Consider the following 70,396-nt stretch of genomic DNA (forward strand, 5'->3'; position numbering starts at 1 on the left):
ATCTGATTCATGGTGACCCCACGTATGTCAGAGCAGAAATGTGCCCCATAGGGTTTTCAGTGGCTGATTTTTCAAAAGTAGATCGCCAGGTCTTTCTTCCAATGATCCTCAAGGTGGAATCAAATGGATAACTTTTTGGGTTGCAGCCGAGCGCATTGACTGTTTGTATCACCCAAACTGGCTGCTTATTAAGGAGAATAACCCCTTGCACACCCATAGCCTCTTAGAGTTCACAGAGCCCCTTCATGGGGCAAGGGGATATGATCTGCTCTCACCTTCCCAATGAGATCAGCGAGGCTCCACGGGCCTGTATGGCTCGCCCAAGACCCCACAGTCATGAAGTGGCAGCACCCTGAAACTAGATCTCCTGCCTCCCTGTCCAGACTCAGGTTTCCGTAAGGCAGGGGCCACCCCATCCATCTCACAGGCAGGGCCTTCTGAGCGAGACAGGAACCGGCAGGAATTTGGCCGCTGCCTCCACTTCTGGGCACTTTTTCTGGGGAGTGGTCCCCAGCCCCGCTGCTAAGTCAGCGTGATTTAGCCACTGTATTACAATGTTCAATTGCAGTGTGTTCGCGTGCGGTGAGTTGATGGTGTCCCCCAAAATTCAAGCCCACCCAGAACCCCAGAATGTGACCTTATTCGGAAACAGGATCTTTGCAGATGTAATTAGTTAGGATGAAATCATAGTGGATTAGAAAAAAATCAAACCCGTTGCCATCAAGTCGATTCCAACTCATAATTGACTCCATAGAAACCATAGGGTTTCCAAGGAGCGACTGGTAGATTCAAACTGCTGAACTTTTGGTTAGCAGCCACAGCTCTTAACCACTGCACCACTTAGGGTGGGCCCTATATCCAAAGACAAGAGTCCTTAAAAGAGGAGAGACAGAAAAGAGAAGGCGACCACGTGATGGCAGAGGCGGAGACCACAGCGAGACAGCTAGAGGCCAAGGAACGCCAAGGACTGCCAGCAGCCACCAGAAGCTAGGAGAGAGGCGTGGAAGAGATTCTCCCTCGGAGACTCCAAAAGTGTGAGAGAATAAATTTCTGTTATGTTAAGCCACCTAGCTTGTGGTAAAGGAATCCTGGCGGCACGGTGCTTAAGCGCTCAGCTGCTAACAAAAAGGTTGGCAGTTCAAACTTACCAGCTGCTCTGAGGGAGAAAAATGTGGCAGTTTGCTTCTGTAAGATTAGAGCCTTGGAAACCCTATGGGGCAGTTCTACGAGGTCCCACAGGGTCGACGTGAGTTGGGATCAACTTAATAGCAGGGGGTTTGGTTTATTGGTTTAGTTTGTGATGATTCCTTAGGGCACCCCTAAGACTGAAGTGAGGCAGTGGGGGTTCAGCGGTAGAATTACTGACTTCCATGAGGGAGACCCAGGTGTAATTCCTGGCCAATTCACCTCACTCGAAGCCACCACCTGTCTATCCGTGGAGGCTTGCGTGTTGCTATGGTGCTGAACAGGTTTCAGCAGAGCTTCAGACTAAGACAGACTAGGAAGAAAGGCCTGGTGTTCCACTTCTGAAACCAGCCAGTGAGAACCCGATGGATCACAGCCGTCCGATCCACAATCAGTCATGAGGATGGCAGAGGATCCAGAAGCATTTTATTCCACTGGGCGTGGGGTGCCGTGAGTTGGGGGCCGGCTTGAGGGCAGCTAACCACCACAACAAAATGAGGATAGATAATGGGATGGCGGCCCTCACTGGGAGGCTCCTGGACCCCACGTGTAAGGTGCCTGGGTGCGTCCTGAGTCCTTACAGACGCTGCTCCAGTCTCTGGACCTTTCCCTGATGCTCACCCACAAAGCCAGTTTGAGGGCCTCCTGTGGCCCAGCCAAGTGACCGTGTTGTCCTTGCCTAAACGCTGAGCTTGCTCACCCAGAGTGCATCCTGGCCCCCACTCATTCTTTTTCTAAATCAAAAGGACTATTTCAGCTGATGAGGAAAGGGACTGGGATAAGGGTGGGACAGAGGAAAGGAGGAAGGGAACAGTGTCTATGGGGAGGGAAGGGCCACACAGTGTGGGAAGTGCTCAGCAGCACACCCCTGGGGAAAGAGAGGCTTCCTGGACAGCAGAGGGTTAACCTGGGGCTGGTTGGAGGCGATGGGGGACTCAAGGAGCTAGGGGACTGACTCTCCAGGGGCATCTGTCCAGAAGGAGAGAGGGGACCATAGTCTCAGTGGCCTCTGCCCGGGTCAGGCCCTTTCTGGGCACCAGGGGAGATAGGTGGAGGAGCCTTCCGTGGGGAAGGCTCTAGAAGCCATGTTGGGGGGATGGGCAGGACCAGGGATGTCTGGAGAAGGGGCTGTTTATCCACACCTATCTTCACCTGTCAGCAGGAAGGGAGGCCTTGTGTGTCAGGAAAGATACAGGCTCGGGGGTCTGGGGAGAAGGGCCTGAGGTTAAAGCCGGAGAAAGCTCCAGCTCTGAGGAAACTGTCCATCAGGGCAGGGCTGCCTGCTGAGGTTGAGAGCTTCCTGTCACTGGTGGAATACATGCAGATGGGAGGGGAGGGGACTGACAGAGCAACAGAGGAGAGAGGGAGGAGAAGGGGTGAGGCTCTAGGGCAGGGAGTTCAGGCCTGGGTGGCCCTGGACAAGGAAGCCCCAGGAAGCCCCTCCTCCACCGGGTCCTCCCATCCCCCCACCCACTTCTCCATCCTCCCCTTACTCCTCTCCCAGGATGTCACTCTGGCTCTTCTCCCTCCACCCCCTCCTGCCCCAACTCACCTGTCCCCACCGCAGCCAAGGCCTCCTCACTCCTGCCCTTCCTACCTGGCCCACTGCAGCCTCACCACAGCTGTTGCCTTTTGTCCCTGTGGCCCCCTCTTCCGCACCTGGCAGAAAGGGCTGTGAAATGGCGGGTGCCGACACCCAGGGAGGGTAGGCAGAGGTCCTGGGAGGGGTCTTTGTTTCTCACCTGTTCTCAGAGCTCAACACAGGGGGGCCTGGGGCATCCCTTCAACACAGTGGAACTGACGGGAAAGGGGGAGGTTTTCTGAGGCCACCTTCTCTATGGCTTTATAATTCACTTGTCAGCCAGCTCTCTCCTGCCCAAGGCCGAATTCTACCTTCCCAGACTCCGACACCCACTTCCTACAAGTCTGTAACCTAAGTCCTATTCCACTGGCAGCGATTTGATCCGAATGTCCTGAGGTGCCTTTCACCTGTGTATTAAGGGACAGGGCCTCCCACACAGATTCCCCTCCTGCTTCCCATTCCTCATTCACCCATTCGAGGCACACAGGTGGAGCCCTGTGCAGCCTGATGCCTGGAAAGATGGAGGTGCCCCACCTGGGATAGGGATGGCTGCTGCAGGTGGAGGAGGTGCGGGACTGCAGGAAGGGGAAGGACTGCAGAAAGCTCACAGTCTACCAGGGCACATAGACGCCCCCAAGGGTTAACCCACCAGGAAGGCTGTGTGACCTTAGAAAAGCGAGTTCCCGTCTCTGAACTCAGTTTCCTCATTTGGAAAATGGGAATAAAAAAGAGCCTGCCAGAGCAAAGAAGAATGAAGAACCCCACAGACATGATGAAAATAGGAGCGCAAGAGACAGAAAGGGCCACAGAAACCAGAGACTCCATCAGCCTGAGACCAGAAGAGCTAGATGGTGCCCGGCTACCACCAGTGACCGCCCCGACAGAAAACACAACAGAGAGTCCCTGACAGAGCAGGAGAAAAGTGGGGTGCAGAGCTCAAATTCTAGTAAAAAGACCAGACTTAATGGTCTGACTGAGTCTGGAGGGACCCCAGGAGACATGGCCCCGGCCTTTCTGTTAGCCCCAAACTAAAACCATTCCCGAAACCAACTCTTCAAAGATTAGACTGGACTATAAGACATGAAATGATACTTATGAAGAGAGTGCTTCTTAGCTCAAGCAGATGATGTTGTTGTTAGGTGCCGTCCAGTCGGTTCCGACTCATAGCGACCCTGTGCACAACAGAACGAAACACTGCCTGGTCCTGTGCCATCCTTACAATCGTTGTTATGCTTCACCCCATTGTTGCAGCCACTGTGTCAATCCACCTCGTTGAGGGTCTTCCTCTTTTCCACTGACCCTGTACTCTGCCAAGCATTATGTCCTTCTCCAGGGACTGATCCCTCCTGACAACATGTCCAAAGTATGGAAGACGCAGTCTCGCCATCCTTGCCTCTAAGGAGCACTCTGGCTGTACCCCTTCCAAGATAGATTTGTTCGTTCTTTTGGCAGTCCATGGTATATTCAATATTCTTCGCCAACACCACAATTCAAAGGCATCAATTCCAGCTGGACAATGAATAAGGCTCAAGTAGATACATGAGACTAAATGGGCAGCTGCTGTCCAGAGGCAGGATAAGAAGGCAGAAAGGGACAGGAGTTGGTTGAATGGACATGGGAAATCCGGGATAGAAAGGAGGAGTGTGCTCTCACATTAAAGGGAGAGCAACTACGGTCACATAACAATGTGTGTATGAATTTTTGTATGAGAAACTAACTTGAACTGTAAACTTTCATTTAAAGCACAATAAAAAATAAAAAAACAGCCTGCCTCGCAAGGTGACCAAGAAGACGGGTGCAAGCGAACCATCTAGCTCAGGCCTCCTTTCCCTCCTTGCGTCCACCTTATCCACCACCCGGAGGGTGGTAGGGCCAGAGGAGGTGGCAGGCTGTGGAGTGAGGAGGACCCTGCCTGGCCCCAGGCCCTGGGCTGAGTGACAAAGGGCCGCCTGCCCACGCCGACGTCAGCTGCATCTCATGAGTCCCATGTGGGCAGCTCAGGGACAACTGCTTCCTACTGTACATGTCTCATCTTCCAGAAGGTGCTGACGCAAAGGCCAGCAGCCTGGGGAGGACAGGAAGGAAAAGCTATGGCCAGTGCAGCCCAGGGCGCTGGTGACTCAGGCGTGGGCTCCCAGCCAGGCAGGGAAGCCGCTTCTGGGTACTTTCGCTCAAGTCAGGCGAAAAAGGCCTGAAACCCTTTCCTTTGGCCATAGCGGGGGTGGGGTGTCCTGGGGAAGAGACTCCGGGGTCAGTGAAATCTTAAGGCATCCAGGGCCCTGGGGACCCTCCCAGTCCACTGTGACCTGCTGGAAAAATCAAGGAGCAGAATCCAAAGATCTCAACTTGGCTGATTTTTCATTTTAATTTTTAAAAATTGTTGTATCAATATATATAACACAACATTTGCTGATTTAACATTTTCACGGGTACAACTTAGTGACATTAATTACATTTTCCATCCTTGTTTTCTATCCCCACAAAGGATGGACAGTGGTTATTGTCAGTCGGCCTGTCCCGCGGAGATTTCTGGCACCCTCTCTTCAGTGTTGCTGGCCTTTGGTGCAGAAGGGTTTCTAGGTCCAGTGAGGGCGGAAGTTTCTAACTTCCAAATGAACTGTCCTCCAGCAGAAGCCTTTCCACTCTGAAGACATCTCATGTCTGATGCCCGATTCAGGAACTGCTGAACTCAGATGTGGCTGAAAATCTATACACATAAAATGAAAAGCAGGAGAAATCGGTACTAGTTGCAATACCAGTCATTTTCTTAAAGGAAAAAATAAATGATTTTATTCGTCCAACTGTTGGTGCTGGAGAGAGAAGGCAGTTTTCACAGGAGGAGGACAGGTGGAGGGGAAGGTCTGTCCAGCCAGGCTCCCCTGGGCCCCTGTGCAGCCCCTTGGCTGGCCCTCTCTTGTCTACTTCTGGAAGCTTCTTACTGAGCCTTGGACTCTGTAGCAGGCTCAGCCTCATCTGGGCTGTGCCCCCTTCACGCTGGGGCACTGGGTTTTGATTTGGGTTCATAGGCGCCGGGCACTGCCCTGGAAAGTAAGCACCCAGGACAGGACAGCGATGCCCTGGAGAGGTGCGTTGAATAAATGAATGAATACATGAGCAAACCAAACTTCCTTGTGGATCATGAGAGGAGACTTCTGGACCCCTGTTAGGATGAGAGGGGCTGGCCCAGGCTCTTTGCTGTTTCTGAACCTAAGGCCTTCAGGATTTGAACCCAGTTCTCCCCAGGCATGGGGGTCGGGGAGCGGACGGATGGGGCAGGCGAGTGGTGGAGGGGGGCCTAGTCACAGAGCAGTGGGAAGAGGAAGGGAGAAGAGAGAAGCTGAGAGGAGAGTGGAGAACGAGGGGCGGGGGGGCCCCCCAGCAGTTTTCCTGAGGAAGGAGGCCCCCAGGCCAAAGGAGAGTCCCCATCAGAACCCCCTGCCGTGCCCCGCCCCCCAGCTTCCTCACACCCCACCACTGGAACCCTGACAGGGGCCAGGCATACTCAGCTCCCAGATCAGCTCCCAATGAGCAAGTGGAGGGGAGGAGACCCCTGGAAGCCCCTCTTTCCCGCCCCTCCCCCACTCCGTTGTCTCCCTTTGTGGCACCTCCTCTGATGCTCCTCCCCAGGCCTCCTCCCTGCAGATTTCCTCCTCCCTAACCTGGCACGCATCATCTACGCTGGCTGGACCCTCTTGTTCCTCTCGAACCTCCCAGGCGCCCCCAAGGGACCTGCACAAGGGAGAGAGAGGCTCAGCAAAGGCTACAATTAGAACTACCGCCTTCCAGTCCGCACCCCACTCTTTGCTTTCACCTCTGTCACTTCTGCTGCTCCCCAACAGAGAGAATTGGACGAGGACATTGCCTCCCCCCAGAGGCCCCTGGACAACTTCCAGATGCAGGAGACAAGGCTGGGAGGAAAGCCCAGGTCTGCTCTCTGAGTGCCCTGTTCTTCTAGGACCCATAGCTGACCTTCCAGAGAGGAGGGGGTGGGCTGGTGAGAGGGGAAGGGAGGGCTGGGGGAGGGGGAGGGAGTGAGGGCTGGTGGGAGGAGGAGGGGCTGGTGGGGGGGAGGAGAGAGGGAAGGGGAAGGGAGGGTTGGTGGGGGAAGGAGGGAGGGTTGGTAAGATGGGGAGGGGCTGGTGGGGGAGGGAGGGGCTGGTGAGAGGAGGAGGGAAGGAGGGCTGGCGGAAGGGGAAGGGGGAGGGAGGAAGTGCTGGTTGGAGGGAAAAGGAGATGGGAAGGGGGGAGAGGAGAGGAAGGAGTGGATGGAGGGAGGACGGGTGGGAGAAGGAAGGATGGGAGACAGGGGGAGGTGGGTGGTGGGAGGAGGGGAGGGAGGGTCAGACTTCTTGAAGGGCTCCTCCCTTTGGAGCAGGCCTCCTGGTGAACCACCCACTATCCTATTCACAGCCCTTGGAGGATCTGCTTTGGGACGGGCTTCAGGAGCAGGTTCTCAGGTGTGAGACCCAAGGTCTGTTGAAATGCAGATTCCCTGGCCCCCTGGTGAATCAGAACCCCTGGGGTGGGACCAGCACAATTAGCGGGTGCCCTGTTCCACTCCACCACAAACCCCCTCTACCCACAGGAGCCTGAGGCCTGTGGTGTCCCACAGACCCCTGTGGGGTGACAGTGCATGAATTGGCCTCCTGGGAGGCTAATTGCTTCCTTAATTGGCTGAGCTCGCTATGGGGAGCCTGCAAAGCCATGGGACTGGTTTGCCTGGTGGCTAATAACCAACTGATAAAGTGTTTCAAGCTGAAGCAGTTTATCAGAACGAGGCTCCAAGGGGGGCTTCTAGGGATGCCCGAGCCTCTGTCCCTGGCTGGAAGGCAGCGGGGAGGCAGCCTTGAGGTGCAGCTTCTACTGGGCACCTTCCTGGCCCCTACAGCCTGGGCTTGTCCCCAGCTGCCTTCCTGCTTCGATGCCTTTTTGCCCTAGGGAGCCTGAGCTCAATGGTATGGGTTCCTGACCTCTCCTTCCTTCCTTCCTTCCTTCCTTCATTCATTCATTCATTCATTCATTCCCCACTCACCTGTTTTGAGCCAAGTCCCATGCCAGGCAGTGGGACCCAGACCTGGCTCAGGCATGGTCTGTGCATGGAGGGCAGACAGATGCACACCCAGATTATGGACTGCATGTCTGGGTCCTACAGTGGGCCCTGCCTGTACCCTGCCCCACAGTCTTGGTTCTGCCTGTCTCTGCCCCCATCCCCCACCCTGCCCTGTCACCCTATCATGTTGCCACTCAGTCCCTGGCCTGACCTCGATGGGTGTCCGCCTCGGGGCTGGCCATGACCCCCTAGACCCCTAGGAAGAGAGATGGAAGAAGAGAGAGAGATGGAGAGGAAGAGATCTCACTTGGGAACGTTCCCACTTCTGCCAGCAGGTGGCGCCATGGGCACAGGACAACCAGGGACACCCCGCGCAGGGAGTGCCACCATTAGCGCAGGACCTTCCTGCTGGCACCTGCAACCGGGGACCTCCAGTGGTTAGCCTCCTGGTCGGCTTGTCTTCCGGGGAGACATTTGTGCCACATGCCCAAGCCTAACAAGGCCTTGGCACACGGTGGACAGGGAACAAATGTTTGTGTGAAAAATGGAGTCACCTTAATTTTGTTGTCCCCCCACCCCCACCCTCACCCCAGCTGCTCGGACTATTCTTCAGTGTGGCAGGGCTGGAAAGGGGGACACTTGCTGCCTTCCCCACCCTCCAATGGAGCTTAGCAGGAAAGTCTTGCCTCTTGTTAGGTGTTGTCCAGTGAATTCCGACTCATAGCGACCCTATGTGACAGAGTAGAACTGCCCCATAGGGTTTTCTTGGCTGTATTCTTTATAGGAGCAGGTCGCCAGGTCTTTTCTTCTGCAGAGTCACTGGGTGGGTTCAAACCGCCAAAAGGGCTGAACCATTAGGCCACCAGGGCTCATTAAGTCTTGCCTGGCTCTGGGCATCTATCCAGTAAAAAAAGCCCCAAATTCTGGTCCCAGTGTGCCTCTGATTCCCTCTGTGGCCTGACCAAGTCATTTAGTGTCTTTTCTCCATCACTACAATTGTAAAATGAGGGTTACGACCAGCCCACCAGCCTTGCTAGAGGAATCAGGTGAGTTAACAGGATATCACAGTGGTTAAACGCTCAGTCGCGGGAGTTCCAATCCACTGCTTACTCGCTGTGTGACCTTGGTCAGGTGGCTCGTGCACTCTGAAATACAGCTCCCTGATCTGTAAAATAGGGACAACGTTAACAGCTGCCCACACACATGGTTTCTGTGAGATTCAAGTCGTCGGTACGGGAAAAGCCTTTACGACAGTGCCTGGCATAGAAGAAATGCTTAATAAACAGCCATAAATACAAGGGAGCTTGAACTGAGAAGAAGCTTGGGACCCTCCCAGCAGCATGCAGGGTGAATGTCCTCTGGATGGGCTTGCTTATCACCAGTGACAGAGACCTCATCTCTTCTCGAGGAAGGAAGCCAGTCCGTTGTGGGTCCGCTCAGCTCACAGTTAGATAGGTGCCAAATCCAACCTATTGGCCTAGTGGTCATGTCCACTCCCAGAGTGGGGCGTTGGGTCAATGCCACCCAACTACCGGGCTACTACATGGTTCAAGGGAGTCCCCAAGAGAAAATCTGGGTGCTGCTAGGACGGGCCCTCCACACCCACCCTTTCTAATGTGAAGGTGCTTGAGAGGGAGGATGGAAGGAACCAGGAGTCTATTGACCAGCCCCTGGTGGCCTAGACAGTGGGGACCACGAAGACAGGAGGAGGAGAAAGGCTGGTGGTCTCAGCCACAGGTTACTATGAAGGCTGCTCCTGAGACTAGAGCCTTTGGGGAAGGAGGAAGTGACTTTCCACAGCAGGGGAATGGAGGGGAGTGGCCCCTTCCCCCAGCACTTCTGCTTCCCGTGCACCTCCACAGGCAGCTACTTTGAGAGGAAAGGCCCAGAAGGCCCAGCAGCTGGTGACCCTAATGCCTACAACCTACAACGGGGCAGCCTCGCAGGCACTTGGAAACTTTGTCTGCGGGTCTGTTTCCCTTCCTAGGTAGGGAGTGCCTTGAGGGCAAAGCCATGGCTTATGGACCGCCATGTACCACACAGCACACAGTAGGCACTTAAGTGTTTGTGGAACTAAACTGAAAATGAAGGCCAACAATTGTGGCCCAGTTTGGAAGCCTTGGGAGCACAGGGGAAGTCTGCTCTCTCCCATCCCCCCACCCCATTTCCTTGCCAAATTCCTCTTCCTTCTGGGCTGTTACCTCTTCCATGAAGCCTTGCTGGGCACCCCTGCTCCCTCCACTCCAGGTAATTCACTTCTTCCCCTGCCTTCCTCCTTGTCCTGGACACACTTCAGCATTGAGGTGGGCTAGAGTAGCAGTTAGGTGCACAGGCACTGGGGCCCCTTCAGATCACATTACTTTAACCTCCCTGTGCCTCAGTTTCCTCATCTGTAAAATGAAGTGATTGTAGTACCAACCTCATAGGATGGCAGTGAAACCTTGTTGGTTAGCAGATTAAAAGCGCTTTGAACAGTGTCCGGCATTGAGTAACTGCTCTGAAAGTGCTAGCTAGGCTAGTACTACATTGTAATGGGATGGTCACTTGCTCACACTGGGCATGCACTCCTCAAGCTGGGGTCTTTCATGTCTGCATCCTTCTGCTGAGGCCAGTGCCCAGCCCAGAGCAGGCCCTGGGCAAAATTTGAATAAATGGAATGACGAAGGGATGGAGAGGTGGTTGGACAGATGGATGGGTGGGTGGGTGAATGGACAAATGGATGGATGATGGGTGGTTGGGTAGGAGGATAGATGTATAGTGGATGGATGGATGGATGGATGGATGGGTGGGTGGGTGGCTGGGTGGCTGGGTGGGTGGGAGGATGGGTGGATGGAGGGATGGAGAGATGGAGTGATGGAGGGATGGAGGGATGGATGGGTGGATGGGTTGGTGGCTGGGTGGGGGTGGGTGGGAGGGTGGGTGGCTGGTTGGATGGGTTGGTGGCTGGGTGGCTGGGTGGGTGGGAGGGTGGGTGGATGGAGGGATGGAGGGATGGAGGGATGGAGGGATGGATGGATGGATGGATGGGTGGGTGGGTGGGAGGGTGGGTGGATGGAGGGATGGAGGGATGGATGGGTGGATGGGTGGGTGGATGGATGGATGGGTGGGTGGATGGATGGGTGGGAGGATGGGTAGATGGGTGGATGGATGAATGGTTAAATGGGTGGGTAAATGAGTGGGTGGCTGGGTGGATGGACAAATAGATGAATGGATGATGGGTGGATGGATGGATGGATGGATGGATGGATGGATGGATGGATGGATGGATGGATGGATGGATGGATGGGTGGGTGGGTGGATGGATGGATGGAAAAATGAATGGAGAGATGGGTGGACAGAAAGACCGACGGGTGGCTGATTGGAAGTGAGCAAGTGGCTAAAATGTGTTGGGAAGCCTAGCAGAGCCATGTTCCCTCTGTTCCTCCTTCAGCCTCTGGGGCCTTTGATTCACTTATCTGCAGTCCCTGGGAGGACACGGGGTGAGAGAAGCAGACAGATCCAAGAGCAGCAAGTTCACTGCTTAGCAGCCGCTTAAGCAAAAACCTTGCTGGAAAGGAGATCAAAATTCTGACAAAAACGAGGTTTCTGAATATACTGTGGTTTCGTTTCCATCATCCTGGTTCCTGGGGCTAATCAGGGCCAGACTGGGCTCCCTGCCCAGGGCCACCCCTGCCTCTTCCCAGGAGGCTGTGGGGCAAGGTGTCTCAGAAGTTGAGAATAACCCAGGACCCCAGCCTCTTCTTCTCTAGTCACACTCCGCCTGGTGCTCTGCAGCCCTCCTCCCACTCCACCCCCAGAGCCCAGCCATCCCACTGGGGCCTGGTGAGGGCCTGCTATGTGCCAGGTGCAATGTTAGGCACTCATCTTCCCACCAGCCTGGAAGCCCCACTTTACACCCACCCACACACCCATCCATCCATCCATCCATCCATCCATCCATCCATCCATCCATCCATCCATCCATCCACCCATCCAATCCACCCATCCAATCCACCCATCCACCCACCCATCCACCCATCCATCCATCCATCATTCCGTCCATCCGACCGTCCATCCGTCCATACACTCATTTCCCAATATGTATGGACACATACCACATGGCAGCTCTGTGCTAGCCATAGGACATGCTAAGATGAGTGAAGCCAACAGGAGACTCGGCAGCCAAAAGTCCGAGTTCCAGGTGTACAGGAGGCTGGGGGCTCCAGGAGTGCAGGGCTGGAGCATGAAGAGCACGACAGGGTGGGGGGACCTGGAGGTCTTTGTCCATGAGGCAGGGCAGCACCAGGGCAGGCAGGCGAGCAGCAAAGAGCTGGCACCTGGGGCTGAAGCGAAGGCAGTGCCAGCATTGCCTGGCACCTCTGCCTCGTCCCGACACCAAGCCATAAAGAGCTGCACGGCAGCACAGGCCGATGCCTTCGCAGGGCTCCCTGGGAGTGTGAGCGCTAATGTGACGTCTATCACCACGGCATCGCGCTTAGACAGCCCGCACCCCAGGATCTCGGGCACAGCGTGAAGCAGATTATCTGTGACACGTGTGATCATGCATCATAGTGATGGATCAACAGTCAATACCACGGTCCCCTTGCTCCCACGACAATGGGACTGTCTTCTGCTCATCTGTCTTCCTCACCTGGTGGGCGTCCCGCACCAGCCTGGGCCCTCCTGGAGGTGGTGGGAAATGGCTCTCCTCGTTCATCTGCAAAACAGCCCAGGGAGAGCAGTTGGGATTTAGGCCACACACCCAAACTGGACGGTGCTGTGCCATCACGGGGGGCTGCAGGCAAGGCACCTGGGCCCAGGTGAGGAGGCAGCAGGGGGTGGGGAGAAAGACTCAGCATCCCACCACCTGGGGGCAGATCCTGACCCACCCACCACCTTGAACGGGCAAATTGCTTAGCCACTCGGGGCTGTTGTTTTCTCTTTTGTAGAACTTGGATAATAACATTTATCCCAAGGGTCGGTGGGCACTAGGTGAGGAAGAGTTAGAAAGTGCAGGATGAGCTTCCTAAAGCTGCTGTAACCAGGGACCACACGCCAGGGCTTCAAGCAAGAGAACTGTATGGTCTCACAGTTCTGGGGGGTGGGAGCCTAAATCCAGGGTGTCGGCAGGGCCACGCTCTCTCCGAAGGCTCTAGGGAAGACCCTTCCTCGTCTCCCAGCTTCTGATGGCCCCAGACGTTCCTTGGCTTGTGGCATCATCCCTGCCTCTGTCTCCCTGTCTCTTCTCTTCTGTAAGGACTCCACACAGATTGGATCAGGACCCACTCTGCTCCATGGGAACCAATCACATCTGCCAAACTGTTTCCAGGGAAGGCCCCGTTCACAGGTACAGGGGTACACATCTCTTCTGGGGGACTCAATTCAACTCACAGCAAGCGCCTAGCATCTGCTTCCTCCTGCTCCCTCTGCATGTTGGGGTGCCAGACCCTCCCACACAGCCCCTCGGCCCCCCTTCCTTCAAGCACATCGGTCCCCACACCCCCTCCAGCTAAACTCTCTGCTTGGCCCGGTGCTGGGCCGGATGGTACTGAGGGTGAGAGCCCCCGCCTTGTGGGAGACAGGGGCCGGCATTGAACAATTAAACGCCTGCGTGGTGGGGGCTGCCACACGGAGCCAGATGGGGAAGCATTTGTGTGTCTCACTGGGTGGGGGGGGTGAAGGTTTAGGGAAGCCACAGGAAGGAGTGGCATTTGCGGTGGTGGGTGGCGGTGTCCCTGAGCCTCTGTGGCAGGGCCCATGGTGGCCCTCGCTGGCTAACGCCAGGCAGCTGCCACCAAGAGGCGTCGGACATTCTCAGGAGTGGAGAAGTGTAGACCCTGCCCCTTCCCCTGACAGCCTGCCTCTTCCCCTATTCCCCTAACCACTTCGACCCCCACCCCCTCCTCTTTGATAAGCGCATTATCAAAGGGTCCTGGAATCTCTTGGAGGGGAAGTTTGGGTGAATGTGGTCTTTGTCTTCAAAGGGTTTCAGAAGCTAGGCACTTAACTGAGCCTTGATTACTCCTGGGAGCCCTGTGGCCTTCTCTTCTCTGTCACCTGAAGCACTCTGGGCCGGCTACCTCCACAAAGGCTCCCAGGAGGGTGGAGAGGGCTCTGGCTTCCGGAGGCCCCAGGCCCAGCCCAGCTCTCCTCCTGGCTGTGTGGCCTGGACAAGCCTGGGCCCTGATTCCTCATGTGCCAGCCCGCCCGGCCAGGGTGCTGCAGTCAGGCTTAGAGCTGAAAATCCGGGGTGAGTATAGGAGACTGAGGGAGGCCTGAGGAAGCATCAGGGCGCCGGGGAGGAGCCTGGCGCGCCAGAAGGGGAACTGCTGCTGCCAGCGGGCTGTCCTTTCCAGGAACAAAAGAGGAAGGAGGGACAGGGACCCCAGCCTTCCCCACGAAGAGACCTGGCCTCTGTGGCGGTGGGTCCGCCCTGGACCCCCGGCGCCCACGCGGCCCACTCATGACCTCCGGGCTCCTGGGTTTGCTCCTGTTCTCCTGGACCCTGCAGATGGGAGGTATGTCTGTCTCCTTCGCACGTCCTCTCACTTGGCACATCGCACAGCTATGTGGCTAATTCCTGGGACCTGTTTCTGGGGACTTGCTGGCTGCTGTTTGAACATCACAGACTTCACAGGGGAAACCTTCAGGGACCCAGAAGATGTTTAGCTAATGCCTTGCCAAGGTGGCTTTGGGAGGGGCGGGAGCAGTCCTCACCCCACAGGGCTGTGTTAATAGCCTCCTTCCAGGCACAGCCTGACCTCTCACGTACTTGAAGGAGGTAGGTGGGTGTTCCTGTGGCCAGAGGGACCAGGGGTTAGTGGGGACAGACAGCCTGCCACCTGAGCAATCAGCCACGAATGCCACTGCAGCGGAACTGGGGGGGTGGGGGGGACAGGTAGTTCTCAGAGTTGAAACTGTGGCAGAGCCATCTTTGGTATTCCTGCTGGGGTTCACCATGGAGAGGCAGGGAGGCCAGCAGCCAGCCACAGAGCACTGCACCCTGGGGATACAAGACTGTCACTGTCATCAGAGAGGGTGGCACCCCTGCTTCCTGAAGTACAACCAGAGGCCAGGTCCTTATCACAGAAGATACGTGTTTTCAGGGGTCCATACTGATCCCCCTTTCTGACCCCAGAAAACCTCAGTTGCCAGGTGGCCTGGATCCTGGTCCTCGGGCGAGTTCACCCAGGTCAGAGAGCCCCCAGGAGTGCCCCCTTCTGCCCAGTCTCACTGGGGGCACTGCTGAGTAGGTTCTTGCTCTCTGTCCCTCCCTGGCCTGGGCATCTGCCAGCCTCTTCCATTCCAGGGTGGAGGCTAGGCTCCAGTCTTTCACATTCACTTCAACTTTCCCCATTTGACTTCACCCCTTGCCTTTCGTTTATACCATAAGTAATGACAATTATTATCATCGTCACAAACTCACCTCTGTGGGGCACTTACACTATGCTAGATGTCTCCAGGTGGTGCGTACAGTGAATATGACTGGCTGCTAACCAAAAGGTTAGTGGTTCAAGTCCACACAGAGGTGTCTTGGGAGAAAGGCCTGGTGGCCTATTTCTGAAAAACCAGCCACTGAAAACCCTATGGAGCACAGTTCTGTTCTGACACACATGGGGTCGCCGTGAGTCATGAGTCGGAGCCAACTGGATGGCAACTGGTTTTAACTGGTTTCACGGTGCTCGGTGCTTCCCACTCACTCAGCCCACCCTTGTAGCCCCCCTCAGGGTATGCAGTATCCTCATTAGCACTACTTTGAGGACAGGGAAATTGAGGCCAAGGATCCCAAGTGACTTTCCCAAGGCCTATGGGGTGAGCAGACGCAGGTTCAGACCCAGGTCGGCCCGAGCCTGGAGCCAGGGCCTCAGCTGATGGGCTTGGGGGCTCCTCTTCAACTCTCTTTGCAAAGATCATTTTTCACAGAAAAATGTCACCCCCTGGGGGGCACACGCTGACCTGTCCCCACCACAGGCCCTTTGTGAGTGCGTCCATCTCATCCTGTGTCCCTTTCTCCACCCTGCCAGTGATGGCCCCCAGATGTATGGCTTGTTGGTGACAACGCCCCTGACCTCACCCTTGGCTATCTTTAACCTCATTTCCCCAAGTTCCCGTCATTTCTCTCTGTGTGGTCCTCCTCCCCAAGAGGAAACCAGGTACATCCGGGTAACCTGTGTCAGAGTCCTCCGTAAGTAAGGTAAAAACCCCGTTGCCATCAGGTCAATTCCAATTCATAGCGACCCTATAGGACAGAGTAGAACTGCCCCATAGGGTTTCCAAGGAGCGCCTGGTGGTGAGCTCATCACCACCACGCCGCCAGGGCTTACCTGTGATCCCGAACAATTTCACATTTTTTTCACCACCTCAAAGATCTTGCTTCTAGGCTGGCATCTGTCTCTCTCCCAATCCCACAGCATCTTCCTACAAAACCAAAACCTCCTCAAATGTACAGTCCCTGACAGGGAATGGGGTACAGCAAGCAAGGTAAGCACGGGCTTACTTGTGCTTACTCACCAACCTGTAGTGAACAGTTTCACACGCTTTCCATCAAATCAAAGATGTGAAACCCACTTGAAATTGTTCATTATGGATTAGTAAGTAAGCACAAGTAAGCCGGTGCTTACTTTGCTTATTAGTTAACCTGCCTTTGCCAGAAACTAAGGAGAAGAGGCTTTGTGGGGCGCCGGCAGCCCAAAAGCTATTTTGTAACAGTCTCCACTGCAGAGAGAAACAACCTTTTCCCCTATTGCCGAAAGTGGTTTTACAAAAGAGAAGTTCCTTGGGCTCTTTCATAAGAGGTGAAAACCCACATGGGTCTCATGGAACCCTGCAGAGCGGCAGGCAGGCCCCTTTATTTCCTGGTCCTACTGGGGGTGGGGGTCCGGCTTGGTTTCTCTGTCGCTGCGTGCCCCTCCCCCATTCTCCTTTCCCTGAGCTTCCAGGGGTTTAATGGCAGGAATCCCACTTCCTCCACAGCCTCCAAACCCCCCCCCCCCGACTTCAGCCATCATCAGCCGTGGTGCAGCCACGTCCTCTCCGCCTGCCAGCACCAGACACAACTGTTGCTCTGAGCTGTGTCCGCAGGGAATCTCAGAGGCAGAGTCCTCACTGAGGTCCAGGGTCACCGTGTCTGTGTGGTGTCCCTGAACCATGTATGATCTGGGGTTAAGGGTGCAGGCCAGGAGCGTTCAGCCTGGGCTTGAATCTGAGCTCTGTTGCTCACCTTGGGGCCCTGGGCATGTCACTTAATGTAGCTGTGCCTCAATTGCCTCATCTATTCAATGGCTACAATGACAATGCCTGCCTCGCAGGACATCCTGAGGACGTAGTGCTGGCTCTGTGCTTAGTGCTCAATGAATATCAGCCACCTGCCAGCCTAGTAAAGCCAATCAAAATGTGAAATTTGCTCAGATCTGCTCTGAACCTTGACAACACCCACTGGCTCTCCTTTGGAGTCACCCCGTACTTTCTGCTGTTCTCCAGCCCACTCTGGGATTGAGCCCCAGGACCTCGCTTGCTCCCAGCCCTCCTCCTCCTTCTCCTTCTCCTGGTCTCCTGAGCTCTCTACAAACTCCACTTTTTTCAGAGGTCCCAAAGGCACTGATAGTCTCATGGGCAGCTGCTCTCCCATAATAGGCAAGCCATCCAAGCCCACGGCACCTGTCTCACCCTACTTCCACCAGGCCTCAGTCACTCCCAAGGGCTTTGGGACCAGACAGACCTGAGTTTGAGTCCAGCCTCCTTCTCTTGAATGCTGTGTGACCTTGGGCAAGTTACATAACCTTTCTGAGCCTCAGTTCCCTCATCAAACGTCAGTTCCCTTTCTCTTCTGGGCCTTTCCAGCCTCTTGGCTGTATTTATTTCTCAGATATCCTAGGGGAGGACCAGCTCTAGGCATTGGGGGGACAGGGAGGGAACAGGCCACAGCCCCACTCTCAGTCTCATGGAGACCATGAGACTTGGCCCAGAACATGGCTGGGGGTAAGTTACTGACCAGGTTGGCTTGCCCTCCCCGCTTCTCTGGGCTCAGGTGCCACTCACTGCTTCCTTTGTCACCTTAAGGACAGTCAACAGCCACTGCCTTTTCCTGCCTCTCTTCTGCAGCTCCGGCCTCTGTCACCATCGGCCCCTGCTTTTCATCTTTGCCTAGTCCTGGTAAAGAGCTAGCTAGGTGCTCAGGGGAGGAGGCCAGAGCTGGAGGGTACGGGCAGGTCCAGCATGAATAACGGTGGAAGGCAGGAAAACAGAGCGGGGAGTGGACAGTGAGAGGTTCTGATGGACCAAGCAGTGGGGTATGAAACCTTTCTGAGTGGATTATAAATACCTGTCAGGTAGGGGTTCAGGCGCTGGTCCGATAGGTTATATCATCATTGCTTTCTCTTTTCTAATTGTGAGATATAAAAGGTAGAGAAATAGATAGGGCCATCAAGTCGGCTCCGGCTCATAGCGATCCTTGTACAACGGAACAAAGTGTTGCCCAGTCTTGAGTCATCTTCATGATCGCCAGCATGTCTGAGACCATCATTACATCTATGGTACCAGTGCATCTCAACAAGGGTCTCCCCCGCCCTCGCTGGCCTTCCTTCACCAAACACCATGTCATCTTCTAGTGACTGATCCCTCCTGATGATGTGACCTGTCCAAAGCAAACAAATTAGATAATGTTCTGTTTTCCTCGGCTCATCTTCGGAAGTAGATGGCCAGGCCTTTCTTCCTACTCTGTCTTAGTCTAGACACTCTGCTGAAACCTGTCTACCATGGGTGACCCTGCTGATATTTGGAATATGGTGACATAGCTTCCAGCGTCACAATAACGGGCAAGCCACCACAGTACAACAAACTCACAGACGGATGGTGGCGTGAGATATAATACAGACACAGAAAAGTACAGTGTTGTGTAATAAATACTATAAAACAAAGTCTGTGGAACCACCACCTGGGTCAGAAAGAGAAACTTGCCAGTGCCACAGAGCCGCCTTCCCTCACGCCAAAGACAGCCCTTCCTCCCCTCAGAGGGACCACCCTTCTGACTTTTAGGACACTAGCTTCCTGGCATGTCTTTTTAGTTTCATCATTTATTACTTATCCCTAAACTATACAGACTAGTTTTGCCGGGTTTTGAACTTTATATAGTCTGAATGACACTGTATGTATTCTCTTGCGACCTGCTTCTTTCATGAAACATTAGCTCTTTTAAGATGTATCTAGTTGATGGTGGGAGTCCCTGGGAGGTGCAAACGGTTAATGCCCTCAGCTGACGATTGGAGGTCACCCTGAGGCACCTTGGACGAAAGGCCTGGCGGTCAATATTTCTGAAAATTCAGCCATGGAAAACTCTGTGGAGCACAGTTTTACTCTGACACACATGGGGTCGCCGTGAGTCAGAAAATCACGACGGCAGCTGGTTAGTTTTAGTCAACGATGCAGCTCTAGTTTGCTTACTTTTTGTTGCCATAGACCAGGGGTCTCAAATCACGGCCCGTGGGCCAAATCCAGGCCACCGCCTGTTTTTGTATGGCCTGTGAGCTAAGCCTGGTTTTTTTATTTTTAATGGTTGAAAAACTCAATAGAAAATTCCATGACATGTGAAAATTGTACAAAATTACAAATTCCATGTCTATAAATAAAGTTTTATTGTAACCCAGCCACTCTCATTGTTCACATATTGTCTATGGCAGATTGGGGCAATTGTTTCAAAGACCCCTGGCCTGCCAAGCTTAAAATATTTACTCCTCAGCCCTTTACAGAAAACACGTGGTGATCCTTGTTGTGGAGGGTGCCATTGAATGCGTATGCTGCCATTTCTTTATTTGCTGGGCTCCCAGCTTGGGCTGCGAACACTGCGTGTGGTCTGTGGGCACACCGATTAGGGGACGTTTTCCACTGAGGCTACTTCTGTCTTCCCTGTCCGCCTCCCACCCGGACAGCGAACTTCCAGAGGGGGGACTTGCGAACTCAGTCAACTCCTAGCATAACGGGGTGAATTCCCTCAGCCACAGACAACCCCAGAACCAGCTCTTAGAGAGTGGAAGGAAGCATCACCAGGAGAGGTGCCTGGAGGAAGAGAGGAAGAGACAGAAGGTCTAGGCAGTACTCCTGGTGCAGGAGTGCTGAGTGAACGTGGACCAGAAACAGAATCTGACCCACCACACGCTGTGGGTTTAGGTGGGGGACATCTTCGTGGGAGTGTAGGCACAGGACTGGGGTAGGGGGCAAGGGAGTGGACGTGAGGTCAGTAGGCAGTGTTTCTGGGTTTGGGCCTGGGTTGATCCTAGAAGGTCTTGGTTAGCCCAACCGCTCCACTCTTCCGCTTCCTCACCGTGCCCTGGAGCTTAGCACCCTCCTTCTGCAGCGACAGCAGGGAGGCACATCTAGTACCACCAATGGCCTCAAGGCTAGCCACCCTGAGACCCTCAGAGGTATCGGCCTTCAGGTCGGGGTGAGAAGGATACAGTGACCTACAGGACTCAGGGCCTAACTCCCCAGGGCAGGGTGAGTGTGTACCTGGCCCACCCGGCCCCTCTGGCCCCCGCTGCCATTGTCTTCTCTAGCCACCCCCAGGACTCAAGATCCTCAAAGGCCCAGGGTCTCACCACAGCCTCCCCACTGCAGGCAACAGTGACTCCTGCCCCCTGAACACACCCAAGACGTAGTCCTGACACTGCCTTTGCCAGAATGTGAGTTCCTGGAAGGCAGGGCCGGGCCAGAGTCACCCCTCCCAGCCATGTCCAGCAGGAGGGCTGGCATGGAGTAGAGGCTGCAGGACCTGGCTGTTCTTGGCCTCCAGGGTCTATCTGATGAGTCGTGCCTGGGGGTTGGGGAATTGAAAGTTGCGCAGGGAGCCTGGAAAAGTGGAAAGGGGCGTGTGGTGGGCCTGGTGTGGTATCTGTTCCTCTCTTGCCTGAGGACTGCATGGGGCTGTGGATGAGAAAGAGGAGGGCAGAAGCCAGAGCCCTTGTGAGGCTCTGGGCCAGATCTTGCTTGCTGCTGACGAGCAGTGGTAGGGTGTCACCGAGGGCAGCCCAGGCTCAACAACAGGGTTGGTCTTTCATCAAATGGTCCAGTTCTCCTATGGTCAGGGAGGTACTAGCTTACAGGCTGGTCATAGGCTTTATGGACACATCTCTGAAGGCCTCTTGGCAACATGTATCAAAATTCAAAACATGCTTATTGTTAGTTGCCATGGAATCAGCTCCGACACATGGCAAACTTATGTGTAACAGAATGAAATGTTGCCCAGTCTTGTGACATCTCCACGATCTTTGATATGTTTGAGACCATTGTTGAGGCAACTGTGTCAATACATCTCATTGAAGGTTTCCCTCATTTTCACTGACTCTCTACTTTACCAAACATGATGTCCTTTTCCAGTGATTGGTCTTTCTTCATGATGTGTCCAAAGTAAGCAAGATGAAATCTTGCCATTCTCACTTCTAAGGAGCATTTCTTCTAAGACAGATTTGTTCATTCTTCTGGCAGTCCACAGCATATTCAATATTCTTCACCAACACTACAGTTCAAATGCATCAAAACATGCCACCTTTTGAGTTGGCAACCCCCTTTCTTGGACCTTATCCTAAGGCCTGAGGGAATCCAGAGACAACGTGTATACATGCAGTGCAATGGGTTTCTCTTTATATGTGGCCTTTCTGGCCCTGGATTTGTAGTTCTGCCAAGATGATTTGCTAGACCACAATCTTGCAAAGGGATTGGACGGTTTACTATGCATATAAGGTGCCTGTGGCCTACCAAGGGGATCGGTCAGTTTGTGGTCTTGGTGGGAAGAGTAGGCTTATAAAAGAGCCAATCCCACAGAGGTTCAGGGGGACCTCACTACCATCGAAAGGAAGAGCCTGGAGCAGAGCGTGTCCTTTGGACCCAGGGTTCCTGCACTGAGAACCTCCTAGACCCAGGAGACAGCACATGTGGCAGGAGGCCAGCACTAGACAGCTGCAGTGGGCTGTGCAGTGGGCTTTCCAACCCATGGAGCAAGAAAGCTGAGTGCCTTCGGGCAGGAGATTTGCTGACAGAGTGGGGTACCTCTAGGCACTTTGCAAAGCTAAAGAGCTGTAATGCTTGCCCGAGTGGTAGTAGAAGCCAGGCCCTAGCAAGGGTTGGTGACAGAAGCCGGATCACAGCCTGCTGGCTAGCATGGCCAAGAATTTGCTGAAAGCTGTCTTGGTCGGAAGCTGTCCTGTCTGACGAAGTGTATCCTATATCCCTTTACTTTCAAGTTGATCCTGATCCTGAATTGCAAACTGTTACTTCCCTAGTAAGCCCCATAATTGTATGCATGGTCTGTGAGTTCTGTGTAGCCATTAGAACGAATTAATCAAACCCAGCAGAGAAATAGAGAGTGCGTGGGAGGGACAGCTGGTGTTAGAATTGGTAAAAAGGTTGGAGGGTGGAGGTATGTCTGACCTCCACCTCATAGGAATCAGCTTTGGGCCAATGATTCTTCTCATTCCTCCTCCTAAAGTTTGGCAAGGTCCAATGCCACCATATTACAATAAGAACAATCACCAAGGAGTCCACAGAACACAATTGCACACAACCTCACTGCTGTCTGCTGGCCCTGCAGGTACATTTAGATAAGACCCTTCCTTCCTACTGGTGCCCAGCTGCCCTTCTCTCCCTGGCCCCTGGCCCCACCCTGGAACTCCACTTTGGAGCCGTGCTGGGTAACTCCCAGTCCCTGAGGAAGCCAGCCTCTGAATCTTCGCTCCTGCTGCACCCTTGGCCTGGAAGACGTCCTCTCCATCTGGGGACATCCTACATGTCTGTCAAGCTCAAAGTCATAGGCTATCTTCTCTGCTAGGCTCTTTCTGGCCCCCTCTTCCAGTCCCTGACAAATCCAGTTGCCTAGGTCTCATGGGTGTATGCCGGTGGTTGGAAGCACAGGGGAGCCACTTTATGTTAGAGGCCTGTGGGGTGTGACTGAACTCACCTGGGGCAGGTGAGGGTGTGGGTAGAGCTAAGGAAGCAATATCCTGTTGTGATACATAGGGTTCAAACTGTGGTGTTCGTGAAGAATACTGAATATGCCATGGACTGCCAAAAGAACCAACAAATCCATCTTAGAAGGAATACAACCAGGATATTTCTTAGACATGAGGATGGTGAGACTTTGTCTTGCTTACTTTGAACAAGTTATCTGGAAAGACCAATTGCTAGAGAAGGATCATGGTTGGTAAAGTAGAGGTAGTCCCCGACTTATGATGTATTCAAGTCATGACGAATCACACTTACAACCATCAGTGTAGCTGCAACATTGCATCTTCCTGGGAGGAAGTTACAGGAAAAAGCAGGCAGGGGATCTGGAAAACATTGCTGAGTTATGTGAACATGCTCCAAGCATTTGATCAGGATAATATGGTGGAAGGGATGGGTGGAAAAACTGTCCATATGGCAAGAACACTGAGCTTAGAACTTGATATCACCGGTGTAGGACAGCTCACAGATCATAAAGAAGGGGAATTGACAGATGAGGACTTGGTGGATTTTGAAGAGGAAAGAAATAATGAGAAAGAGGAAGGAAAGAAGTTGTCAAAAAAATTTACGGCGAAAGTATCAACTGGAGCTTTTTCTAAACTAAATCAGGAGCTTCAGTAGCTTGAAAACATGGACCCAAACTCTGATTGCTTTGCTAAAGTCGATAGGCCGGTTCAGGAAGCTGTAAGATGTTACCGTGAAATAGACGAAGAAAAAGAGAGAAGGACCTTATGGACAACTCTCACCAATTTTCTGACCAGAAAAGTCATCTCCATTCCCAGGGATAATCTAGAACCTTCCACAAGTAGAGTTATTACCACAACTGACAATGTGCCAGTGTCTACCAACTCTTCTTCAACACTGGAGTAAATTCTTATGATTTCTGTATTTTTTTAACATATGTATGTATGTATTAAAATATATCTGTAATTTCATATGTAATGTTTCCAACCCCCAAAGACAAATAAAGATCAGATTTATAAAGATACTATAATAAAAGGCAATAGTAATGAAAACCAAAAAAAAAAAAAAAAAAAATGAGCTATTTGACATGTCAGAACCGGCTTACGATGGAGCAGTCAGAATGGAACCCGTTGTAAGTTGGGGGCTATCTGCAGAGGGTCTGTGAACAAAAGGGAAACCCTTGGTGAGACGGACTGCCACAGTAGCCACACAATGGGCTCAAACATACTAATCATCATGAGACTAGCACAGGACCAGGCAATGTTTTGTTCTGATGCAAGCAAAGTCACCATGAGTGGGAGCCATGTGACAAGTTACAAGGAACAAGCACCCACCCTAAAGAAGTGGACTGTGTAAGGAAAGCCAGAGGAAAGTGCAGGCTGCAGAGCTGAGGAAGCCAGAGGGAAAGTCAAGGAGGGAGGGATCTGCAGGGTCAAGGCCAGAAGCAGCAGAAGCACAGCTCAGCCAACAGGGTCTTTGTGAACTTCCCCTGGCAGGCACAGGGAGAGTGACTGATGGAGCAAAAGCCAATGGAGGGAGGATGTGGGAGAGGAGGGAGGTGCAGAAAAAGGGCCATTGAGTGATTATTGCCAGAGGGTACAGGATCTTCTGGGAGGTGGAGATCTAAAAGAAGTCAGGATAAAAGTGACCTGGCAAGTCCTCCTCGGAGGGAGTTGTGTTGACAGCCTGAAGCATTTCTATTTTAAAAGGAAGCTGAAGTGCGGAGGGGCAGGTGCACAAATCCCACAGAATGACTAAGGCTTGTTGTGGTTGTTGGGTCCCATTCATTTGATTCCAACTCACAGCAACCCCACATCACAGAGTAGAACTGCCCATAGGGTTTTCTAGACTGTAATCTTTACAGGAGCAAATTGCCACACTGTGTTAGGCTGGGTTCTCTAGAGAAGGAAATCTAGTAAAGCGTATAAATTTATACAGAGAGATTTATATCCAGGGAACGGCTCGTGCCATTGTAGAGGATGGAATGTCCCAAGCCTGTGGATCAGGACAGAGGCTTCTCCTGATTCATGTAGCTGCAGGGGCTGGCGAACCCAAGATCGACAGGTCAGAGAGCAGGGCTCTTGCTCACAGGCTGTGAAGATCGATGAATCCCAAATATGGCAGATAAGCTGCAAGCTCAAGTCCCAAGAGCCAGAGGTCAGATGAACAGGAGCCAGCTACAGGATCCAGAGTGAGCAAAAAGCCAGAATCTCTGCTTATATTCAGATGCAGACCACACACCCAAGGAAACTGCCCTTAAACTGATTGGCTACTCACAGCAGATGCCATCATGGGAGTGATCACTTATAAACACTGAGAATCATGGCCCAGCCAAGTTGACACACCATCTTAACCATCACACACATCTCTTTCCTGCAGAGCTGCTGGTAGGTTTGAACCACTGACCTTTCAGTTAGCAGCCGAGCACTTAAGCACTGTGTCACTAGGACTCCTTCGCTAAGGCATTAAGGAAAGGGTTTGGACATCCAAGGAACATGTAAACATGATCATGTCACTTCTCAATTTAAAAGCCCACAGGGGCTTCCGGAGTTTCCAGGACAATGTGCCACCCTCCATGTCCCAACCCCACCCACCCACCTCTTGGGACTCCCCCTGCCCTGGGCTCTTCCCCTCTACAAACCCTTCCTTTCAGTTCCTCCTCAGCTCCTGAGCCCCCTACCTCCAGTTCAGGAGCTTCACCCAAGCTCTTTCTTGTGCTTAGAACTCCTCCCCTCGCCCCCACATCACCTGGTGGCCACCTCCTCTTCTTTCATAGTTCAGCTGGGGAAAGAAAGGGAACGAAAGAGACCAAAATGCTCACAGCTGGGATCTCACGGCAGCAGAACTGCAGGCAAATTCAACTTTCTTCTTGCTCCTTCTCTGTGGTTTCTAGAATTTCTACAGTGAACATGTTTCACTTTTATAACTGCAGGGAGGGGGATGCTGAAGAGTGGTAATTTAAAACACAGAGCACCACCCAGTCTGACGGTCATCTCTCCAGGATGGCCCCCCAGCCCCCAGGCTGGGCTAGGACCCTCTCCTGGGTCTGGGCAGCCCTTGGGGCCTCCCTTCATTCCACACTTCTCAGCAACACATCTCAGCTCCTCCCCAGTGGCGGACCTGGCACCTGTGGCCGGAGTGCACCTTGGGTAGGCACTCATTCTTTGCTGAAGGGGGCGTCTTGGGGATGGCCTGGTACCCTCACTCCGCTTTGCTCACCAACGCTCAGAGACAGGAGGTAAGAGCCCCCACCCCACTTCATTGTCCCCCTCTCTGACCAACCCCATCCTGATGCCCCTCTCTGAGGGAATGGACAATACAAGGGAAGAACCAGTCCAAGCCTGAACCAGTTGTCGTTGAGTTGATTCTGACTCGCAGAACCCCATGTACTAGAGCAGACCTGCTCCTAGGGTTTCTAAGGCTGTAATGTCTATGGAAGCAGATCGCCAGGTCTTTCTCCCATGGAGCTGGGTGTGGTTCCGAACCAACAGCCTTTTGATTGGCAGCTATACTCTTAACCATTGCCCTACCAGGGCTCCTTGTCCTGACCTGGCCACCCTCCAAATGAGCTCTGATGTTTGAGCATCTTACCTTTCAAAACAGGCCAAAAACGCGACACCAAACCAAACCCGTCGCCTTTGAGTCAGACAAGTGCTGTAAAAATACCAGTTCACGCTTGTGAATCTTACGTGTTTCTGGGGCCAAACGTCTGACATTCTTGCACTTGGTTTGTGTCCCCACATGGCCATGGTGCGCCCTGTGTCCAGCATCTGGAGGCTGGAGAACAGGTGTGGGCAAGCATGTCTTCATACATCTGTAATTCAGAGGTGTTGAAAGACATGACAAGCAGGCTGATGGCCCTGTTCCCAGGGCAGTGGCACTAAAAGATCCATAGTAATACATGCTCTGGGTTCAAAGGTGGCCTTCTGACGCCTGTCCCACACTTCTCAACCAGGCATGTGGCCAGGCGCCGTCGCATCTGATACATAGCCCTGGAGGACGCACCCCTTCTCCTGTGGCGTCCTGGGTTCACGCTCAGGCAAATGGCTGGGACTCTGGGACACAGCAATCAGCCCACACCTGTGTCTGCTCAGCAGCACTTCAGATGGGCCTTTAAAAGCGGCACAGCTCTGAGATGCCAGAGTTACGGTGGAGGACAAAATTCCTCAGCTAAAATCAAGACAGTGAGAAAGGCTTTCTTCTGTAGCTGGGGATCAAAGTGTTTTCCTTGAAAATCGACCTAAGACAGAATGGATACCTTTGATCAGTACGTCTGGGCCCTCACACCCTTGGCTGACGAAGCTTCGTTCCATAGAAGGGATTGAGTTCCAGGTGGATCAGGGAGCCAGGGCCAAGGAGGTTGGGGCAGCAAGGAGGCCGGGGCAGCGAGGAGGCTAGGGCAGCTGAGTGAGGAGGTGGAGGAGATGGGGGATGCTTAAGGAGGGCAAGATATGGGGAAGTCACTGGAACATTTTAAACAAGTATACACCAAGTTTCCACCACTTGTCTGTCAGTTTGCTATACTCTGGTAGCTTGCATGTTGCTAGGATGCTGGAAGTCATGTCACTGGTATTTCAAATAGCAGCAGGGTCACCCATGGTGAATAGGTTTCCAGACTAAGGAAGAAAAGCCTGGCGATCTATTTCTGGAAATTAGCCAATGAAAACCTATGTATCACAACAGAATATTGTGTGATATATTGCTGGAAGGTAAGCCCCCTAGGTTGGAAGGCACTCAAAACACACGGTTTTTTTAAGTATACCAATGATTGCGAAGATGGTGCAGGATCAAGCCGTGTTTTGTTCTGTCGTACATGGGGTCACCATGAGTCGGAACTGACTTGATGGCGAATAACAACAACAACAGACCAAGTTTATTCAACATGTGCATTCTTTTTGTGGGGAAGTATCCACTGAAGCAGGGAGGGAGGGGTGCTGGCTGGCCCTCTTCGGACAGTGTCTAAAAGGCCCACGGGGCCATTGTAGCTGTGGGAGCCAGGGGCTCTGCTGGAGCTGGGGCAAATGTAGCAGTCCCCCTAATGCTGCCTAGTCAGTTCTGGGTACCATTATCCCCTGACCCCCACGTGTTGCTGGGCACGTCTGCCTATTGTTGTTGTTAGTGGCCATCGAGTAGGCTTCGATTCGTGGTGACATCACGAAACATTGCCTGGTCCTATGCCATCTTCGTGATCGCTGGTGTGTGAGAGTCCGTTGTTACAGCTGTTGTCCAGTGCCTTCCAACATGGGGGCTTCGTCTTCCAGCACTGTATTAGACAATGTTGACAATGTTCTGCTGTGACCCGTAGGTATTCATTGGCTAATTTTCCGAAGTAGATTGCCAAGCCTGTCTTCCTAGTCTGTCTTAGTCTGAGAGCTCTGCTGGAACCTGTTCACCATGGGTGGCCCTGTGGCGTTTGAAATACCTGTGACATAGCTTCCAGCATCAGAGCAAAGTGCAAGCCACCACAGCATGACAAATTGACGGAGGAGTGGTGAAAGTGCCTATTAGCTGGCCCAAATCTAGACAAACAGCTTCTGAATGTTTGGCTTTCTTTAAAAACATGTAGTTAGTTCATTTGAGAAGTTTTTTTTGGCTTGCTTTGAGATCTTACAATTGTAGCATAGAATCGTGTTTAAGAGTGTGGGGTTAAAGGACTCAAAGGGACCCAGTTGAAAATCCTAGCTCTACCACTTACTAGCCATGCTGCTTGGGCAAACCTCGTCCCTTCTCTGAGCCTCGGTTTTCTCATCTGCAAAAGGGGAACATGCCCAGTGGACCATGGCTTCTGTCATCATGTGGCTTAGCCGTGATGCCTGAGAGTCTGCTGGACAGGGAGCCATGCACCCTGCCAGAGTGGCTCGGGGAGTGGTGAGCCCAAGGCCCTGGGAGAGACAGGAACAGGGAGGGCAAAGGCTCAAGAGCTTGGTGTCTGTGTGGAGTGACTGGAGCAAGGGCTGAGAGCACCGAACAGGGCTGTGCCAGGCTGAAGGCTGTGGCCAGGGTTCTCCAGGCCAGGGGCTTTCCACGGCCTTAACGGTGGCCAAAGTTACAGAGCTGCACAAGATGGCCTGGCCCTGTCTGACCCAGCTGTGTGAGGACAGCTGAGCCCAGCAGGTCAGCAAATAGTGCCCTCACTATGAGTGAGACGCTCTGCATGCCATTTTTTTAATTGGTTGTCTTGACCCTGTAAATTGATTTCAAACTCTCGCCGGAGTCTCCTCCAGCAGGAGCCCCTGCCAGGCTGGGGAGTGGGGAGTAGGATGGCTGGGTTTTGTGGATCCCAGGAGGCAAGGGAGGAAGGGAGGTCTGACTCTGGAGGGGCTGAGGTGGGGAGGGGCGGGGTTGCCCTGGGGGGATCTAGTTCTGAGTGTGGGTGCCCCAGAGGAAAGCTGCAGCGGGGAGGGGATGGAAGAGAGTGTGAGGAGCCCTTGGAGGAGCCTCCGTGGGGGAGGCCACCTTCCCCCTCAAACTAGCCAGGGTCAGAGCATTGATCTAGACATCTTTCTGACCTGCAGAAACAGTTCTGTGCCCCCTGGACACACAGGGCTCTGAAGTCAGGTCCTGTCATGGGGAACTTGAGGGCCTGGGGGCTGAGACCAGCGCGCACACTGGGTCCAGTCATTTCCCCTCCCACCCCCCACCCCAGGGACTTAGTGGGGGGTTCCTGGGCCCAGCAGGGGTGAGCTGCCTCCTCAGCAGGTTTATAAGAAGAAAAAACAAGGAAGCAGGGGCCAGCAGCCAATAGACAAAGTCTTTCCCAAGAAGGGAGGAGCGAGATGGGAAAAGGGCCTTCCCTCCTCAGTGGGAGCAGGAGGAAGCTCTTGCGGGAGGGTGCTTCCCACTCAGAGACCCTGACCCACACACAGGCCAGGGGTCTGTACCCCAGGGCATCGTCCACTCCCCGGTGTCCAGGCCCAGCCAGGCCCTGAGGTGGTGACGAGGCTTGAGTTGTGGAAGAGGGGGCTGGCCCCTGCGTCTGTCATGCCTCAAGGCCCCCGGGCCATGTGAGCCCTGCGCTGCTGGCCTGTTACATTCGCAGGCAGAAGGAACAGGGTGACACCTTCCCAGACACAGTGAGGACTCATCTGATGTCCCTGCCTTCCTCTTGTCCCTGTGGCCAGTATGCTGTGGCCCTGGTCCCCTTCAATCCCACAACAACCCTGTAAGGTCGGCACTGTTGCAGATGAGACACCAAGGCTCAGAGAGGTGAAGCAGCCACTCAAGGTGGCACAGCCTTTAAATGGTGAGTCAGGATCCGAACCCAAGCCTGGTGCCTCTGGAAGCCAGGCTCTTCCCAGGCCCCTCAGTTTCTGGCCAGGCCCAGGCTTCCTTAAAGCCCTTAAAGTTGCCAGGCTCTTGAGACACTCATGGTTGGCAGTGAGGGACAGAGGGGTGTATGTTGTAAAGACATCACCTTCTGCAAAGTGGGGGGCCAGGGCTCAGCAGTGGGGGTCTGTGCTGTCAACAGGAAATCATCCGTACTCAGTTGTGTAGGGGTGGGGCAGCAGCCAGGAGCCCTTGGAAACCACAAGGAACATTGCCAATCTCACTGACAGGGCTTGGTGGGGTGGTGGCCCTCCCAGGCGCCATGTGGCAACTGTTTCCCAATCCTGTCTCCTGCCGGTCCATATCCCCCACCCCCCACCCAGGCACTTCCCCACCAGGGTGCCCTCTCCCCTCTCTGCTGCATTCACACAGGCTCACCAAGCTCCCAGGCAAAGAAACACCTCCCTGGCCCCGGGGTTCCCTCCTCCCCTTCCCCACATGCTACTGGGGAGAACCGCAGGTCTGCAGGCATGTGGGGGTGGGGCGCAGGCACCTCCCTGTCCTCACAACCAACCAGACTCTGTCGTGAACCCACTGGAGTCTCCTTCTCTGAGGCCCCCCGGGAGCCCCTGGCAGCCCCTCCAGACCCCATTGAGTGCAGTGCAAATCCTCCTGACCTCCTGGATTGAATCTATCCCCTCCCAGAAAACACCGAGGGGCATCTTGACGCACTTTTCTACTTGTGCCCCAGTGTCTGCCCAGCTTAACCTGTACCAGAGCCGGCAGGACTCCTGGAGAAGCACCCAAAAAGCCACCTTGTGTTGCCCCTGAGGCCCTTCGCACCTCCAGGAGGGGAAGAGTCCTGGCCCCCCAAACAGAGGAAAACTCTGAGCAAGTCACAGGCCTGTGGGCACTTAAAGCAGTTAGAGTCCTGTACTGTAATGACCAAAGTGCAGAGCTTGGTGAATACTGAGATTGCTCCGGGTGGGCTCTGTGGGCCTGTGTGTGAACATGGAGGGGGAGGCGCATCTCCCCCGCACTCCCCCCAGGTCTCCCCATCCTCCCCTACTGGGTATCTGAAGCCCTGGTGGCAGCAGGGAGGGAGGGGGAGCTGTACGGGTGGAGGTCCTGCCTGGGCAGAACAGTGCTGTAGACAGGTGGGCTCTCTCAGGCACTTTCATGGATCCCTCAGGGGTCCCCACGAGACATCAAAGGGACACCTGCTCGCCTGCCTGCTCAGTAGGTGGGCTCCTGTGGCAATAACTCTGTCCTCAGCCCCCAGGAATTCACAAGTGACCCAGGCCTCCTCCCTGGCCCGTTTGCCCTCTAGGCAGCCCCTGGCCAGTTCCTTCTGCTTACAGCACATGTTGTCTCATGGGGCACACAGCTCCTTTGCTTGAACAAGGGACAAAGCGTGATGCAGCTGCCACCGGGCATGGGACCAACACCAGCCCCTGTGTCCTCTTGGGGCACACCTAGAGATATGTGAGGGTCCCACTGAAGCCCCTGTCGGCCTGAGGTGAGACGTGGGCACCCCCAGGGCAGCCTGGGTGCCCCTGAAGGTCTCTCCCAAGCCCCCTGGTCCCCACACTCTCTCACCCCCATAACCCCCACGTGGTCTTGGAGCATCCAGCCCTTTGCAGGCCACGAGCTTTTACAATGTGTGGCTTCTACCAGGGGCCTGCTAAGCCCTCTCTTTAGCATCTGAGGTACTGTGTCTTGTGCCACCGTGAGCACGCCCCGTGCCATCTCTTGTCACACTTGGCTCTTGTCTCTGATTCCCTGCCCTGTGCTGGCTTTTATTCCTCAGCACAGGTCAGACAACCCCAGGTTCAAATCCCGACTGTGCCAATTGATGGACCATGTGGCTTAAAAAACAAAACAAAACAAAAAAACCGTTGCCATTGAGCTGATTCCAACTCATGGTGACTCCATGTGTTGCAGAGTAGAACTGCTCTAGGGTTTACTTGATTATAAACTTTCCAAAAGCAGATCGCCAGGCCTTTCTTCCTTGGTGCTGCTGGGTGGTTTTGAACAGCCAACCTTTAGGTTTGAAGTTAAGTGCAAACTGTTTGGCTTTGGGCCTCTGTTTTATCATCTGTACAATGGAGTTGCAATAGCTGCTCATAGGATGGTCATGGTGTTTAACTGATATAAGGTATGTTGTCAGGCCCAGCCCTTTCTCTCCTCTCTGCCCTTGGCCTATTCCTCACCCGCCTGTAAGTGCACTTGTGGCTTCAGTTCACTGAGAACCTCCAGGGACAGCGTTTCGTCCATACCCCCACGTCCAGCTGTGATTGAATTGTGTCTCTCAAAAAGATACATTGAAGTCCTAACTGCCCCCCCACCAGTACCTGTGACTTTATTTGGAAATAGCATCTTTGCAGATGTTATCAGTTAAGATAACATAAAGTCACACTGGATTAGGGTGGGTGCCAACCCAATGGCTGGTGTCCTTATAAAAGAGGAGAGATAGATGCAGAGGGAAGATGGGCATGTGATGACGGAGGCAGAGATGGAATGATGCTGCCACAAGCCAAGGAATGCCTGGGGCCACCTGAAGCTGGAAGATACAAGGAAGGGTCTTCCTCTAGAACCTTGGGAGTGAATGTGGCCCTGCCGACACCCTGAATTCAGACTTTCGGCCTCCAGAACTGTGAGGGAATGAAGTCCTGTTGTTTTGAGCCATGCAGTTTATGCTACTTTATTAGGCAGTCCCAGGAGACTAAAACCCACTCCAGCCAGGCCACGGCCACCCGCCCCACCACCCCAGACAGAATTAGCAGCTCCCTCCCCTCTTTTTTTCCCCTCGAGTCCTCTTACCCCAGGCTCCCTCTGCTCCACAGCCTCCTTCCCTGTTAGACTGGGCATGTGCCAGGGCAGGGACCCCCTCTGGGCCTAGGACAGGGTCATGACCTAACTGGTGCCCCCTAAATGTTTCCATGCGGAAGGCCCAGGTTCTGTCCCCAGCCAATGCACCTCACACAAAGCCACCACCCATCCGCCAGTGGAGGTTTCCGTGTTGCTATGGTGCTCGACGGCCCTGGGTTTTTTTTATGGTGCTGGACAGGTTTCCACAGAGCTTCCAGACTAAGATGAACTAGAAGGAAAGGCCTTGCAAGCTACTTCCGAAAATCAGCCAACGAAAACCCTGTGGATCCCAACGATTTGGTCCGCAGCTGATCACGGGGACAGCACAGGACCAGGTAGCCTTTCATTCCATTGTGCATGGGGTTGCCATGAGTCAGGGGACAACTCAGCAGCAGCTGACAACCACCACAAAACGTTTGTTGGATATACAAATGATAACTGAGAAGAATTCATGGACTCAGAAATTACTAGGAACCGGACTGTAGTGGTGAGCCTTACCATGGGGCAGCTTCTAGTCAGCAGCCAGTTGAAGTAGCAGGGGCTGGAGCCGCCCTACAACCTGCACCCCAGAAGGGGTCTCTGAGAAGCACAGGTCCCAGAATGCAGGCCGGGGCTGGGCAGCTGCTGTGGACCAGGCTCAGGGGTGCTGACACCCCACAAAAGGAAGAGGGCAGTGGAGACAATTAGCCACATCGTCAGCCCAGAACCCCTGCCTCTGCCGCGGCCACATGACTGGTGTTCTCATTTTTGGCCCTGCGTCTCCAGATTGGCTGTCATTATTGACTGAGCCCATCAGATACCAGCTCACTTTTCCCAGACAGCAGTTTCATCCGAGGGTGAGGTTCTTGCCCCGAAGCCTCCCCGGCTATTGCAGACTTGAGCCAGGGCCCTGCATCTTAATGACCCTAGCCCTCTGACCTTAAAATAACGAATCCCAGAAGAATACAGAACAATTGACATCTATTTTTATGGATTTCTCCAGAATTGTAAAGATCGACTTAATTGCACTAACAGATTCCATCATTTTCTAGAAGGATTTTTAAAATGAGAATCTTTTCAAAGGACTGGGTGAATGAATGTCTTCCTGCCATCACAAATGGGAAGCTGGCTTTGTTGTGTTGACAGCGTGTTCATCCTCACCCGGTCCTGGAGTCGCCCCTGGGTGCTTCCCAGCTCCTAGAGGAGGAGCAGACGGTCCCAGGGTGGGTGGACAGGGCTCCGTGCAGCCCTGGTGCAGCTGAGTGACCCTGATCAGGTCCTAACCTCCCAACTACCTCAAAGAAACACTAGCACCACTCTCCTCGCTGTCTGGAAGGCTGGCTGTGAGAACCACGCTGATGTAGGTGAAGGCTGGAAAACAGCTCCTGAACCACGTCTTCGGGAAAAAGTAGGGACTGGTGAGGATGGCACAAACAGTTCGTGATTAGCTACTAACTGAGAGTATGGTGGTTCAAATCCACTCAGCAGCAACTTGGAAGAAAAGGCTGGCAATCTGTTTCCGTAAAGATTACAGCCAAGAAAACCCTACAGAGCAGTTCTACTCTGACACTCATGGGGCCGCCATGAGTCTGCAATGGGTTTGGTTCTTGTTTTGTTTTGTTTTGTTTTCAGTTGGCCGGGTGAGGAGGTGGAGGAAGGCATCCCAGGCAGAGGGGACTCGGGAACAGGTGTGCAGAGAGGAGAGTGGCCTGTGTGTGTGGCCCTGCCCCCAGCGTGGGGTTGTTGGGCACAGTGAGTAATGCTGTCAGTCATTACACCCCTCTTGCCTCTTGTCCCTTCCAGCCTACCTGGCACCCCGGGGGGATCATGAAACAACTCTCCCCCTGTCTCCACACCCCCAGGGCTCAATAGGAAGCTCTGAAAGAGAATCAAGGCAGGGAGCATAACAGGGCTGAAATGGGGCCCTAAGTAGAGATAGGGTCTGAGGGAGCTAGCAGGGCAGGGGGCCTTGCCGGGGGAGTGTTGTAAATGGGGTCCTGGGTAAAGGACAATGTAGGGGTCTGGGGACCTGGGGCTTGGTGGGGCATGTCCTCGGGTTCTCCTGAATCAATGCTCCCTGTTTTATTACGAAACTATTATGCTGTTATTGTTTAAAAAAAAAAGCCAAACCATGCAGAAGAGTCCAGAGATATGAAGTCCAGGGTGAATTCCCATCCCATTCTGCCCCAGCAGATGGTGCCCAGTGGATTCACCACAAGTGACTGTCATCATATAAACGATGCCAACGTGACCCTCTGTGACATCCAGACTCCCTGGAACTATTGACACCTTTAGTTCTCTGGGGGGGGGAGGCGCCTCTTTGATGGCTCAACAGGAAACTCAAAATAACAGTGTGGCCCAAACTCTCTCTCCTGGTCCCGGGCCTTCCAGGTCCCTTGGGATCCTCTCCCTGGGGCTTCAGCTCCGAGCTGAGCTGAATAGACCTAAGAAGAAATCAGCCTGGCCTTACGCCAACCCATGGGGGGCCCACCGCAGGCAGGAGCCCATGCCTGATATCCCCGACAAAATAAATCTTGCTGCTCCCTCTGAGAGCCTCACGCATGATCTTCTCCCGATTAACAACCCGGCCTGCATGTTCTTGGCTGCTTGCTGCCGACCTCAGTTTAGAACTGTCTGCTGTTTGGCTGCTGGAGGAGGACAGTGTTGGAGAGACAAGGAATAGGGCAGGCCAAGGGGGCGGGTGCAGGCCTGAGGTCTGGGGGCCAGGCGGCTGCTGACCAGCCAGGCAGGGCTGCTGCTGTGGGGTTTTCTGACGGTTTTCTGAGGCACCTCCAGGGGTCAGGGAGCCAGGATCCAGGGCGGCTTCTGCAGACCTGCCTTTATAGCCGTCACTGAACATCGTGGCCACGGACGAAAAGTCCCCACACGTGGAGCATTCTTCCTGGCTGGGGAAATTGCCCTCAGAACCTTGTTTGTTATGTCAGGACTTGACAAGTCCTCTCTGCTCAGATTCAAGGACAGGTTTGTTTCTTATGAGGACTGGTACGCCTCCTTCCACTGGACAGAGAGACCTGCTTCCCTCTCCTGTCTGCCACCACGAGGCTGCGGGTGTCTTTATTTTGCTTTCCTGCCTCCTTCCTCTTCATTTCTCATCTTTCACCTGCCGTTGGTCTTCTTATACCTGTGTGCCTTAGTCTCCTAGTGCTGCTGTAATACAAATACCGCAAGTGGCTTTAAAGCACAGCGATTTATTTTCTCACAGTTCAGAAGGCTTTTGTTGTTGTTAGGTGCCGTTGAATCGGTTCCAACTCACAGAGACCCCATGTATAACAGAATGAAACTCTGCCTGGTCCTGTGCCCTCCTCACAATTGTTGTTATGCTTGAGCCCATTGTTGCAGCCACTGTGTCAATCCATCTCATTGAGGGTCTTCCTCTTTTTCATTGATCCGCTACCTTACCAAACATGATGTCCTTCTCCAGGCACTGGTCCTTCCTGATAACAAGTCCAAAGCACATGAGAGGAAGCCTCGCCACCCTCGTTTCTAAGGAGCATTCTGGCTGTACTTCTTCCAAGACAGATTTGTTGGTTCTTCTGGCAGTCCATGGTATATTTAATATTCTTGCCAACACCATAGTTCAAAGGGATCAATTCTACTTTTGTCTTCCTTATTCATTGTCCAGCTTTCACACGCATATGAGGTGATTGAAAATATCATGTTTTGGGTCAGACGCACCTTAGTCTTCAAAGTGACATCAGAAGGCTAAGAGTCTGAATCCAGGGCCCTGTGTCTAGGGGAAGACTCCCTCTGTTGGCTCTGGGGGAAGATCCTTGTCTCAGCTCTGTAGCCCCAGCATTCCTCGGTTCCTTGGCAATCTTCATGTGGCATCTATCCTTCCCAGTCTGTGCTTGCTCCTGTGTCTAATCTGCTCTTTTTATGACTCAGAAGTGATTAGGTTTAGGACACATCCTACACTGTTATGGCCTTGTTAACATAACAAAGAAAACTATTTACAGATAGGATTAGATCCATGGGCAGTTGTTGTTGTGTGCCATCTAGTTGATTCTGACTCATAGCGACCCTATAGGACAGGGTAGAACTGCCCCATGGGGTTTCCTGGGCTGTAATCTTTATGGGAGCAGATTTCCAGGTCTTTGTTCCAAAGAACCACTGGTGGGTTGGAACTGCTGACCTTTTGGTTAGCAGCCAAGTGCTTAACTATTGGGCCACTAGGGCTCCTTTTCCATGGGAAGAGAGGTTAGGATTCCAATATGTATTTTGGGGGGACAAAATCCAGTCCATAACACAGTGCTTCTGTCCAACACACAACATGGCCTCATGGCATTTGGGAAAGTGAGTGATGAAGACTGTGGGCTCTGTGGTTTCCAGTCCCGGGCAGGGCTGCAGCTCCACCCCAGACATGCCCCAGGGGTAAAGTGGGAGCAAGTTCTTGGCTTCCCAGTGCCTCGGACTCTTCCTCTCTGTAAAATAGGGCTCTTGCTAATCCCTGCCATGAATGCGTCAGAAAATACGGAGTCGTGCACACCAAGCACGCAGCCAAGCGCAGGCACCCACAGGTACATGGGAAGCAGGTGAGCTTGAGACAGCCTCTGAGAGTGACCTGCCACTCTTCCCTTCCTTCCCCTTCAGGAGAGCAGTCGGTGACCCACACTGGCCCTCCCATTGTGGTCTCCTTGGCCAACAAGGTCATTTCCTTTGGCTGCAAAATCACCTACCTATACACTCCAAAATATAAGAGCTTCATAGTCCTCTACTACTACGTAGACCGCCAGAACAAGTATAGTCCTAAGAAGCTTATTGACTGCCAACCCAGCCAGGGCACAGAGAACCAGACCCACACTGTGGAGTGCCAGGTCACCCCTGAGCTGCCGGATTCGTCAGCCACTGGCACCTACTACTGCTCCGTCCGGTGGCAACACATCACAAAGGATGGCAACGGCACCTTCATCCTGGTCCGAGGTGAGGCTTCCTCCTTGGCACTTCCCAGGGTGAAGGGTCCAAAGGTTTCACGCAGCAGAGTTTGGGGCACCACGTCTGAAGTGAGGAATGGTTTGCCTTTTTTCCAGCTTTGGCAAAGCAGAACAGAGTGGCTACAGGATGCTCCCAGGCATGTGGGCGTGCCAAGGCATCCAACTTTGTGAGGAAAGGGTAGAGGTGTGGGGTATGGATCTGCCTAGGGCACCCTCTGGCAGGTGACTTGAGATAGGTCACTTGGCCCCTCAAGTCTCAGTGTCCCATCGGCACAATGGGCGGAACGGATATGTACAGAATCAGGTGTGTGTTTATGGGGCCACATGTGTGTGACCACAGGCTCATGTACATCTTTCTGGGGACAGCTTCCTAGTTTTCATTATATTCTCAAAGGGGTCATGGCCCCAAAAGTTAAGAACGAGTCCATCACTAGAAGCCATGATTCTCTGACCTGCCTTTGCAATTCCCATGGGAAGTCCCTCAGACTTGGGTTTGAATCCTGGTCCAGCTGCTTCCCAGGGTGTGACCTTGGGCATAGTCTTCATGGCAGTACCTTGCCAGTCAAGGGCTTTTATGAGGGTGAAATGAGATCATGCATACAAGGGCCAGTGCCTGGTGATGGGAAGTACTCAATAAATAGCAGACATTGGTGTGCCTGGCATATGATTGGCACTTACTGAATATTTGCTGGATGAATGGTTGGATGGATGAATGACTCAGAGGAAGGGGAAAGACTGTGCCCTTCACTTACCCCTGGAGTGGGCTAGCCACCTGCTAGACTCAGTACAAACATGTCTCCTATCTCCTTCAACCCTCACTACATACCTTCCTCACCTCAATGAGGTAGATAATTATTATCACCATTTCACAAATGGTGATACAGAGAATACCCCAAGAGGTGAAATTACTCCCCCAGGCTCCCACAAGCAGCTCATGGTGGAGCCAGGAGTTCACCAGGGGTGTGGGGCGGAGGTCCTAAAGAAGTAAAAGTTGTAGTTCCTGCCCATAAAGAGAATCAAGGCAGTAAACAAAAAAGAGGCTTAGCCAAAGCAAATGTGGAAAGGAAGACCTGAGTAGAGGCAGGATTTGGGGGGGCATAGGCGAAGAGGGGGCCTTGTGGGGGAGTGCTACAAGCAGGGTCCTGGGTAAAGGAGAATACAGGGAGTTTGGGGCCTGGGCGTTGGTGTGGGTGAGCTGTGCCTGTGCTTCTCCTGGGTAACTAACCCTCTGCTTCCTTCCTCCTCCTCCTAGACTCAGGGTACCGAGAGCCCCCGCAGGGCTCCCAGGACTCCCTGCTCTTTGGCTTCACTAGCCTTCTGACCCTCCTGAGTGTCCTGGGCACAGCTCTGCTGCTCTGGAAGAAGGTATGGGACACATCCAGCAACAGCATGCTCACAGCAGTACTGCCCTCTCCCCCCACCCCCTTGAGGGCTCCCACGGGGGGACAAAGGGACAGCCAGCCTACCCCACAGTAGGTCCTGGCAGGCCCTGATGAGGCATGCATCCATACCTGTAATAGGTGAGCCACCATCCCTTACCTGTTCCTCACGGCCTCTTGCACAGGGGCTGGGAGCACCCTCCTCCTGCATGCTCCCTGGGGCTCCCAGATGCTGGGACTGCACCCTACTTGTTGTCACCAGGTCCTTTTTGATCTTGTTCTAAGAAACCAAGGCTCTTCGGCCTTTCTGGGGCACTGGCCCCTCTGGGAATCTGATGGAAGCCACAAGCCCTCTCGTGTACTGTTCATGGCTCCTCGTATTAGAAACAACCCCTGTCCTGGATTTTCTTGATCCCTGGAAGAAAAGAAACATTTTCCAAGAGCCACTCTGCACCAGACCATGCGTGGTCTCCTTTGTGCTACACCATAACTCTATGAGGGACGCTTCTTCCCATTTTACAGCCCCGGAAAGGGAGGCTTAGAGAGGTTGTGATTTGCCCAAGGTCACACAGCAAGCAAATGGTATAGTCAAGCTGGAGCATGGTGGGTTGGGCAGTTTGGTCCAGCTCTTTGCCTGGCCCACTCCTGCTCACCCTGTAGGTGACACCTACCCAGGGAGGGTCATCTCCCTACTGGTGCTCCCCAACTGTCATCACCCCCTGCCAGGCAGTAAGTGTTCTCATGGCTCCATGTCAGGAATGGGGTGAGTCTCACAGACCTCGGTTCAGTGTCTGCCTCTGCCATTTCCGGGCTGTGTGGTCTTGGGCAAGTCGCCTGCCCTCTTTGAGGCTTTGCTTCCTCATGTGTGAGACAGAGATGCTGTGAAGATCTATTTCACAGGTTCCTTGAGGGACACATTCGCATTCAAGCCACGCCTGGCACATGGTGGTGAGCGCCATCGCTCCGAGCCACTATTATTTTGTGACTGGGGGTGCTGCTGGCTCCTGGCTGAGACTTAAGTAGCTCTCCAGAGCTAATCCCAGAGTAAATGGGCTGGGGGTTGGCAGGCAGCCAGGGTTTTTAATTAGCTCCTGCCCCAAGATGACGCTGTTATTGTCCCACTGTTGGCAGTGTGGTGCCTGGGATGAGGGGGGAAGTCCAGGCCCGCCTCCCTCTGCCTCGGCAAGGAGCTGACTGCACCACCTCCTGCCTGGCTCCTTCCACTTCCCAGCAGGCCACCCCGCCCTGCCTCTATGACCACCATTAGTACTTCACACCACAGCCAGCGTGAGCTTCTGAAACCGAGCCCGATCCTGGCGCCTCCATCTTACAGCCCTCAGATGTCCACACTCTTCAAGAGGCCCATCCTGGGCAGGTCTGCCTCTCCATCCAAGCCGACCTTTAAATTCCTCAAGACCTGCAGGCCTTGGCCTAGGCTGCTCCCTCTGCCTGGAACTCTCTCCTCCCCTTCTAGGGAATGAACACCTTCTTAGCCCTCAGGCCTCAGCGTAAATGCCCCTTCCTGCCGGGCTAGGCTTTCCCTCCTTATCACACTTCAGTAAAACTCTAGTTCCACAGTCCATCTCCCTGCTAGACTCTAAACCCCAGGAGGGCAGGAACCGTGTCCACCCTTCATGCTGCCTGGCCCACGAGAGGTGCTTGACGAGCGTGTTTGCGGACTGGGGGCCTCCTGAGTGCCACCCAGGTACCAGGCACTTACCCCTCGTAACCTGCCTGAATCCTCACAACAATCTCACAGAGGAGGTCTATTGCTGAAGAAATTGAGACGCAGAAAGGGGAGGCGGTTTGCGTGAGGTCACAGAGGCAGCGAGTGGCAGAGGGGGACTGGAAGACTGGCCTGGCTGGCACTTGCTTGGAGCCCACCCACAGCAGTCAGCCTGCAAGCCAGCTTGGTGCCTGCCACCTGCCCCACCTCCCCAAGCCAGGTTGCCCATGGACCAGGCCCTTCATGGTCTTTTTTATTTCCCACGTCTTCAGGCTGACACACGGTTTGATGGAGGTCTTAAGAGCGTTTGTCACCTTTCCCTGGAAAATGTTTGAAGGGTGCTGAGCGGTTCATATCTGTGGACCTGGTGACGATTGGTCACTCTTTCCCTAGGGGGGTCTTTGGTGGAGGAGGGGAGGCAGGGGAGCTGCTTGTCCCCTCAAGGCCCTGACTCCTCTCCCCACAGAAACAGGTGCAGGTTCCAAGGAAGCAGCCGGTCCGGAAATGCCAGGACCCGAGGTCGGCCAGCAGCCCCAAGCAGCCTCCATGTGAATCCATCTACACCGTAAGTCTGAGGGCCAGGGCTCCCCCGTTCTCTCTCGGGCCTGCCGGAGGGCCACGGGGCCTTACCCCAGCCCTGATGGTGGGGCTGAATTGCTGGCTGTGTCATGTACCAGCTGTGTGACCTCGCTGAGCCTCAAGTTCCTCACCTGTAGAATGGGACAATAATTCCTACCTCGTGGAATTAGTATGAATTACCACGCAAGTGAAATAAGATGACAGGTGTGTGGCCTGGGCCCCTGCTAGCACTCCTCGGCCCACCCCGTCCACTTCAGGAACTAGGGAGAGCACGTAGATGAGGAGTAAAGAAGTTCCTTCCTTTAACCACGACTTTGATCAGCTCACCAGCCCTCTTCCCATTTTTCTTGCCCAAACAACATCACAGCAACAGCGAGAACAAGCACAAAAAGAGGGAAAGGGCAGGCACCATCTCATGCCCTTAACAAATCGAAGATTTTCAGTTTTCCACCCATGCCCCCCCGACCACACACGTTGTTAGGGTCTCAGCAGAGACGGTGTTAAGACCCTGTTTGTTCCATACCCATGTGTCCTCAGCATTTTCCGTGGCTGCGACAGTCCTCGTAATTACCTGAGCAGTGGCCGTGGCACGTGGGACTGGGGAGGCTTGGCCTCGTGCCTGGCTGGGGCGCCCACTGCACCCCACTCACCCATCAACCCGCAGCCACTCTGCCAGAGGCTGGGCCAGGAGGCCAAGAGGGAAAGAACCATTCTTTTCCAGTTAGACTCATTCTAGCTCCGCAAGTAACACACGCTCATTAGAGAACGAAAACAATAAATGCCACCCAGTGTCAGCTGGGGTATCAGCTCCACGAGGTCGGATCCAGGCTGGGACCCACACTCCATAGCTGGAAGCTGGAGAGCTTCACGCCTGGGTCAGGTATTTTCCCCAGGTGCAGATACTCATCCTGCCTCTGGACCTAGGATTCTGCCTGTACGCGCTGTCACTGTTCCTGTCCCCACCACTGTGATTCACACTTGAAACTCAGGCCCTTTCTTGCTCCATTGTCACAAAACCCCACACAGAAGGTGTTCAGAATATGGCCATGTTTACAGAGGATGGGGCAGGTGCGGGCAGCGCAAAGCGAACGTCCCTATGGAGCAGCGCCAATGGCTCCAAACAAAACATAACAGGTCCAGCTCTCACATGGCCTTCAGCTCCTCCACCCCAGAAAATTCCCGTGACCACTGCACCCCATATGGTCCCTGTGTCCCTCTCTCTCTCTCCTCCCTCACCCACTCATCCTAGTATTTCCCTCCGAGGAATCCTGGTCTCGGCTGTCAGATAAAAACAGTCTGTCTCTCTCTCTAAATATATATATTATTTTGTGGGTGTCACTGTGGTTAAAGTGCTTGGCTGCTAACCGAAAGGTTGGCGGTTTGAGCCCATCTACTCCTCTGCAGGAGAAAGACGTGGCAGTCTGCTTCGGTAAAGATTATGGCCTAGGAAACCGTAAGGGGCAGTTCTACTGTGTCTTATAGGGTCACTGTAAGACAGAATCACCTCGAGGCAATGGCTTTATATCATACATATCACATACACACATAGGTATATATGTGTGTGTGTGTGTATGTATCCCCATATATCAAAAAGAATAAAAAAAACACCATTCATCCTAACCCCATCTTCTTCCAGGAGAAATAGTAAGAACCTGGCATTTTATACCTAACCAATCGTTTTTTTCTATAAATATACGCAAAGAGACACATATACACAATCACGCTTTTTTAAAACTGGAATCGTCCAGCTGTTTTTCATGTTACACTATATCGTGAACATCTCTCTGTGAATAAACCTCCTTCTACAACATGATTTTTAACGGAGAAGGTTCACTTTTGAATGGAACATGTTCCTTGTCTGTGTCTAGAATCTTCTGAGGCTCAGGCAGACTTCTCTGGCTCCTGGAGAAGAGGCCCGACTGCGCTGCAGGGTGGATTGAAGAGATTTTAGGACCAGAAAGGAGATGTGAAGGGAAGCCACAGGCCTTTGCTAGCCCTTGAGATCAATCCCTACCATCTGAGGTTGGCCCTGGGCAGGCAAGAATAACATTAGCCACAATAATGATGAAAACAGGAGCTATATATTAAGCACCTACTATGTGCTAGGGACTGTGCTAGGGCTTTATTCCCATTATCTCATTCATATGAAGGCAGGGGTTCAGTGGTAGAATTCACACCTTCCATGTGGGAGACCTGGGTTTGATTCACAGCCAGTGCCCCTCATGTGTAGCCACCACCCACCCACCCATTAGTGGAGGCTCACGTGTGGCTGTGATGCTGAGCAGATTTCAGCAGAGCTTCCAGACTAAGACAGGATAGGAAGAAAGGCCTGGCAATCTACTTCAGAAAATTAGCCCATGAAAACCCCATGAATACTAACGGCCTGACCTACAGCCAATCATGGGGATGGTGCAGGACTAGGCAGCATTTCACTCACTTGAGCGTGGGGTCGTCACATGTTGGGGGCCAACTCAACAGCAGCTAACAACAATCTCGTTAATCTTCATAGCAGGGCTTTAGGATACAGGCATTGTCCCCATTTTAATTTTATTTTCTAATTGTTTATTGCTGATATATAGAAATACGATTGGTTTTTGTATATTGATCTTATTGCTGAATTCACTCATTTATCTTAATAATTTAACGAGTCGATACCTTTGGATTGTCTATGAAATCAATCACGTTGTCTTCCTTGTGTGTTGTCAAGATGATTCTGACTCAATGGTTAAACAAACGTTTGGCCGCTAACCAGTGGCTGCGAGGTCAAAAAGACCTGGTGATCTGTGCCCTTAAATATTAAAAAATATTTATATATATTACAGCCATGGAAACTTGACAGGGCGGTTCTACTCTGTACTATAGGATCAGCATGAGATGAAATCCATCATGTCATCTGCAAATAATGGCATTTTTTATTTCTTCCATTCCAATCCTAATACTTCTTTTTTCCTGCTTTACTGCACTGCTTTAGACGTCCAGTGTGATGGTGAACAGGAGTGGTGAAAGCAGGCGTACTTGGCCTGTTTCCCAACCTCCAAGAAAGGCTGTAAATATTTGCCATTAAGTATGATGCATGTCGAAGGTTTTTTTATATATTTCTTTTTCTACTTACTTTTTATTTAACTTTTCTAGTTTCCTGAGATGGATACTTAGAGCATTGATTTCCAGTCTGTCTTCTTTTCTAATTTATATATTTTGAGGCTATAAATTTCCCTCTAAGAATGGTTTTGGCTACATCCCACCAGTTTTGATATGTCATATTTTCATTGTCTTTCAGTTCACAGTTGCTACCGATATTTCTTTCTTGACCTGTGGGCTATTTAAAAGTATTTTGCTTAATTTCCAAACGTTTCATTATCTTCTAGTTATCTTTTTGTTTTTTATTCCTAGCTTAATTCCACTGTGATCAGATGATACGTTCTGCATAATTTTAATCCTTTGAAATCTGTGAGCCTTGCTTTACAACCCAACTTACATTCCATGTGCACTTGAAAAAAACTTGTCCTATGCATGCTTGAGTGAGTGTTCTACATATGCCAACTAGGTCAAGTTTGTTCAAATGTTCCATATCCTTGCTAGTTTTTTTTTTTTTTTTTTCAGTTGCTAAGAGAAGTGAGCTAAAGCCTGTCATTATAATTGTAGATTTGTCTATTTCTCCTCTTAATTATGAGAATTTTTAATTTTTATTCATGTGGAAAATGCTCGTGATATATTGTAACATAAAAAAAAAAAACAAAAAACTACTACTCCAATTCTTAAAAAGAAAAATCATTGACCTGTTAAGAGCGTGGATCTGGAGTGGGTCAGACAGGGATCAGACAGGGTCAGAGTGGGTCAGACAGGGTAGAGTGGATCAGACAGGGGTTCAAAGGCTAGTTAACTCTTTCGCTCACTGGTTCTGCTACTTAAACTTTCTGAGTCTTGGTTCCCTAGTCTACATGGCTAATGATGCATTTTTACATACACAACTTACAAACATGCTATGATCTTTTCTATCTTAAAATCCTTACCTGGAGCCCACATCCCCCTCTGGCTACCTGTCATTTCTCCACGATTCTTTAGAAGCCAACTCTTCCAGAGCTGTCAGAACTCTCCCATCTTTATCTCCCCCCTTTCTTTTCTGACCCACTTTGTCAGGCTTTCACCCCATCTCACCATCAAAACTTTCCTTCTCACTGTCACCTATGGCCTCCACATTGTTAAATCCAACGGTTGCTCTTAGTCTTCATCTTTCTTTTTTTTTTTAATTTTTATTGTGCTTTAAGTGAAAGTTTACAAATCCAGTCAGTTTCTCATACAAAAATTTGTACACACCTTGCTATGTACTCCTAGCTGCTCTCCCACTAATGAGACAGCACGTTTCTCCTTTCCACCCTGTATTCCCCGTGTCCATTCAGCCAGTTCCTGTCCCCCTCTGCCTTCTCATCTCCCCTCCAGACAGGAACTGCCCACATAGTCTCATGTGTCTACTTGAGCCAAGAATCTCAGTCCTCACCAGTACCATTTTCTATCTTATAGTCCAGTACAATCCCTGTCTGAAGAGCTGGCTTTGGGAATGGTTCCAGTCTTGGGCTAATAGTAGGTCTGGGGACCATGACCTCCTGGGTCCTTCTAGTCTCAGTCAGACCATTAAGTCTAGTCTTTTTATGAGAATCTGCGGTCTGCATCCCATTGCTCTCCTGCTCCATCAGGGGTTCTCTGTTGTGTTCCCTGTCAGGGCGATCATCGGTTGTAGCCGGACACCATCTAGTTCTTCTGGTCTCAGGCTGATGTAGCCTCTGATTCATGTGGCCCTTTCTGTCTCTTGGGCTCATAATTACCTTGTGTCCTTGGTGTTCTTCATTCTCCCTTGCTCCAGGTGGGTTGAGACCAATTAATGCATCCTAGATAGCCATTTGCTAGCGGGGCCATTTAAGACCCCAGACGCTGCTCATCAAAGTGGGATGCAGAATGCTTTCTTAATAGATTTCACTATGCCAATTCACCTAGATGTCCCCTGAAACCACGGTCCCCAAACCCCACCCCTGCTACTCTGGCTTTCGAAGCATTCGGTTTATTCGGGAGACTTCTTCGCTTTTGGTTTAGTCCAGTTGTGCTGACATCTCCTGTATTGTGTGTTGTCCTCCCCTTCACCTAAAATAGTTCTTGCCTACAATCTAATTAGTGAATACCGCTCTCCCTCCCTCCCTCCCGACTCGATCACTCCATTCTTACACTTTGAAATTGTCCTTGCCTTCTCTCATCTATCATGCCACATTTTTTAAATTGTGTTGAAAATATGCACAACAAAAGATATGCCAATTCAACAATTTGTACATGTATAATTCAGTGACGATGATTATATTCTTCAAGTTGTACAGTCATTCTCACTATCCCTTTCCAAACTATTCTACCACTGTTAGCAAAACCCACTGCCCCCTAAGCAAAAACCCTCCCTTTCCCCTTCTCTCCCATCCCTCGTAACCACGAATAATCTTTGGTTTCTATGTATTTGCTTATTTCGTGTAAGTGAGATCATACGGCATTTGTCCTTTTGCTAATTTCACTCAGCATCATGTTTTCAAAGTGTGTTGACCCATGTGGTGGCATGCATCGGGACTTCATTTCTCTTTATGGCTGAGTGCTATCCCGTTGCACGTATATACTGCATTTTGTTTATCCATTCATCTCTTAATGGATATTCTGGTGTTTCCTCCTCCAGGCTCTTGTGAACAGTGCTGCAGTGAGCATTGATGTGCACGTGTCTGTTTGCGTCGCTGCCTTCAAGTCTCTTGGGTATTTACCTAACAGTGGAATAGCCGGGTCATTTGGTAATTCTACGTTCGGCTTTTTGAGAAGCCACCAAACTGTTTCCACAGTGGCTGCAGCATTTTACATTCCCACCAGCAGTGGCCGAGGGTTCCAGTTTCTTCGCAACCTCGCCGATACCTATTGTTTTGGGGTTTTTTGATCATAGCAATTTTAATGGGAGTAAGATGATATCTCATTGTGGTTTCGATTTGCATCTCCCGAAAGGCGAATGGTCTTCAGCATCTTGTCATGTGTTTATTGGCCATTTGAGTATTCTCTTCGGTGAAACGTCTTCCAAGTCCTTTGCCGATTTTTTTTATTGGCTCATTTGTCTTTTTGTTGTTAAGTTGTAGAAGTATTTTATATATTTTGGGTGAGACCCTTATCGGATATACAGTTCCCCAAAATTTTCTCCCAGTCTGTAGTTTGTCTTTTCACTTTTTTTATAGTCTTTTGATGAACAATAGTATTCAATTTTTATGAGGTCCCCTTTAACTGTTTTGTCTTTTGCTGCCCGTGCTTCTGCTTTCATATCTGATAGCCCTTCGCTGAGAACTAGGTCCTACGGCTTCACCCCTACATTTTCTTCAATGATTTTTGTTGTTTTAGTTCTCACATTCAGATCCTTGATCCAATTCGAACTGGTGTTTGTGTGTGGTGTAAGACTCCTCATTTCTTATCCAGCAGCTGAATCTGACCCATTCTCACCTCTCCAGGGCTAACACCTGGTGAGAACCACAGCCATTTCTTACCTGTGCTCCTATAAGTGGTCCCTGATCATTGGCCTGCTTTTATCCTTGCCTGCACAGTGTCTTCTCCACCCAGCAGCAGCCAGAGTGATCCTGTTATCATGGACAGGTCATACCCTCTCTGCTCAGAACCCTTGGTTAGTCTAGGTCCTTTGAGAAACAGACACCAAGATGGGATTAAATGTGCAACGATTTTCTCAGGGAAATCGCCCTTGAGAAAAAATGGCGACGGGGCTGGGGAAGCCTGGGAGAGCCGTCAGGCTGAGATGCAGTTCTGAGTCAAGGCGAAGGAGAGAGGGAAGGAAGGCAGAGAAGTACATAGACAACCACGTGGTCTAAATAAGGTTCAGCCAGGCGGTCGCAAGTCCCCGAGCCTAAGTCAGTCATCAGAGAAGCCCTATATGTTCCGGGAACAGGAGGCCTGTAATGCTATCCTTGCGCGTGCAGCCACCAGCTGGCAGCAGCCCATGGGGATCTCGGCCTCGGAACAAACGTGGAAATGGATGTCCGAGCCAGCAGCTGGGGCCCCGTCAATTACAATCCCTGGAGTTGGAGGTCTGCAAAGCACATTCTCCGGGCCACTGCAGTCCTCAAAGTTCCCGTCCCATCAAAGTCAGAGCCCTCACAGTGGCCACCAAGATCTCTCTGACCATATGTCATCCTTTTCATTCCCTTTATTTCCTTGCTGCAGCCTCACTGGCCCCCTTGCTGCTCGCAGAACACATCAGCCATGCTCCACCACAGGTCCTTTGCACTGGCTGCTCTCGCTACCTGAGAGTGTCCTTCTTGTACTGTCTACAGCTCCCCCCACACCCTGCTCTCTACTCAGATGGGACCTTCCCAGCTAGGCCCTTTCTGTCCTCCCCACCACACCAACCACCCTGTCTTCCTTCTCTACATCTGTCCTTGGCCCTTGTGGCCACTTTCTGCTTTTATTACATTGCTTGTCTCACACCCCACCCCGTTGTACCAGCCCAGTGCCCAGCACACAGTAGATGCTTAGACGGCCATGTGGGTGAGTGGAGGATAGTTCTTATCTTCCAAGGTGTCGGGGGCCCTACGGGACCCCATGTTAAGCAGAGCGGGCACCCTGGCAAATACGGGTATTGGCCTTGGGCCAGCAGTCTTCTGAGGTAGCATGTTGGGACACCTCTCTTTGCTCTGTCTCCAGCCTCTGCCCGACCCAGCACTGTCACTCTTGCTCTTAGCCTTCAGTACCTCCTGCTCCTCACCACAGTCAGAGGGGCCTTTCTCATATACGCTCTGATGCTGCCACTTCTCACTCAGACAACTTCAGTGGCTCCCCATTGCATCTCCGTGGCCTGGCACTCCAGGCCTTCACTAAAGGTCTCTCATCCTGCCTCTCCTACCACGTCCCTACACACTGGAGCTCACCATTGTTCTCCATTCTTCAGACATGCCATGCCCTTGGCCTAGAGCTAGGCGGCCCATTCTCCATGGAGGGGATCTCCCAGCTCAGTCAGCATCTTTCTGAACACTCCCACCCCACCAATCTCTCCTTATCTCACTCCGGAGTTCATCATACAACTCTCTTTATAGGTTTCCATGTGAGGGTAAATATCATGTTGCCAAAGTCACTAGGGCTGGGCATTAAGGGGGACCAATGTCCAGGACTCTCGAGCCTGCTCCAGCCCTAGGGCAGGGCTGAGACTTCAGCTCTCACCTCTGCCTACCTGGAGGAAGCTCTTGGCCCTGACTTCAGACTTCTACCAGGGCTAGTGACCATTCCAGGTCCGCTGGCTCCAGCCTGGGGCTACCTCCACTGCATACTGGGCAGCAGAAGGCAATAGGCGGTGTAGGGAATGGGCCTCAGACAAATAGCCACACCTCAGCCCAGCCCAGTTCAGCCTAGCCCAACCCAGCACCAGGCCCAGCCCAGTTCAGCTCAGTCCCAGCCCAACACAACCCACCATAGCCCACCACAGCCCAGCACAGCACCTCACAGCCCAGTCAAGCCCCAGGCCTAGCCCAGTCCAGCCTAGTCCTTCCCAGTCCAGCTCCAGCCCCATCCCAGCTCTGCTCTGGGCCCAGTCCCAGCTCCACAGATGGCCCATTCCAAGGCTTGGGCATTCTCCTTGCATCCACACACCGAGTGAGGCAGTCCCCACCACCACCACCAAGAGGGCCAGGAGGGTCTGGTTTAGTACCTCCGAGGGTATCTTGTTGACAAGGCTGCACCCTGCATCTCAGCCTAGAAATGCAGGTCACACCCTGAATACCAATGCACTCCGCAGGTCAGGACCCGCCACCGGCTTCACTCAGCAGCTGCTAATTGGCAGCAGCGGTTGCCCTCCCTGCCCCATCCACAGCTCGAGGCTGCCCTATGGGGTCAGAGCCCTGCTCTCGGCAGGCTGCTCCTCTCCTCTTCTGTCTCCCCTGGCCACAGGTTGCCTGGGTAGTGGGAGCACCAAAGTGGAGGTAGAAAGCCTGCGGTCCAGTCTTGGCCCTGCCACCAAGAGCTATGCGGTTTCAGACACCTCTGGGCCAAGCCCTGGTGGCGCAGAAGTTAAAGAGCTCAGCTGCTAACCAAAAGGTCAGCAGTTTGAATCCACCAGCCACTCCTTAGAAACCGTACCGGGCAGTTCTACTCTGTCCTATAGTGTTACTATGAGTTGGAATCGACTTAATGGCAATGGTTTTTTGGGGGGGCCTCTCTGGGCTACTACATGGAGGGCAGGCAGCCAGCGTGAGCTAGATGTGAGGGAGAAGGGAACCACCTCGCAGGACCCTGATCCACTGTCCCCACCCCACACTCCAGCCAAGGGACAGTACTCCTCCTCTCTGTGATGAGACATGTCCCACCCAAAGGTCTCTCAGAGGATCTGTGGGTCCAGGTCCCACTGCTGAGGGTGGGTGGCACAGGGCTCTGAGGAGTAGACCCCCCTCCATGTGCCAGGCTCCCGGGGGACCTGGTGTTTGGCAGGCACGAAGGTGGAACAGGCCAGAGCAGGCCCCAAAATCTCCCTTCACTGGAAATGGGGCAGAGGCAGGTCGGGAAACCCCTCTCCCACCACCCACCCTCTTTCTGGCTGAGAAGGCCCCTGAGCTGGTCACCAGGCCTCCTCGCCATCTCCATGTCTGATGCCCCTGACATGAGGGTCTCCCAAGAGCCAAATGGTTGATTACATGGGTTTTCATGCCCGGCTGCTTCTCAACGCCTCTCTCCTCCCTCCCCTCCCTTCTCCCTCCCTCCTTCTGCCTCTGAGCGCTACCTGACTCTCCAGCCTGCCTCCAACCCCTGCTTGCCGGTTGCCAGGGAAACCGCCTCCTTGGCAACCAGCCGGCATCCATATGACATGTACACACGTGGAAGGAGGCCCCTGACTCTTGCTCAGGCTAGCGGTGGGCCCTGCTCTGGCAGCCCTGACATGGGACCCCGAGCCCAGCAGGATCTAAGGGAGGGTCCCGGATGTGCCTACAGAGAGGGGAGAGAGGCCTCTCTCCCTTGATGATCATTCAACAGCTGCCTGTTCAGCACCTACTATTTGCCAGACCCTGTGCTGGGGACTTTATGCACAATATCTTATTTAACCCTGCCCTGAGCCTGCAAGGTAGATGTGGTTATTCCCATTTTACAGATGAGGACACTGAGCACACAGAGGTTAAGGGAGTGTTTGTGGCTGGATGGTGTCAGAGCCAGGAGTTGAACCCAGCCTCGTCTGACTTCACCTGGTTCTTTCTACCATCTGGTGGTCTCTGATCAGGCCCAAGGGTGAGTGTGGCCCCAGGACACGCTCACGTGTGTGAGGAGCCCCCTCTGTGCACCCTATCTGGTGCCGCTCACTTTGTGCTGAGCACAGTAGTACGTGCGGGGACACAGAGACAGACTACGCATGGCCCCTGCCTTCTCAGAGCTCCTGTCTGGAGTGGGAGGCTGGTGGGGAGTGGTGACTGACACGCCCACAGTTCAGGGAGCCAGGGAGGCCAGAGCCTTGGTCCCCCCAGCCCATCGGGGCTCATCCATTCCCTCAGGCTTCCCAGGAGGAGCCTGTGGCAGGGGCTGTGGTCAGAGAGTGGGTGATGGGAGCGTGAAACCGGAGCCCAGGTGCCTCGGGAACACTGATTACAGTGGGTGAAAGGACAGTGACAGGGAGTAGGAGGTGGGATGCTGAGAGGCCAGTCTGGACTCTGGAACCCCCAGTGTGACTCCAGTGGACAGAGATGGGAGAGAAAGTGTGTGATCCTGAGAGTGTGAAGATCATCTCTGAGTGCAGAGCTGGCTGGGGGGTCTGCTGAGGTCTAGAGGGTGTGAATGGGTGTAGGGGCCTTGAGTCAGGGGAAGGAGGGGGCTGCCGGGAGCTTGTCCTGTTGGAGCAGTGGCCGCAGGTGTCATGGCTGGGGGTTGCTGGCTGCCAGGATCCCGAGGGCTTGGGGACAGACAGGGACAGGGGACGTGGGCCTGGGCCTCTCTCTTGCCAGCAGGTGGAAGCCCGGATGAAGCCCAACAGGGCCGAGCACAGGAGCCATTGTAGGTCGATGAGGTGGTGGGAAGGAGGTGGCAGTGGCACAGAGAGGAGCTGGCACTGTGCAAAGGGGCAAGGGACAGGTGACTCCAAGAGAAGGGACAGCAGATGTGGCTGGCATGGAATGGCTTGGCGGGGTGGGCATCTCTTCACAGCCTGCAGCCCATGGGCTCTGCCTGCCCTTGGGCTCCTGTGGTGAGGTCTGTAACAGACTGGGAGGCCCGGCAGCCAGGGCCCAGAACTGCCCTGTGCATACCTCCCCTGACCTCCCCATTCCGTCTCCTGCAGGACCTGCAGCGCCGTGAGACCGAGGTCTACGCCTGCATCGAGGGTGAGGCCAACAGCCCACCCTTCTCGAGGAGCCCTTTCTCCCAGGTATGCACGGGTGGGCAGCAATCCCAAGCCTGGCTCCTTCACTGGTCCCTCAGACCCTCAGCCTCTTCATCTGTGAAATGGAGGTTAAAGAGGACCCACCTGCTACTGGGTTGGATCCCTCTGTCCGAGTCACCTGGCCCAGCAGCTAAGAGCACAGGCAGCTAGACTGGTACGTTTGAATCCCTGCTCCACCACTTCCCAGCTGGGCAGCCTGGGCCAAGTTACCTAACCTCTCTGTGCCTGAGCCTCCTCGTTGGTAAATTGAAGAGCTTATCAGTACCACCTCGGATTTACCATGAGGATTGGATTGTTGTGTTGAGAGGGGTACGTGGAACCCAGTAGGCACCTTTGAGCTTTGAGTGTAACTACCACCTGGCACAGTGACACAGCGGTGCTGTGCTTCTAGCCTGCTGCCAGGCGGCTGCCGGCTAAAGTCTGGTGAGTTTATTTTTATGACAGGACTCACGCGTGTCACTCAATCACACATTCTCTCTTAAACCTTAGTTTCCTCATCCGCTGAATGGGTGAGGGATGCTTCCCGATGATACCATCCACCCCTGAATTCCAATGTTTCGAGTTAAATATCTGTGCCAGGGCTCTGAACACTACCAAGCGCAAAGGTTTCTTAAGTCACTACAGGAGCCCATGCCTACTGGTTGGGCCCTCTGGCACCTTGGAAGGACCAGCAAGGAGTGAGGGGGCTGGTGTGTGGCCTCCCCTGTCGCAGGCTAACACTGCTTGTTCAATCTCCCCTTCTGAAAGCCCTTTCTAGACTCAGCCCTGAGTCTAACTGGAAGCAGGGCTTCTCCACTTTGGGACCCCAAGGATGTCTGGACAATCTCGTGGGATGCCCACCCTTGTCCTAGACCAAGGGGTGCTGGACAGGAGGGACAGGCTTGCCCCTGCCCTTCTGGAGCCTCCAGAGCATACAGACACCTGCAGCCTGGCTGTGAGGGGCAGGTTCTAGGGAAGGACCAGATGGGGGGGTGCAGGGGCTCTGCAGGGTAAGTAGGGGGTAGCCAGGAAACAGATGGGAGATGGTCTTCCAGGCACAGAGAACTGCATGTGGGAAACCCTGAGGCAGGCAAGGGGAGCCCGTGTGGCTGGGGGCATGGAGACGGGGGGGGGGGCAGAATGGTGGGAGAAGAGGTTAGCAAGCGTACAAGAGCTGTGTCATGCGGGGCCTGCGGGCCTCGGGCAGGCCTCCCTGGGAAACTCTGCATAAGCAATCCGTCTGTTTGCCCTAGACTACCACGGAATTAGTGTGCAAGTTTGTCCTCTGCTACCTATAGTTTTGTTTTTCTTTTTTTTTCCAGGAGGGACTAAACATATCTGAAGATGGAGAGTTTGGCCTGGTCTATGAAAATCTCTAGGGCTGAGGTCTTACCCTGGGTCAGAAGCACTGGGCAACTCCTCCTTTCAAAGCGCTGGATCAGTGCCAGCAAGAAGGCCCCAGGGGCACCCCACTGCCTCACCCCAATTCCAAGCCTTCCTACCTCGGCCTGTCCCGCACCCCCATTCTGCACCCTGGCCACGCCCGTGGAGTGTTCTGCTTCTTCATACCTTGCCCGGGCTATTTCCTCGGCCAGACGGGCTCTTCCTCCCTGGCCTAGTGGGCAAAGCGCTGGTCAGTCTCCAAGGGCCTTCCTGGACTTCACCTGTTCCCTGGGCCCTCCTCACCCTCTCACACTCCACAGGTGGTGTCCACCATGGCTCTCTTGGTGCCAGCCTGTGCCACGGCCTCTTGTTTGGTGTGTCCCACCCCCAAGGCGGACTGTGAGCTCTGGCAGGGCACCTTGTGGTCAGTGCTGTGTGCGTTAGCATGGGGGAGAGGGTGAATAAACCAGTGGCTACGCAGATGGTCCCACCTCCCTGTCAGTGCACCCAGGCCAGAAGCACAGGATGGCCATGCCGGGAGTGAGCAGGGGGCTGGCGGGGGAGGCTGTGGAGTCCAGGCACCAGGAGCAATGCAGAGGCTGGGCCAGGCGCAGGGCCAGATCTGAGGGCAAGGGGGTAGTGGTCGTTGCGCTGGGGGCCTGGAACAGGGAGGGCCCAGGCACCCTCAGTGAGGAAGGAGGTCCTGTAACGAAATCCCACAAGCGGGTGGCTTTAAACAGCAGGAATGTATTGTCTCACAGTTCTGGAGGCTGGAAGTCCCAATCCAGGGCGTCGGAGGACCATGCTGTCTCTGGAGGCCCTAGTGTCTTCTAGCTTCTGGTGGCCCCAGGCATTCCTTGGCTTGCAGCTGCAGTGTCACATGGCTGTCTTCCCCGGTGTCTGTTCTCCTTTTTTATAAAGACATCACTCATATAGGATTAGAATTTACCCTAGTCCAGTGTGACTTCATTTTAATTTAATTGATAACATCTTCAAAGACCTTGTTTCTAAACAAAGTCACATTCACACGTACCAGGCGCAAAGACATCAACATCTTTTAGGAGGACACAATTCAGTCCATAACACCCGGATATCTTTATTTTGAGGGGGTGGGGGAGGGAGGGTACTGGCTAAAAAGGGCATCAATGGCCCGAAGCTCTCCCCTACCCCAGCAAGAACTCCAAGGTGGTCTGTCATCAGCCTGCCCCCCTACACTTACTATGCCAACTCTCTTCTGGCCTCCTACCATACTCAGGACCTCTGCTGCTCCTCCTTCCACCCAAGCCCCAGCCCCCTAGAATCCCTCCAGCTGGCCATCCTGACCCACCCACCTGCCACTACCCTCCATGCCTACTCCTCCATCCTTACTGCCCACCACCTTGACCCTTGCCCCACGTAGACCAGTCCCTTCCCACCTGGACCTGTGTGGTGCCTGAGGCCACCTCTCCCCCATCACGGTCTAGCTGCAGGGCTTGGTGCTCAGAGCTCCCTGGGTGGGCAGGGGGGCCCCTTCACATTGTGAAGACAGGACAATGGCTCCTGGTCCCTTGGCGCCTGGAGTGGAGCCATTTCTGTTGGTTAGAACACTCACATTACCGCTCATCTTACCCTATAGCAGCCCTAAGTCCTAAGGGGAATCCCATTTCACAGGCGGAGGGGGCTAGGGGTAGGGTCGCCCGGGCTGTCTGGCCCGTCCCCTCCAGGGCAGGTGCTAAAAGAGCGTTCTGGAACTTACCTCCCTCCCACAATCCCTCCTCTGCTTTTCTGATTTGTGAAATAGGCAGGTAAGTCCTCCCTCCCTGCATTGCCCCAGGGGACCCAGAGATGCCCCTGCACCCAAACCCCAGATGTGCCCAGGGAGGGCAGGAAACCCCAAGCGCAGGCCCCAAGCCTGGCCCCCAAGCAGCCCCAGGCCACCAGCTCTTGGGGCAGCACCCAAAGGTCTGCAGGTTGGGCCCCTCCCTGCAGGGAGAGAAGGGCTGGGAGAGGGTGGGCAGGCAGGACAGACCAAACCCCAGAAATCCCCAGAGCCCCTCCGCTCAGGCGGTCTCGGGCCTCCCTGGCCCACGCACTGGCCTCTGGCCTCCCCAGTGGGTCTGGGCCCAGGCTGGGCGTGCACAACCAGAAGAGCCCTTGGCGGGGTTACAGGGTTATGTGGAGAGCAGGGCTTTGAATTGGTTCATTCTGGTTTAACCCCCCGCTGAGAATTTGCATTTCCACCCCAGATATACTGAATCAGAATCTACATTCTAACAAGATCCCCAAGTGGTTCTTAAAAAACAAAACCAAACCTGTCACCGTAGAGTCGGTTCCAGCTCATAGCGACCCTATAGGACAGAGCAGAACTGCTCCATAGAGTTGCCAAGGACCGCCCGGTGGATTCCAACAGTCGACCTTTTGGTTAGCACTTAAACACTACGTCACCAGGATTTCCAGGTGTTTCTTATGGATGATAAATTTTGAGACCCAGTGCTTTACTAGTGGCTCTTAGAATGGGTCCCTAGCTAGCAGCATTAGCATCACCTGGGAACTTGTTAGAAAAACAAATTCTCAGCAGGGGGTTTGAACCAGATCTAACTGGTTAGAAGCCCTGGTGGAGACGGCTGGCTCTCGAGAGGCTGGACCTTAATTGCCCCAGGTCTGTTTTGGGAGGTGAAGCTGCCTCTCACAGAGCTGCTGCCCAGGTTCCTCCCTCTGACAGCCTTGCAGGGGTGCAGGGAGGCCAGGTAGGGGAACAGTGTCAGCAGAATGCAGTGACCACCGTCTCCCCACTCCCAGAAAGCTGGAGCCAGGAAACCTGCATCCACTACCTCCTGGCTTCTCTGTCCTCAGCCTGGGTCCCTGACCACCACTAGGAGTCAGCTTCTCCTGCCTGACCCAGGGGAGTGGTGGAGACTGGTGGGGCTGCCCCGACTCCCCACCCCTACCCTGGCCTAGGCCCCACCACCTCGCTGGACACATGCATCAGTCTCCTCCTTCCTACAGCTGTCCACCCCCCACAATCTCCACAAAGCGGCGGAGGGGTCCTGGCAAAACCTAAGTTGGGTCACATCCTTCCCCTGCTCAGAACTTTCCACCATCCCCCTCACTTGGAACAAAACTCCATTTCCTTCCTGGGGTCTCAGGGACTGCCTGTTGGCTGTCACTCCTCCCTGTCACCCTTCTGTGGACACAGATGTTGCCAGTGTGGTAGCCTGGCCTGGTGCAGAGGGCAGGAAGCCAGGGGGTCTGTAGTGAGCAGGAGAGAGGCAGAGAGGAGGAGGAGGGTGTGGGTGGAAGGGCAGGACACTCTGAGGGGCCTTGACACAAGGTGGGGCGGAGGCAGAATCTGGAGCCCCCAGACACCCTGTTCCCCCGCCCTGGGACTGAGAGCTGAAGGGCGGGGTCAGATAGCAGTAGAGGGGGCGGAGCCCCTTGAGGGCAGGCTGGAGTCTGACTCTGAATGGGTGGAGGAGAGAGGAAGGGAGCCTGGGTTTCCACTGACAAACCCCATGGTGGTGCTCAGAGGACATGCATTTCCTCCATGAGGGGCAGGAGAGAGGTCACCCGGCCACCCTGGGAGGTGGAAACCCCAACCTGCGGCCACAACTCTGCCTACCTCTGTCCCCAAGGATGCACCAGGTAGGCAGAACAAGGGTGGGGCCAGGGCAGGTAGAAGGGTGGGGTGGAGCTCTGGGCCAGGAGGAGCCAGGGAGGGCTGAGGGGGAGAAGCTAAAACAGCAGAGAGTGTGCCAGGGAGAAGGCTTGAGTCCCGGTGAAGGAGACTTGGTCCTGGAGGAGGCTTGCTGGCGGCGAAGTCGAGGCAAGCCTGTGAGGGACAGGCCTCAGGCACTACTTGCTTCTGTCTGGACCCCACCCCAGCGTCCCACGCAGAGGGACAGACCTGTGTCTCAGGGTCTTAACAGGTGCTTCCCTTGGTCTGGCTGGCCCTTGCCCTGACTGGGAATTTCTCAGTGGAACCTGCCCTGCCCTCCCAGGCCCAGCCACCTTCTTCTGAGCCTCAGGGCATCTGAAAGGTTTAAAAAAAAAAAAAAAAAAACAGCAGTCACCCCAGTGAGTTCTGACTCATGGTGACTCCTCGTGTGTCAGAGTAGAATTGCGCTCCATAGGGTTTTCAACGGCTGATTTTTCAGAAGTAGATCACCAGGACTCAAAACTCCAAACTTTCAGTCAGCAGCTGAGCATGTTAACCGTTTGTACTACCCAAGATGGCAGCACCTGTTTTTGTGTGTCATCAAATCAATGCCTAAATGGCTAGGATTTAGTGGCCCCTATTTATTCCTCCCTGGCTGCTAACCAAAGGGCCGGCAGTTCGAATCTGGAAACACTATGGGGCAGTTCTACTCTGTCCTATAGGGTCGCTACGAGTCGGAATCAACTCGATGGCACTGGGTTTGGTTTTTTTTAACTCATCCCTGGCTGCTAACCAAAGGTCAGCAGTTCGAAACTGCCAGGTGCTCCTCAGAAATCCTATGGGGCAGCTCTACTCTGACCTATAGGGTTGCTGTGAGTCGGATTTGACTCGACGGCACTGGGTTTGGTTCGGTTTATTCATCCCTGGAAACCCTGGTGACATAGTGGTTAATAGCTACAGCTGCTAACCAAAAGGTTGGCAGTTCAAATCTACCAGGCGGTCCTTGGATAGGGTAGCTGTGAGTCAGATTCGATACGACGCAACAGGTTTCGGTTTGATTTTTTTATAGTCCTAGTCATCTAGTGCTGCTGTAACAGAGGTACCACAAGTGGACGGCTTTAACAAAGAGAAATTTATTCTCTCACAGTCTAGTAGGTTAAAGTCCAAATTCAGGGTGCTGGCTCCAGGGGAAGGCTTTCTCTCTCTGTCGGCTCTGGAGGAAGGTCCTTATGCTCAATCTTCCCATGGTCAAGGGAGTTTCTAAGGTGCAGGGACCCCAGGCCCAAAGGACACGCTATGCTCCTGGTGCTGCTTTCTTGGTGGTATGAGGTCCCCAACGCTCTGCTTGCTTCCTTTTTATCTCTTGAGAGATAAAAGGTGGTGCAGGCCACAGCCCAGGGCAACTCACTTTACCTTGGATCAGGGAGGTGACCTGGGTAAGGGCGGTGTTACAACCCCACCCTAATCCTCTTAACATAAAATTACAATCACATAATGGGGGACAACCACAGAATACTGGGAATCATGGCTTAACCAAGTTGATACACATATTTTTGGGGGGACATAATTCAATCCATGACAGTTATTATGCCCCTTTGGGAGTCCCTGGATGGCGCAAACAGTTAATCGCTCGGCCACGTACTGAAAGATTGGCAGCTCAGATCTATTTAGACACACCTCAGAACAAAGGCGATCTGTTTCCAAAAGGTCATAGCCATGAAAATCCTATGGAGCACAATCCTACTCTGCACACATGGGAAAGCCATGAGTTGGAATCTGGTTTGGGGTTTGGTTCTGCCCCTTTCGGCGTATTTCAGCCTCTCCTCCCTTCTGCTCCTGCTACACCCAGCACTTGCTTGAGAAAATCATCCCTGGAAACTGAGCCCAGGAACGAGAAGAGGGTGTGGGAAGCAGTGGCCCCTCCTCAGCAGAAATTTCCAGCGGATTCTGTGCAGCAGAGTTTCCATGGGAACACATGCCTGTTACGCACAGAATCCCAGTGGGGCCGGGGTGCTCTCTCCAGCCGGCATCACAGGACGAGGGCAGGGTGGGCGCGGCCGGAAGGCCTGCCAAGGCTCTCTGGTTAACCCGAAATCAGGTTACAGGCAAAATAGGCCTTTTTTTTTTAAAACATTCTGATTTAAAGGCCATTCTCGTACTAAGAATGCCTGTGGGATTTCAGGAATGGATTTTTATGTAGTTCAATAGTTTTCTTGGCAGACAACTCAGCCAGGAGAGGTGGGCCACAGCCTCGGCCCAGCCAGGCCGGCTAAGTGGCATCTCTCTGTCCCTCTGGCATGCCAAGGGGTGTCACTTGCCCACCCGAGGGGCTTTCTCAACCCTCAATCCAGACTTCAAGAGGCGGAGACATCCACATAAGGGACACCTTTCTAGGCACCTTCTTTGATCTGAGGTCATAACCATGACCTCTGAGCCTTGGCTGAGTGTGGGTCAGGCCCTGCTCCCCACCCTTGGTGTGTTAGCAGGTGCTTCTGTCTGTCTAAGCCGGTGAAATAAAAAAAACAAACCTGTTGCCGTTGAGTCGATTCTGACTCATAGTGACCTTGTAGTACACAGTAGAACTGCCCCCATAGGGCTTCCAAGGAACGCCTAGTGGATTTGAACTGCTGACCTTTTGGTTAGCAGCCGTAGCTCTTAACCACTACGCCGCCAGGGTTTCCAAGCAGGTGAGGCAGGCATATATCATTGTAAAACATTTAAAGTTCAGCGAAGTGAAATCCCCCTTTTTATGTTCATCGTACTTAAACGCTGTTTTTTTCTTGTGCTTTAGGTGAAAGATTATAGTGCAAATTAGTTTCTCATTCAAAAATTTATACACTCACTAATTGTTTTCTGATGTTGGTTGCAATCCCTACAGTGTGTCAGCACTCTTCCGCTTTCCCTTTCCACCCAGAGTTCTCTGTGTCTGTTCATCCAGGTTTCCTATCCCTTCCTGCCGTCTCAGCTTTGCTTTTGGGCAGGTGTTGCCCGCTTGGTCTCTTATACCTGACTGAACTAAGAAGCGCACTCCTCATGTGTGCTACTGTTCGCTTTATAGGCCTGTCTAATCTTTGGCTGCAATGTGGACTTCGGGAGTGACTTTAGTTCTGAGTTAGCAGGATGTCCCAGAGCCATAGTCTTGGGGGTTCCTCCAGTCTCTGTCGGATCACTAAGTCTGGGCTTTTTTTTGTGATTTTGAATTTTATTCTAAATTTTTCTTCTGCTCTGTCCGGGACCCTCTATTGTGATCCCTGTCAGAGGGGTTGGTGGTGGTATCCAGGCACCATCTCGTTCTTCGGGGCTCAGGCGGGCGGAGGCTGTGGTGGTAGTCGTGGTTCATTAGCCCTTTGAACAAATTATTCTTTGTGTCTTTTTTTTTTTTCATCCTCCTTTGCTCCAAACATGATGGGACCAATAGATGTATCTTAGAAGGCCCTTCGCAAGCTTTTAAGATCTCAGATCCTACTCATCAAAGTAGGATGTAGAATATTTTCTTTATGAACTATTATGCCCAGACGACCTAGACGACCCCCAAGACCATGCTTCCCAGCCCTTCGCCCCAGTAACTTGGTCCCTAAAGGTGTTTGGATGTGTCTAGGCTTCTGTGGCTTTGCCCTGGCCAAGTTGTGCTGACTTCCCCTCTATTGTGTGTCGTCTTTCCCTTCACTAAGGTTAACACTTGTCTAGTATCTAGTTGGAAACCCTGGTGGAGTAGTGGTTAAGTGCTATGGCTGTTAACCAAGAGGTCGGCAGTTCGAATCCGCCAGGCGCTCCTTGGAAACTCTATGGGACAGCTCTACTCTGTCCTATAGGGTTGCTATGAGTCAAAATCAACTCAACGGCAGTGGGTTTGGTTTGGTTTACTATCTAGTTAGTGATTTCCCCTCACCACCCCTCCCCTCTCTTGTAACCATCCAAGATTTTTTTTTTCTGTGTGTAAACCTTTTCTTGGGTTTTTATAATAGTGGTCTCATACAATGTTTGTCCTTTTGTGACTGACTTATTTCACTCAGCATAATGCCCCCCAGATTCATCCATGTTGTGAAATGTTTCGTGGGTTCATCATTGTTCTTTGTTGTTACATAGTATTCTCTGGTGTCTGTGCACCATAATTTGTTTATCCATTCATCTGTTGATGGGCACTTAGGTTGTTTCCATCTTTTTGCTATTGTGAATAATGCTGCAATGAACATGGGTGTGCATATATGTCTGTTCATGTGCTGGCTCTTATTTCTCTAGGAGTGAGATTACTGAATCGTATGGTATTTCTATTTCTAGCTTTTTAAGGAGGCACCATATCATTTTCCACAGTGGCTGTACCATTTTACATTCCCACCAGCAGTACATTGTTGTTGTTAGGTGCCATCAAGTCAATTCCAGCTCGTAATGACAAAGGAACAAAACACTGCCCGGTCTGTGCCATCCTCACAATTGTTGCTATGTTTGAGCCCGTTTTTGTAGCCACTGTGTCAATCCATCTTGTTGAGGGTCTTCTTTTTTGCTGACCCTTTACTTAACCAAGCATGATGTCCTTCTCTAGGGACTGGTCCCTCCTGATAACATGTCCAAAGTATGTGAGATGAAGTCTCGCCACCCTTGCTTCCAATGAGCATTCTGGCTGTACTTCTTCCAAGACAGATTTGTTCCTTCTTTTGGCAGTCCGTGGTGTATTCAATATTCTTTGCCAACACCATAATTCAAAGGCGTCAATTCTTCTCCGTTCTTCCTTATTCATTGTCCAGCTTTCACATGCATATGAGGCCATTGAAAGTACCACGGCTTGGGTCAGTTACACCTTAGTCCTTAAAGTGACATCTCTGCAAGTTTTTAAAACACTTTAAAGAAATCTCTTGCATCAGATTTGCCCAGTGTGTCATCTGATTTCTTGACTGCTGCTTCCATGGGTGTGGATTATGGATCCAAGTAAAACAAAATCCTTGACAACTTCATTCTTTTCTCCATTTATCATGATATTGCTTATTGGTCCAGCTGTGAGGATTTTTGTTTTCCTTATGTTGAGTTGTAATCCATACCGAAGGCTGTGGTCTTTGATCTTCTCAATAAGTGCTTCAAGTCTTTCAAGTCCTCTTCACTTTCGGCAGGCAGGGTTATGTTATCACACAACCCCAATACGCTGTTCCTTTAAAAAATTTTATTATGATGAAATATGTGTAACAAAACATTTCAAACACTTTTACGTGGACAGCTCAGTGACATGAATTACATCTACCCTATGATGCAACAACTCTGTACTCCTTAAGCAATAGTTTCCTGTTTTTCACCTCCCATCTGCCCCTGGTAACCACTAATGAACTTTAGCCTCTACAGATTTTTGTGAAATTCCCTTTCAGTGACCTTCACCCTTTAACCTGCATTCTCGGGCCCTCCCCAGAGGTGACGACTGGGTCATCTGGACTAGTTTTTTTCCAAGCTGTTTCTATTTGCATCTGAACACACATCTGCAAACATATCAAATGTGTGGTGTTGGTGCCCAAATGGGATCATTCTGTAGGTGGTGCTGTCCTTGCTTCGTTCCCGCAGCCCCACGTGCAGGGGATCTGCCCGAGACAGCACACGGGAGCTGCCACACTCTTGGATTACATTGACAGCAAAGGATTCCACAGGCACCATGGACGCTGAATGGATGCTAATTTAATCAGGCCCCTGCTGTCGTTATCAGCTGCTGTCGATGCCAACGCATGGAGACTTCTTGTGTGCAGAGTAGAACTGCTCCATAGGATTTTCAAAGCTGCAACCTTTTCAGACCCAAATCACCAGGTCTGTCTCCTGAGTTGCCTCTGGGTGGGTCTGAACTGCCAACCTTTCGGCTAGTAGTCAAGCACTTAACCTTTTGGGCCCTGGTGTCCTTTCCTGTTGTTTGCAATTTTTCAGCCTCACGGGGGACATCCTTGTGCACGCCGCCTTGGATACATTCACAAAACTTTCTCCACGGGCAATGGCAAGGAGGAATTGCTGAGTCACAAGACATGGTACCTACAACATTAACAGACACTGCCCAAGTGCCATTATACCGGTTTCTGTTCCTCGGGCTCTTTGGCTACTGTACCTCACTTAATCCTCAAGACAGCCCTGCAAAGTGAGGGGCTTGTCCCGTCAGCTTACAAAGCAGAGACTGCAGCTCAGGAAGACTAACTGGCTGTAGGCCACACAGCCTGGAAGGAGTGCAGCTGGGGAGGCTCTGAGACTTGTGCAGTCCGCGTCACGGTCAGGTGGGGTGGGGCAGGGGGCCGGGCAGAAAGATCCAGAGAGCACCTCAGTGTCCTCATGGGGCTGGAGAAGCCCAAGAAGGGGCAAAATCCCTTCTGCAATGACCTGGCCATTTTACGTTTGCTCACGTCAGGGTTTCTCAAAACTGTGGGGGGAAGTGGGGTCTCCTGACCCCAGGTCTGTCTCCTGGGGAAATGGAGGCAGGTCAGCAGAGTCGTGGGGTCAAGCCTGCCACAGCCCACACCTGGGGGCAGGGGGACCTTGCTCCAGGCAGCCTGAACGTTTGGATCCTGGTGGAAAAATCCCGCTGGAAAATCCCGGCCACGGTGAGCCTGGAGGTGTGAGCTATGAAGCATTATAATCTGGGATAATGCTGCTATAATTGGCATTGTTTTGAGTTGACAATCCTCTCGATACCTGAAAACCTACTTTGCAAGTAGCTCTATCTGGAGTGGGTTTTATTTTACCACTTGGTGGACTTCGAGGGGGTGAGGAACACTGGCTTTGCCTCTGTTGCCCCTGCCCCCACCCCAATTCCCAATGGGTGCCTCAGGTTTCCACTGACCTCACTGCCATTGCCCTGGGCATAGTTTTGTGCCTGGCCCCCCACCATGGGCCCCAGGCTATTCTGGGGACCGATTTTCTCCCAGGTCTTCTCCTTCCTTCCCCTGCCAAGTCCACCCAGCGTAGTCTCCCTTCAACCCCTCTTCTTTTCAGCTCTTCCCAGTCCCCACCCTTAAAACGTTCTTTCTATACCACACATCTAACCATGTCACGCCCCTCTCAAACCCTAAAGTATCTCACATTTGGCCAATTGATTCTAAAAAGGGTGCCAAAATAATCCAAGAGGGAAAGAACTGTCTTGTCAACAAATGGTCCTGGGAAAACATGCGAAAGGATGAAATTGGACCCCTACCTCACACCATACACAAAACCTCACAGTAGCTTCCATTGTCCACAGGCTTGAGGCTTGACCCCTTGCACTCAAGACTCTTACGATCCTTTTATTCTTTCAACAACATTTACCCAGTTCCACTGTGCTAGAGCTGGGAATCTGAGACAGACAGTTCTGCCCTCTCAGAGTCCCCAGCCTAATTTCTGAACTCTTCCTGCTGGTGCCAAGTCCCACCCATCCCCCATCTACTGTTGGCTGTTCCCCAAGATGTCAAACATCCGTCCCACCCCCAACATGTGCTTCTCCCATTCTGTCTGCCTCAAAGTCCTTCATCTCGTTCTTTGCCTGAGGAATCACTACTCAAATCTTAAGATCCAGCTCAAATGTCACCTCCTCCATGAAGACTTCCCTAAAACTCCCTCCCCACCAAGCAGTTTATTCATTTCTCTCACTGCTCTGACCTCCTCTCATTGGCTTAGTTCACACCCATCCGTCTCCCCCAGCATGCTGAATACCTTATTTGTCTCTCTTTATCTGTGCCTGACTTATAGCACAGGCTTTGAGCCATTTGTTCAAACAATAAATGAATCTTTTCCTTTGCTGGAGATTCAGTACCTATACTTTTTAAAAGAGGGAGACTAATTTTTTTTTTTCAGGAAGTGATCTCTAATTAGTATCGACCCATTTCACAGGTATGAAAGTTGAAGCAGACATGTTGCTGCATCCACCATACCAAGAAAGGCAAGGCAATGGAAATGCAGGTTCCGGAGGCCCAGGACTCTCCTGCTGGTGGAGGGGAGGCCCTGGCACAGCAGGAAGTCCAACAGCTAAACCTCCTTTCACCTTCTGGCTCCCAAGGCTGTCAAGAGACTCCCGTGACAGGCGCCTGTGGAGTTCCGGTCAGAGGCCATGAGCCCTTAAGGGTTGTTCTGCTAATTGATCCCAGAAGCCTCTGTCACTGCGGGGGGACGCCTCAGCAGGCTCAGCGAAGTCCTGACCCCTGTCCTTAGCCTCACCAGATGGCCTTCCTTCCTGCCTTAGCTGCTTCCAGGCTAGGCCAGCCACCCCTGGCCATGTGGGGCCCTGGACCCTGCAAGTCACCAGCAGGACTGAGCCCAGTAGGAATGGGGGTGGGGAACACTGGAGAACCCTTTGTGGGTCCTTATGTTCCAGCTGGCTTACAGCCCCCTATAGGGGAAGCTCAGGGCTGCTCAGGCTTCAAACCCCTTCCTCCACTCTGGCTTCCTGGGAACCAGTCAGGACCCAGTCTCAGAGGTCCCCACCTTCCTACAGCAGCCCCACAGTGTCTGACCAGGGGAGCCCTGACATTCCAGGTCGTGGGAGTGGGGCAGGAGAGTGCTGAACACCCCACCGCTGAGGACAAGTCTGTGTGGTGGAGTCCCAGGGAGAAGGGCAGGGGCTCTGGAGCCAAGTGACCAGGTCCAAACTAAAACCAAACCCATTACTGTCAAGTCAATTCCAACTCATAGCAACTCTACAGGACAGAGTAAAACTGCCCCATAGAGCTTCCAAGGAGCACCTGGTGGATTTGAACTGCCAACCTTTTGGTTAGCAGCCATAGCTCTTAACCACTACCTGTGACCAGGTCCAGGACCGACAAAAAGGTAACTGTGGCTACAGGAAGTGAGTGTTGAGCTCTCTCACGCCTCGGCCTCCTTCCTGTCAGCCCTGTGAGCTGGGCTGTTCCACCTCCACTGAGGATGAGACCCAGGAAGCCGGGGGAGGGACTGGGGAGGGGCTGAGGAGGCAGCTGGCCCCTGAGCCCCAATCCTAACTCCCACATCTTGGTGCCTGAGGACACCGCTGCCTTCTTGCTGGGTTCACCACAGAGGTTGTAGAAGAGTTTGGGGTTGCTCCATCTGATACCTGCCCTGCTTTGGGGGAGGGGAATGGGGTGACTACTAAAGGGTATAAGACTTCTTTTTGGAGTAATGGAAATGTTCTGGAATTGGAGTAGTAATGGTTGGAATTGGAGTGGTAATGATTGCACAACTTTGTGAATATACCAAAACCCACTGTCTTAGTCATCTAGTGCTGCTATAACAGAAATACCACAAGTGGATGGATGGTATTAACAAAGAGAAATTTATTCTCTCACAGTCAAGGAGGCTAGAAGTCTGAATTCAGGGCGCCGGCTCCAGGGGAAGGCTTTCTCTCTCTGTTGGCTCTGGGGGAAGGTCCTTGTCATCAATCTTCACCTCCTCTAGGAGCTTCTCAGCGCAGGGACCATGGGTCCAAAGGACATGGACTTCTGGCTCCACTCTCTTGGTGGTATGAGACTCCCATGGCTCTATGTTCACTTTTCTCTTTATATCTCAAAAGAGATTGATTTAAGGCACAAACTAATCTTATAGATTGCGTCCTGCCTCATTGACATAACTGCTGCTAATCCCACCTCATTAATATCGTAGAGGAAGGGTTTGCAAGACATAGGATAATCACACAGTACTGGGAATTGTGGCCTAAACAGGTTAACAGACACTTTTGAGGGACACAATTCAATCCATAACATTCCACCCTTTGGCCCCCAAAAAGCCATGTCCTTGCCACATGTAAAACACATTCACCCCGTCATATCATAGCAAAAGTCTTAAATCAACTCCTAGTTCAAAATTCAAAAATTCCTCTTCATCTGTGAAATCTAGAATATAAGTTATCTCCTTCCAAAGTACAGTGGCAGAATAGGCACAAGCTAGACATTTCCATTACAAATGGAAGAAATTGGAGGGATAGAAGGGATAACAGGCACCAAGCAAGTCAGCAGAACACATTACGTTAGCCCTCAAGCCTTCAAAATAATCCTCTGTTCTCTGAGACCATTTAGACAATGGCCCTGTCTTCCAGACTCTAAGTATTGGCCACACTCTCCGGATTCTGAGCGGAGGCCCCTCAGCCCTGGGGCTTCAGCTCTGCCTTCCAGACCCATTGGAATGGCAACTCTTTCCCTTGATGTGTTCTCCTAGTCCATCTGAGTGGCAACTCCACCTTCTCAGCCCAGCAGGCCCCAGTCTTTTGCCCTGTTCAGGCAAATATTCCAAAGCCCTTTATCTCCACCAACAAGTGCTTGGAGGCACCCCACTCCCAGTACCAAATGTCTTAGGCTGGGTTCTCTAGAGAAGCAAAACCAGTAAAGTGTATAAATATATGTAGACAGAGATTTATATCAAAGAAATGGCTCATGCAATTGTAGAGGCTGGGTCAGGATAGAAGCTTCTCCTGATTCACGTAGCCACAGGGGCTGGCAAACTCAAGATGGGCAGGTCAGAGAGCAGGGCTCTTGCTCACAGGCTGGAAAGGTCAAAGAATTCCAAGATCTGGAGGCAAGACCACAGGTAAGTTCCTAGTTCGAGTCCCAAGAACCGGAGATCCGTTAAATAGGAGCCAGCAGCAGGATCCAAAGCGAGCAAAAGCCCACGAGCCTTGCCAGAAAGTCCGCTTATATTAAATGCAGGCCACACGCCCAGGAAAACTCCCTTTCAACTGACAGCAGATCCCACCATGGAGGTGATCACATTGTATCAAATCTAAACATGGAAGTGATCACAACATCACAGAACTGCCAAACCACTGAGAGTAATGGCCCAGCCAGGTTGACACACAGCCTTAACCACCACACCCACTAAACTGTACACTTTAAAAGGGTGAATTTTATGATATGGGAATTATAACTCAATAGAACAAAACAAAAACAATCAAAAAAAACCCGCCCCGCTTAAATGCCTTCTGTCCCGCCTCCCCCATACATATCCAGGACAGAGCGTGAACACACACCCCTGGGACGTGGCCCAGCTCCACCCCCTACCCCAACCTGCCCTGCCCTGTCCCCTGCTGCCCTTCCTCTCTCCCTGTCACAGAAGAGCCCTTTTGGGGCCTCTCTCACCCTAGACTTTGGCCCATATAGCTCCCTCTGAAACCCTGATAGTTGGTGAAATGTTTCCTGAGTTCCTGTCTGGGGTCAGACATTGTTCCCACTTTACAGATGAGGAAACTGAAGCTCAGAGAGCTGTAGTGACTTGCTCCAAAGCCACACAGCTGGCAAGCGGTGCAGCGGGGCTTCAAGCCCCTGCAGTGACTTGAGAACCGAACCGTGATCTGGACTGCATTGCTCAGTTGCCTTTGGTGGGAGGTGGGATGATGGCACCTGTGAGTGTTACCTCATAGGGCAAAGGCTCCAGTACGATTAAGTGAAGGATCTTGAGATGAGGAGATTACTCCAGATTGTCAGGTGGTTCTATCACCTTAGACGAGGGAGGTAGCAAGAGATTACAGACAGAAAGCAGAGGCAATGCAATGATGGGAGCAGAGAGAGGCTGGAAGGGAAGCTGGAAAAGACAAAGAAGGAGATTCTCCCCTTGAGCCTCTGGAGGGAGCGTAGCCCCGCTGTCACCTTGGTTCCAACCCAGTGAAACTGACTCGGACTTCTTGGCTGCAGGACAAGAAACTAGATGTGTGTGGTTTCAAGTCTCCAAGTTTGTGAGTTTGTGGTACCTTGTTACAGCAGCCACAGGTAACGAATATGCATTTCCTTCTGGGAAGAGCCCATTCAGCCTCCCAGGCTGGGTCTCCTCCTAGAGACACCCTTCTGGATCCCCCCACCCTGCTCTGCACGCCTTGTGGGTGCCTCCTCACAGCTCTAACCCTGAAAACCGCTGTCGAGTGCTCACCCTGACCTTGGGCCTCTCCTCTCCCTCCCCACACTGACCTCACTAGGCTGGCCACATCCTCCAGCTGCCCAAGGGCAGGCCCAACTCTGGGGCATTGCAGAGGAGGAAACCGAGGCTCAGAGGGGGCGGCAGATGCTCAAGGTTGCTCAGTCAGCAAGTAGCAGAGCCGGATTGAACTCAGGCCCATCTGACTCCAGAGCTGAAGTTCCTAATAATGCCACTCCCAGGGGCACCCAAGAAATGTCCCCAAATGAGTGATGAGGCAGGTAGACACAGAACCCCAGACACATGCAATGTGGAAAGGGGAGCCTCAAGGAGGAGGTGGTCACTCTACCTGAGCAAACCAAGGAAGACTTCCTGGAAGAGGCAACTCTGAAGGATGAGGGAGGGTGCTCCAGGCAGAGAACATCATGGTAAAGCCCTGGAGATGGGTGAGGCGTTTGGGAGGAGACCTGGTAGTTGACACGGGCCCAGGACAGAGGTTGGGGAGCAGGACAGTGAAATCCCCTACACTCTTCTTCAGGAGCCAACTCAAATGTGCGGCTCTGGGGAGGGTGGCCTGTCCCAGTCTGGAGGCTGCTTCAATAGGAAAGCTGAAAGGCTGAGACCGAGGCCAAGATGGCAGAGTTGGAAGCAGGGGACCATTCTGAGGGAGGTCAACAAAACCCAGTGACCTGCT

The 70,396-nt window shown here is 52.6% G+C and overlaps 1 protein-coding gene and 1 long non-coding RNA gene across 3 annotated transcripts; one reads left to right on the forward strand and one right to left on the reverse strand.

Annotated features, from left to right (window-relative positions):
- Positions 1-1,845: 1,845 nt before the first annotated feature.
- On the reverse strand, positions 1,846-19,377 carry LOC111753246 (uncharacterized). 2 transcript variants are annotated; one of them, XR_010321672.1, is made up of 3 exons: positions 16,121-19,372; positions 11,912-12,513; positions 1,846-5,474 (listed from the first exon to the last, which is right to left on the reverse strand). It is a non-coding gene; the product is annotated as an uncharacterized LOC111753246 (long non-coding RNA). The 2 variants fall into 2 exon arrangements; XR_010321673.1 differs by lacking the exon at positions 1,846-5,474 and adding an exon at positions 8,005-8,982 and having other exon boundaries at positions 16,121-19,377.
- On the forward strand, positions 14,207-58,327 carry NFAM1 (NFAT activating protein with ITAM motif 1). Its single transcript, XM_023559874.2, has 6 exons — positions 14,207-14,314; positions 37,476-37,805; positions 39,069-39,181; positions 41,388-41,486; positions 52,812-52,898; positions 54,215-58,327. The coding sequence occupies exons 1-6, from the start codon at positions 14,260-14,262 to the stop codon at positions 54,269-54,271; spliced, it is 741 nt and encodes a 246-aa protein (XP_023415642.2). The 5' UTR covers positions 14,207-14,259; the 3' UTR covers positions 54,272-58,327.
- The last annotated feature ends 12,069 nt before the right edge of the window (positions 58,328-70,396 follow it).

This window comes from Loxodonta africana, chromosome 4 (assembly GCF_030014295.1).
Source record: "Loxodonta africana isolate mLoxAfr1 chromosome 4, mLoxAfr1.hap2, whole genome shotgun sequence".
Taxonomy (NCBI): Eukaryota; Metazoa; Chordata; class Mammalia; order Proboscidea; family Elephantidae; genus Loxodonta; species Loxodonta africana.

Coding starts and splice junctions, on each gene's coding strand:
- NFAM1 (XM_023559874.2), top strand. CDS start 14,260: ATGACCTCCGGGCTCCTGGGTTTGCTCCTGTTCTCCTGGACCCTGCAG. Junction 41,487..52,811: donor CATGTGAATCCATCTACACC/GTAAGTCTGAGG, acceptor CGTCTCCTGCAG/GACCTGCAGCGCCGTGAGAC. Junction 52,899..54,214: donor CGAGGAGCCCTTTCTCCCAG/GTATGCACGGGT, acceptor TTTTTTTTCCAG/GAGGGACTAAACATATCTGA.